Source organism: Lycorma delicatula, chromosome 11 (genome assembly GCF_047948215.1).
Source record: "Lycorma delicatula isolate Av1 chromosome 11, ASM4794821v1, whole genome shotgun sequence".
NCBI lineage: Eukaryota > Metazoa > Arthropoda > Insecta > Hemiptera > Fulgoridae > Lycorma > Lycorma delicatula.
Genome location: NC_134465.1, coordinates 39,211,654 through 39,272,601, shown reverse-complemented (window position 1 = coordinate 39,272,601; position 60,948 = coordinate 39,211,654). Strand labels below are relative to the sequence as shown.

The window sequence follows — 60,948 nt, the reverse complement described above, 5'->3', positions numbered from 1 at the left end:
TTTTTTAGTCCAACTGCCAATCGTGTAATACATTAATGTCATAACGAAGTCATCTGTAGAAACGAACAAATAAAATAAATATTTCCCATGAACTTTCTTATGATTAAATTATTTTTAAGGCTACACGAAGTAAGATATACGTAAACGAATAAATTTTGTTTCATATTAAAATAAGTTTTATGATTCTACGGTTCAGTCATTAAATTTTTATTAATATACAGTTGTCGAAAACAAGTAAATAAGTTGCTTTTGTAGCAAAAGAACAATAGCTCGTATTCCGCAGTAAGTTTTTATGAATTTATTTATAGACGAATTCGTGTGCAACCAGTTGCCGTGTTATTTTTTAAATTAAATAACTTTAATACTAATGAACTCTGGTGGATATTTGAAGTATCAACTGTTGCCTGAGCGTTTGCCGGACTAGAGTGATTGAAGATAATTTGTGAGTAAACTTCAGATTGTGCGGTGGGCGTTAAACTGTTGATGTAAGAATATCTCGTGCTACCGAGTAACGTATGTATGAAACAGAGAACAAATAACTATTATTTATTAACAGTAGTTTATTCAAGGTAAGATAATGTCTTAATTATTTAATAATGTTATTTAAGTAGCATTAATAGCCATTAAGTTTTTATTAAAAGGATTCCCTTAATACCGTACTTTGATGTGATGTCTGCTCGTGGTCAACAATTGTGTACATGACAGTGTTCACTGTTTCCGTACTAGGATTATACGTCAATATGTGCATCATTAAAACTGCTGTAAACATTAGGTTGTAAATTCTCAGCCTAATATAAAATATAAATTTCATGAATGATAACGTAATATGTACTAAAATATAAACAATAAAAGCCAGATATAATAATTTTTATCGAGATAATATACACAAAATAATGCGTTAAATTATATTATCACATTACGCTAATAGTTTTTTTTTATATTTGTTGAAACTTTCGTGTAACACGTTATTTCAATGACCATATCAAATTGTTGATTTTTGTTTTAAATATATTAAAAGTTATGTAGGAAAAAAGTTGCTGCATTTTCATCCAACTGCAAATTTAATGTTTATTTTATTTATTTCCTGTTAGTAAGGTTTTTTATTTTATTTATTGTTTATAATCTGAAAAGTACAAAGTCAGTTAACTTTTAAGTCGGGTTTATCAGGAGACAATTAAGGTAGTATAGATGTTTGATGATGTAAAAACATATTTTGATGAATGAAAAAATTCAATTCTCAACCCTTAGTAACCTATTTAAGGTGAACTGAAAGATTTTAATTGTAACTCCCCATTGACTAATCTATATTTAAAGGTCAAACTTAGTGAAGGAAAATTGAAAAATAAAAGTTACTATTTTGACCATATTTATTTATTCATTGGTACACAACAGAACAAAACCTGTTTGAGGTGATGTACTCTACTTCAGTTTTTCAATTTGATTAGTAAAATGATGAGACATGCTGCAATTCTTTTTCTAAGAAGTTTAATTAGGATAATAATTTTTTTTCATCGGTAAATTTATTTAAAATGATTTTATATTTAATTCATAATAGATTTATTCAAGGTGGTGCTTAAAAGATAGTAATTGAAATTTTTACTAATTATTTGACAGCAAGCGTTGAAAAAGTTTTTCCTACACATCTTGACAACACACAGATTTGGAGTTGTAATTTCCCATCTTATTCTGTAGTGTTGTCATTTAGGTTAACTATGCTCTTTCAGTTATATTTGTGTAAATGTGATTGCACGTTGTGGCTGGTTTTGAGATACCGTTCAGAAAATAAGTCTGTTGACACAGTTGATCGATAGCTGATAATCTCATTTTTGTTAATTAGTTCCAACTGATAATTCTTTTTATCATTTATAATGTTTTTATTATTTTTACTTTCCTGACTATAGCAGTAATGTTATTGCATTAGCGCAGCTATAAAGTAAACAAAGTAACGTTTTTGTAAATGTTTACAATTTAGTTTACCTCGTTAGTAAAAAAAAAAAAAAAAACCTTCAAAAAGCGAGAGAACTTTCTGGAAGAAATATACTTTACATGTACGTAAAGTAAAAAAAAAAAAAAAAAAAAAAAAAAAAAAAAAATGAATGGAAGAAATATTTTTTTTTTTTTTTTTTCGTAAATTTTTCGTAAAAAAACATACAAAAAGCGAGAGAACTTTCTGGAAGAAATATACTTTACATGTACGTATGTGTGTTCGTCTCTATTTTGATAAATATCAACAAATTGGCTGAACAGATTCTTCAAAATTATCTCAAAAAGATTTGATAGGCAGAGCATTGATTACAGTCAATTTTGAACATAATTAAAAAAGGGAGAGATAGTAATTTTCACCATTTTTTAATTTTTGTATAACAGTTGTAGAAAATTGAGCATTAGTGTTATGGAAGTACTTAAGTTATTTAGAAATTCCAAACTTTTAAGCCAATCAGATTTAGAGTCAAAGGGGCAATCAGTATTATTTCTTTCTTTCTTTTTCCTGTTTAGCCTCCGGTAACTACCTTTCAGATAATACTTAAGAGGATGTGATATGTATGAGTGTAAATGAAGTGTTGTCTTGTACAGTCTCAGTTCGACTATTCCTGAGATGTATGGTTAATTAAAACCCAACCACCAAAGATCCACGATCTAGTATTCAAATCCGTGTAAAAATAACTTGAACATGTAAAATAAGACTTGAACGCTAGAACTCTCGACTTCCAAATCAACTGATTTGGGAAGACGCGTTTACCACTAGACCAACCTGGTGGATTAGTATTATTTCTAAACAGTTTTTGAATCTACAGATATGCAGCCAAACATAATTTCATTTGCTCTTGTAATTTCATTTAAACTAACTAATAATAAAATATCAATAAAATTAAAACAGCTGATTTTTTTTTTATTCAACGTTTTACAAAGGAAATATATAAAAAGCGGTACACGATGGAATTTTTTGACTGTTTTTTCTGAAATCTGCATATAAAAATCTATAAGAATCTGTTATTAGTTTTCAAACAAGTTTTCCACTGTTGACCTGCGTTATGTTTACTTAAGATTCTATCGATCAAAGGTTATTTTTATTTAATAACCGGAATGAATTATTTTTACGGCTATTATCGCAAGAATATACCGGAACAATTAATTGTACTCGCGGTAGTTAATTCTAGACAAATTATCCATTTTTATCATGCAATTTACATTTACTAAATAGATTATGTATTATTTAATTTATTTACGTTTTTCTAAATGTCATTAATTTATTCATTTCACCGATTATTAGAAAGAATTCTAAACAGTCGGTGCAATAATTTCCCAACGTGTGCGGTGAAGCGGTAGCATCTCCACCTTTCATCCAGAGGTTCCGGGTTTGAATCCAAACGGCGTTTTTTATACCCTATAGAATTCAGTATCGTATATTTGTAGCTTTTATAGAGCGTCAGTATGTTCTTTTCGTATAAGTTAATAAATGTACATAATGGATTTTATTGTTTAACGTTTAATATTGTAGTGTTGTCGTTTTGAAAAACTACAGATGAAAAGAGAAGAAATACGAACGGCATCCGACGATTATGTAAATAGTTTATTTAAAAGAAAAAAATTTAAACGGTGAGAAAATCTGTTGCTCTTTTGATAATACAAAATTACGAACAAAATATAAATTTTTATTTAAAGACAAGGAGTTCATCCGCTATAATCCTGAGAACTGCCGATCCTTTGTTTTAAAGGGGAATTAAATTACATGATAAAATTTACCTCTCTTCGGATAAAATTTTGAAACGCAGGACCCATTAAGGTCCACACCTCCCCGCCCATTACACTGATCGTGATGAAAATTAAATCCACTGATGTCATTATGATGATAAAAATCATCGAGTGAAATTTTATCTGAATCGGTTCATCCGAAACGGCGATATCAACTGAAAAACCGACCGAAATACGTACACTTTTTCAATGCTAAAACTGTGTTTTTTGTTTAGCGGTAGGGGATTCAAGAACTGCACAAAAACCCGATTAGCACATTTTCCTGTAGCTGTACAACAAAGTATAATTTGCTAGGAATGTTTTAAATTTAAATACACATATATATTTAAAAGCGTTTGAAAATTGGTTTTGCTGCATTTATTTTTATTGTTACTCATCTACTGATGAATTTAAAACTGTTTTGAAGCGGAACCATAGTTATTAATAAATATTTGTGATCGAGATTTTTTTTAAGGATCCTTAGGAAATTTGCTATTAAGGATACATATTATATATATATATTTTAAGGATTCAAAGTGAAACTTTTAAACTGCTATTAAGATTTAGACAAAATGCTTAAAGCGATATATATTGTATATTGCGTATAAAAAAAAACAAACTTAGCGCGTAAGTAAACCGTTTTCCAAAATATATTCGAATAATCGACTGGCACTCAATTATTACGCAAATGTAAATATGAAGAAATCGTTTTTACATTCGGTAATGTACGGTGACCTTTGTTTTATTTTAAATCTGTTACAGTTAACCCGTTTAAGAAGAGATGTTCCTTTATTACGTACAGAGCTCATTTACCTGTATCGGGTCAGCGACCTTTAGTATAGTCGAGGCCTTAAGAACCGCGTCCGTTATCTAATGTATAACCGGATGAGGAGACGCATGTGTAGGGAGGGAACAGCTTCGACCCCGATTTGTAATTCTTAAGTTATTCTATTGTACGAAACGTTTCGTCCGATATCTAGATAGCGATCGTTAAAACGAAATCCTTAATCGTCTGTCATAAAAACGTTACGTTAACTTGATAATTTATTAATTCGTACCGAATTACTCGTGTTTTTATATTTCTCTCTAAAATAGAATACTTTTTGTATAATATACTGTTGTTATGCTAAAAATGGCCGTCCACATATACAGAGTACGGCGTTTAACGTTACTAATTTTGAAAGGAATATAACAAATTTATTGTACACCGCAATAAATACGACCGAACACCGTTAATTAAGTCTGTGTGTCGGATTCACAGAACTGGCCTTGCATCTTCAATATGACGTCATGAAGATATCCTCCCAGGTACATTTGCCGTAACGCGACGTATCCTGTGTAACATTCGCGATTTCTTACGAATCGCGTATTTAAAGCCATTAATATCAGGTAGGTTGTGCGTATAAAAACTTGAGTTTTCAAACACCCTGATAAAAATAAGTCGTGCGGTAATGTCTGGTTAACGGGAGGACCTCTGAATGTCATCAAACGGCGAGAGAAGAAGCTCGGAGGACGTTCATCTTGAATCGTGTCGTTGCGGATAGCGGGGCACCGTTCTGCTAAAACTAAGCTCTTCTTATTCCAGATGTGACATGAGCTCTGCTTAGAAGGTTTTCGACGTCTAGTTATAACGTTTGGCGTTTACAGTCATAGACACCGTCATTGAAAAAAAAAAGTAGGGCCCGATTATTCCCTTCGCAGAAACGGCACACGGTTTCACAACGGTCTTACAACTGTGAAATGGTCGTATGTGAAGTTGTTGGCGCCCGATATCGGTAGTTTTGTTTGTTTACAAAGATTTTGAAGGAGAATTTCGCTTGATCGCCAGTAAAAGTCATCGTTTATGCGATAGAGTACACGTATCGTGTATCGACAACAACGAATACGCAACACTTAGTCCACAGCGGTTAATTGTTGAACGATTTGCGGTTTATACGAACGAAGTTGCTAATCGCGGTGTAAAATTCATCGCCTACTTGTGTCCGACAAAGTGCCGGGAATGCCCTCACATCGATCGACGTGGATTTCTTTCCGAGGCCGTTCTCATACGCTCGATATATTGAGGCGATCGAACGGTATTTTGACCGACTTCACGCCTCCTACTTATCATTTGTATTGAAAATGCAGCTCCTTGTTCTCGATTATCGCCAAATGTTCAATGAAAGTCTCGCTGTACGGGTATTATTACTTGCTTTAAACGAACTATTCCGCACAAAATCTATGCGGTGATCACGGACCGACGTTCCATTTCTCGCTAAATCAAGAGCTACACAGAGCTCGAGTTGCGGTCCTCCCGCAACCCAAACAAGCAATATTGCCCGCTGAAAATGATTAGCGTTAAATACCGAACACTATATACGTATGTCGGCCCCTACTCGGCTAAATTTCAGGTAGAATTTGATGAAGAAACTACTCGTAGAAATTTGGTTGAAATTTTCTACATTTGAAGGATTAATTACATTTTTGAAAAAATTCGTGGGGAAAGTGTTTTTTTACGGGGTGTCATATCTGGATAAAAATATCTAAAGGATATATTTTCTTTTTTGCCCTTTTTTTCGCCTTTTTGATACTAATAATATATGCAAACAAGACGTTTTCAATACACCACTTCTTTCAAATACTTCAAGTATGCAGATTTCAATCGACGCCTATTCCTATTTTTAGTAATTCTTTTACGATTTAATTGTTGATTATTATCTTTATGAAATAAGTTTTAAATCTTGCTTTGACGAATTTTTCATAACAAGCGGGGAGTATCGAAATTTGGTTAAAGTTCATATCTTCGAACTGAGTTTAGCGCTCGCGTACTGCACTTACTATGTGTTTATTACGTGAAAAATGTACAACGGCTTCTGTTTATAGGAACTCGTAGTCCACTGCTCTCTGTTGGCATTTCGTTTTGAAAAAGCCGCATGTGGATTCGCTAGTGAACTCTTTTGATACGCGACACGTTGCCGCGTGCCGCGTTCTCTTTTTTCACGATCTGTTAATCCAGAGTAGAATTCTTTGAAAATCGTTCGGTACCCTTCCGTATTGACAGTCCGTTCAAAAAATATCGATCTCTGTATAAGATTACCAGAAACGGTACAACATAAGCCCGTATTCTCATCTTGGACTGAACGTTTAAACATCAGGTGAGGATTTTGAGTCGTCCGACACCTAGTGTTGTGCGTATTTACACGCCCAGATAAATGAAACCGTGCCTCGTCTGACAGCAAATACAACATCGCGCCTATTCATCCGTCGACAATATTTTTATGAAACCGGTCGTCTCTGTTTGGTTTCTCCGTTGTTACACCATTCGGTTGGCAAGAATAATATTTTACACCGATTTGTTGTGAAACCTTTCGTATAAAATTTTTCGGATCGGCATGAATTCCTCTTTGAATATACCCTTACGGCCTCTGGAGTCATAACGGAAGTTCGCCTGTCTCTTTTTGCGTTTAAAACCTATTCCCCTTCCTTGACCACCATTTTTTAACCGAATCGTATATATTATTCTTGTCGGGATACCGGCTTTCGAAAAATTTTCCGCGAATAATTACCGCGTTTTCTGAAAGCATTCCGAACGCGCAAAAGCTTCCTCTACAGCGATCTTTTTTTCGATCGAATAAGGCATCTTAGAAAAACACAACTGCATAGAACAAAAATACCTTGTGCTTAAGCACGAGTCTACGTACATATACATCGATGGCATTTAATTTTTAATGTAAAAATAATTTTATGACGGGGTAAGATTAAAGAAGTTAAAGTTTAAATCGTTGCCGTTAGTACTGAATAGTACTTACGTGTCGATCTCTTGCAATCTTATAGGCTTATCCTCACCGGACGTGCCTTTATTCAGTCTTTAAAAAAGTAAGGAATTTAGCAGAGGGGCAAGAAGTTTTCTTTTATTGATACGCTTTATATTTAAATATACCTGAAGGTGTACTAATCTTATAGGAAATGGTGATGAGCATTTTGTCTCCCGCTAAAATTTTAAAGTAAACGCAACCGTTTAAAATTTATGGATAATTCGATTTTATAAAAATAAATGAGTAATTTTATTTTTTAATCGTAATTAACTGTGAAATAATTATCAGATAACTGTAAAATTATACCAGAATTGATAATAAAATGTATAAATATTCATTTCTATTTACGCTTTTGAATTAACCGAGGCGTTTTTTTGCGGTATTCCGTTACGTCGAATTTATTATCTGTAAAAGAATTTTACAAAAGCCATTATTCGTTTACAAACGGCGAGATTAGACACGTAGCATTGAAAGTAGCACGATTCAGGTGATAAATGAATCGTTAAGCGACAGGAGCGCGTGTACCGATGGTATAAAATTAATTTTGTTATGCGAATCAACTTCTTGCCGTTAATGAAATTACTGTTGAAGTCGTATTAATTTTTAAGGGTTCATTCCGTTACACGTGCCGTAATTAATTATTACGTAAAGATGTTTGAAAAATTAAATCGGTGGTTGTATTCCTAATTTAAAATTTGTAAAAATGATAGAATATGTTGATAACATTGAAACGTTTTGTGATTGTTTAAAAAATACATTCCAAAACCTTACCTTAAAATGAGAAACTAGCAAAAAACTGTTTACTGACTTCAGCTTTCCTCTCTTATTAATCTATATAAATGAAAACTAGATATAGTCAGTTAAAATATTATTTTTTTTGACGATGAACCGCGCTAATATTTAATGGCTGTTCCTGGGAAAATGCAACACATTTGGCGAAGTAGAAAGGGAATTTCCTACAGTGAAAAAGAGAAATTCCAAGGTGGCTGACCGATACTAGCGCTCCTTGTGGTGAAAGGGGGTACTGTTGATACAGTATACCCACTTAGCCGCTAGTTTAGAACATTTTTAGCGTTGGGGCTGCGATTTTACAAAAAAAAAGAATATTTCAAATACTGTTATTTTTTAATCGTTAAGAAATGCTCCTAACAAAAATATGACTTTAATTAGGCGAAATATCGAGATACTGAGGGTAACCTTGCTCTACAAACTCACTCCAATTACCTTTTAAGTTGAAAAATTAATGGCATCATTGCACGATATATAATCTGACAGAGTTTGGTCAAAATTAGTCCGGTAGTGCTGGAGATATAAGGTGATTTAGTGACCGACATCGAACACACGCTTACGAACATAAACATCCGGAAAATTTCCGTCTGGTTTTTTTGTCAAAAAAACCAATAAACCTAAAATTCATTCATAAATTAAAAATTAATTTCCTTAGAAATAGCATCATGAATAAGATTTAACGTAACAAATATTGTTATTATAATAATAACAATATTAAAAAACAAAAATCAAATAACTTACAAACCGAAAGACAAGCAATAGAAACAATTTGAACTACAATACCAGCAATTATCTTAGTATTTATTGCAATTCCATCAATTAAAATCCTATATTTAATAGAAGAAATAATTAAACCATCAATTGCTATTAAAACGATTCGTCACCAATGATATTGATCTTCTGAATATTCAGATTCTAAAAAATTAGAGTTTAACTCGTACATAAAAACTTCAGAAAATCTTAATTCATCTCGACTAATTGAAGTAAATAACCGAATAACAGTACCATTTATAACACAGATACGAGTAATTGTAACATCATCAGATGTAATTCACTCATGAACAATTCCATCAATAGGAGTAAAAATAGATGAAATCTCAGGACTCCTTAATCAAATTTAACAAAAAAACAAAGGAATAACAAAAAAACCTTCTTCGGTCAATGTTCAGAAATTTGTGATATAAATCACAGTTTTATACCAGTTAAAAAAAAAAAAAAAAAAAAAAAAAAAAAAAAAAAACATTTACTTGTCAAATAAAAAATACTTAAAATGTGCATCTTGATTCCACAAATATTACCAATAATATGAAATTTAATATTATTAATAACAATTACAATAAACATAACAAAAGTATTCTTTACAACAAACATTAACAAAAAATAATAATTAAAGGAAATAAAACAAAAAAAAATATAAACTGAAAATGATAACCAGACTATTTTCAACCTTTGACCGTACTACTAAAATTATTTCCTACAAGGAAATTGAATAATTATTTTTGCAATAGTAATCTTACCAAAAACAACAAAAAAATCTCGACTAACCCTATCATAAAAACAACAGAAAAAAAACGAATAAATGAATTTAAATCAATGACTCATCATAAAAAAATCCTAATTCTAACAATATCAATATTCATATTTATTTTAATAAGAAATACAGAGTGATTTTTTAGTCCTGTTACCCAATTTTAAATGTAATTTAAAAAGGGAAATTTAGGTGGAATAAGAAGATGTATTTATTACTTACAAAAGAGATTTAATAAAAAGCTATTACTTACATAATTGTTAAAGAATATGCTCAAAATGCCCACCCCTTGCGGTTATACACTCACGGACTCTTTTCAACATATTAGCAGAAACCTTTTTAAGAGTCGCATTGGAAATATTCGTGATTAAGTCTGTATTATTCACTTTAAGTTCATCAATAGTGTGAGGATTGTTTTTGAAGGCCTCGGACTTAATATAGTGCCACCAAAAGTAGTAAAGAGATGTGAGGTCTGGGGACCTTGGAGGCCATAAGCCCTTGCTTATTATTCGATTATTAAAGAACTGTTCCCTGCAGAAAATCCGTGGTTTCTCGAGACGTGTGTCATGTAGCGCCGTCTTGCTGAAACCATCAATACCGTTCTTGAGGTTCCAGGAGGGACACAAATTGGCGCACAATATTCCTGTATACTTCACCATTTACTGTCTGTTCGGAGAATACGGGTATACGGAGAATACTATACAATGACGAGATATCGCACACCACACACCAATTTTTTCAGGATGTAAAGATTTGTCTTGTAAAGCGTTAGGATTTTCAACCGCCCAAATTCGATAGTATTGACTGTTCGCATAACCGTCGAGATGCATCCAAGCTTCATCACAAAAGAACACTGTGTTTAAAAATTCGATTTCCTTATCTTTTACGAGAGACCTAAACCAACGGCAATATTGCAATCACTTGTTTAACTCTGGAGGCTGAAGCTCTTGGACTAATAATACGGATACAATTTCAATTTTTTAGCAGCTTTCTGAACACTCGACCATGACAAACCGACTTGCGTGGAAAGTTTTCGTGGAAACTTTTCCGTGGAGAATTGAGCAATCTTGCTTTCACATTCTCTAAAACGTCATCTGTCAAGCGAGTTGGTCGACCGCTACGTTTTCTGTCTCAAACACTACTTGTCTCTCGAAATCGGTTTGCTAGCCTAGAAATTGACATTTTTTCTGGCGGAGGAACACCAACAAATTTAATTTGAAATGATTCTTTTACACTCGCCTACGATTTCGTAGCAAAATATTGTTCAATAATGAAGACTTCGTTGTTCTGTGGTAAAAGACATTCTGTTCGTAACACGACCGGAAACGGAACAAATGTTTACACAGCTCAAGGAGAATCAACTCACACTGCCGTATCTATACCGGTTGAGTAGCGTTACCAACTTCGTGTCACAAAACAAAATTTCCCTTTCTTAGAAAAAAATTACCAGACATTAACAATTGGGTAAAAAATCACCCTGTATAATAGGATTAATCCCATATGTATTTACATCAAGACATTTATTAATTTTAATATCAATCGCCTTACCAAGATATAATAATTTCATTATACGGATGGGTAAAATTCACCAATTATAATTTTAATCGAAACAACAGGAAACATTATTCAACCTATCTCATTACCAGTTTGATTAACATTAAATATGATTGGAGGTTACGTACTAATAACATTACTAGGAAACACAACATCAATCAAAATACTAATAATCACACAACCAATTCAAATAATTTTAACAGCATTTGAATTAGCAATTTCAGTAATTCAAGCACTCGTATTTGCCACGTTTGTAACACTATACTCTAGAGAAAAGAAATTCCTTATGAAAAAAATCACCCATTCCACATAGTTTCAAAAAGACCATGACTATTATTCTCTCGATTAACGTAATAACAACTCTGACAGGTTCTGTGAAATGAACTCAAAAGAATATGGTGTCAAAAGATCTGATGAAAACCGCATATACCCAAATCGAATCTATTACAATGCTTTACCTTTAGAAGTATTGTTCTGCTATAGCGTTGTTTTCTTCCCCGTAAAAAGGGGAAGTAAAAAGGCGTGTACTGTATGCGACATTTTCTTAAACGAATAGTTGACGCCCGTTCACTTAAGCAAACCGTCGCAACAGTATTAAAATCCTTTCGCCAAACGGGATAGGTCCAATCAGATCCCCTCTATAAATGTAGTGGTGTGGCTTGCACACGTCCCGTAAAATATTTAATCCTTCTTAAATGGTATGGAACGCTCTTAATAATGCAAATTATATGTGTCATGAGTTAAAATATACATATCTATTATTCGTAAGTTTATAAAATTAACAGACTTAAAGAACGAAATATAAAAATTATTATATGTTCAGCCTACGCCCGACGTATATTCCAACGCGGGGTGGAGCATTAAACCCCTTTAACAAATAAATATAATCAGAAACGTATTATATTAAGAGCTGCACTCGATAAGCCGAGACCGTACTCGAGTAACAAAATGTTGATGAATTCAATTTTGAATGTTTGGCAATTATACTAACAAGTTTATTAATGTTAACGAATAAAAATAAAAAAACTCTTTACTCCTCGTACTTCCCGTGTAGTTAAGGTATATTTTGCAGTTATTCTGTTTCTCATAGATTTGAGGTGTGCTGAAGACAAGTAATTAATTTCTCTATATTTGTAATAAATTAATAAATTCGGCCGCAAATAATTTTATTTTTACTGTTTCATTTTAACTTCAATGATGAGTACGCAATGGATTATGAAACGAAATATTTTTTTCTTTAATCCATATTAAACGGAATGTATTTTTAAAATATATTTTTAAATCAATAAACATTTAATGCTGATTAATCGTCTCGTAAATTTTGCTTCTATCCCGTATCTTGTTGCTAGCGGTCAAATTTATGCTTTACGGGCAACGCCTAAGTATTTAAGATAAAAAAGAATTTTTTAGATTTGAGTTATCGTTTGTACTTTGATATTAATAAATGCAAAAACGATAAAATGTATCGTACGATGGCAAAAAATAAATCGAATCGAACTTTTTGTATATAAATCTTGTATTAGATTTTCACTGTATAAATCGTTACGACTTCGTTGAATTTCTACCTTACCGTTGAAAACAAACCGCAATTGCGTCACGACTTGATTATGAGATTTAATATAAATACAAATGTAACCTTAACCTGTACCAATCGACCTCGACCTCATAACGTAATTACGATGTGAAACTTACCGAATTATTGTTTTGACGTTTTCATTACTTTTTTTTTTTCAACTTTATCATTTTTTCCTGGTAATAGTTGTCCCAGTTGCCGAATGAAGATGTGGAGGATATAACGGCTCGAAATTAAAATGAAAAGTAATTAAGAATTCAGCGGAAAAAATAGGTTAGTCACATTTTGCCGATTTTACTGAAGAATAAATATTAAAAAATTAATTTTTTGAAATTTATTTAACGGTAATAGATAATGTTTCCTAAAAATAATATCGATTACAAAAGAAATCTAAATCAATCAAAGAGAAACATAAAAATATTAGCCGGCCCGTCTAGCCAGAACCTGAACTTTCGGAGCCAAGGGACTTACCCCATGGTCGCAGAGGTCACTTCGCTCGCCATTCCCGATTTACGAGGGGGACCGGCGCCCTGGACGCCCGCAGAGCTTATTTCGAGCGCCATTATATCTACTCAGCGGGCTCCACCCCCGCCCTGTACGTTATCCTCGTACAAAAAGATCAAACAAAAGATAAAATAGTAGTAATTTTTTTCTTTTTTTTTCCTGTTTAGCCTCCGGGAATCACCGCCAGGTATTACTTTAGAGGAAGAATGAGGATGATATTTATGTGTATATGTGACGTGTGCTTTAGTTTTGTACAGTCTCAGGCCGACGATTTCTGAAATGTGTGGTTAATTGAAATCTAAACACCAAAGAACACCGGTATCCGCGATCTAGTATTCAAATCCATATAAAAGTAACCTTTACTAGGATTTGAACGTTGGAACTCTCTACTTCGAAATCAGCTGATTTGCGAAGACGCGTTCATCACTAGACCAACCCGGTTGGTCAAAATAAAAGTAACTATGGTAACTAAAGTACACGCACCTTTGACGATGAAAAATTCATAACTTATTTATTTGCCGTGGTGGAAGAAATATAATAATGAAGTGAAAGGATTAAACATTTTTTCCTTGATGAATATCTTTAATTCACGGCTTTATCCTCCTTGGGGGCGAAGAAATAATGAATAAAAAGGTTAATATTTTAATTTCAAGGGAGCTAGGGCCTAGGTCGATGGCTTAAAACCTGCTCCGGAATAACGCAAATGTATCCTACAAATTTGAAAGTAATTGGTCGGTCGATTCTGACGTGATGCGATACCAAACGAACAGGCAAACTTTTATATATATATATATATTCATTACCGAATAACCGTGATCTGTTAGATCGACAGTGTGCCTGATGCGTGCAAAAGTTAGCCTTTTGAATTTTGAAAATCGGACGATTTTTTTGTAGAGAAGGGGCACCCCATGTGTTATTATCGGTGATGGTGATAACTGTGATCTAGCCTTTGACGAGGTGCTGGCATACCTCACTACTCGAGCCTCACACACAGTCCCCACAGGAAGTCCATTATTGTTAAAAAGAAATTTATTTTATATTATTTTATTTAATGTAAATTTAATTCTGTTATTTTTGTAATATTATTCATTCGATCGATTCGAATCATTCAGTTCAAACCCAGCTTGCACAGTGATAAGACTTACAGTTCACAGTTCATTAATTCGATTCATTAAATTTTGTGCTTCAACCAGCAGTTCTCCATTACTAATATACAGAATTTAACAGGACGTATTCACCGAACTACAGTAACTAATTCAGGACACGAAAATGAGCAAAACAATTTTATCGATAAATGTACTATTTTTCTTTGTTTTCCTTCTGGACGCATTTTGTGATTTTCAACAACATTATTTCTCAGGAACTGGTAAACTTCTTTAATTAAATTTAGTAAATCTAAGACTAGTGTATAGTTCTACACAATAAAAAATTTTGAAAATGACACCTTCAAAAATTTCAAAATACGGCCATCTTAATTTATTAATATTTAATATATTTGTAGCATTTTATTTTGAACAAAATGACATCTCATTTGTAAAACTTACAATTAACAACGTAATTTTTTTCAAGTTGGTAATTTTTTTCAACAAGCTGATAATTTTTTGCCTGTTTTTGTTTCCTCCACTAAATCTAATAAAAAAATATTAATAATAAATAATAATAATAGTAAATTAATAAAAATTATCACCTTGCATTATGGTGCGCAAGCGTACTGCCGGTTTAATTGTCTGCAGCAACTCGATTGTTTGTCAATGGATTTTTGCAAATGAAATATCATTTTGTTCAAAATAAAATGCTTATATAATTTTGTAATAAGTTAAAAATTTAATAAAACAAATAATTACAAAGATATTGAAGATTCAAAAATTAAGACGGCCGCTATTTTGAAAAAAATTTTGAAGGTGACATTTTCAAAACGTTTTATTCTGTAGAATAAACCACTAGTCTTGGATTAGACAAATTTAATTAAAGAAGGTTTACTCGTTCCTGAGAAATAATTTTTTTTGTTGATAACACAAAATGGCGTCCAGCAGGATAATAAAGCAAAATAGGACTTATGTCGATATGAACTTTTTTCTCACTTTGGTGTCCTGAATTATTTCCTGAAGTTCGGCAAATACATCCCAGAACACCGTGTGTGTGTGTGTGTGTGTGTGTGTGTGTGTTTTAGAGATTTTTCCAAGATAAAATTTATCTGAAAATCTTCTCAGTTATATCAAGAAATATAGGTAAAATTTTGGTTGCGATTGATTGAGTAGTTTTTTTTGTTTATTCCGAACAAACAAATACCCTCTTCCTGTTTATATAATAGTAAAGCAGTATAAACGTTTAACAATATCAGTAGAAAATTTACAACGTGAAATATGCAGTCTGATAATTTTTTGCCTTTTTCACGCATAATTTTTTCAATCCAGTTTAATTTTAGCCTTGTATCTCAGATGTTTATCAAATGAGGTGTTTTTTTCGAAGTAAAAGGATTAACGTTTTATTTAATAAAAGTAATAATTTAAAAAAAAATTAAATATTCACCTTTTTGGAATTTTCAAGTTAAACATTTTTAAACTTATTTTGGTACTTTTCCGTTTTATGCCACCCAAAAATTCTTGCCCATATCAACTCAGAATCACTCATAAATAATTATTATGGAGAAAAACAATTTTTAGGCGAGAAAAAAGGTAAAAAATATTTTTTTTTCAATTCTTGAAAGTTTTTTTGTCAAAATAATTTTTGACAAATAACCATTATTACTTATAATTATTGATATACAGAGTGTCCCATATAAAACGCAACCCATCAATCACTCAACCGTGAAATTTCAAAAGTCAAGAATACTTCCCTACCCGTTACTGAAATGGACTCGTTCAACATCTGAACATCGCGGCGACGCATTAGAACACTACCGATAGTAACAATAATGCAATCATAACGTTCAGTGTATTGCTAGAGACAAGATGGTGTTTTCGCTAGATGAACGTGTTTTCATTGTTGAGTCGTACTTCAGTACGAAATCAACGGTTGCAGTGCAAGATTTGTTTCGCCATAAGTACCCAGATAAACCAGCTCCTAACAAAACATCAGTATTAAGGTTAGTTGCAAAATTTAGAGAGACCGGTTCTGTTAATAACAAGGAACACAAAAGATCTGCGTCGGTGTTGAATACAGATACAGTCACTGAAATCAAAAACCGATTACTCGCCTCCACAAATAAATCGATCAGACGTTTGTCTGCTGAAATTAATTTGTCTAAATCGACTGTTCATCGGGCGACCAAACAATTACAATTTCGACCTTATCGCATTCAAACGGTTCATCAACTTCTTGAGCCCGACAAAGAAAAATGGCTACAATATTGCCAACGGTTCCGTCGATTTCTGCGTGAGGGAATTAATGTTATGGATTCGTTATTTTTCACAGATGAAGCACGGTTTCATTTGGATGGCTACGTAAACAGCCAAAACAGTAGAATTTGGAGTGCTGAAAATCCCCACGTTCATCGCGAAAAACAATTACACCCGCATTAGTTGGGCGTGTGGTGCGCGATATCGCGGAAGAAAATAATCGGTCCTATTTTTTTCGAGTACACCATTAATGCAGAACGATATCAGGATTTTATTTCGGTTCATTGCACTCTTGGAAGAGAAAGATAGACACTGCTGGCTACAACATGGCGGTGCGACATCGCACTACGCAGGTTCAACTTCTGATTTCGTTGAGGAATTCTTTGGTAATTGTGTTATCGGTCGAAGCTTGTGGCCACCAAGATCTCCAGATTTGACTGCGGCGGATTTTTTTCTACGGGGTTACCTCAAAGAAAAAGCCTACAGCAACAAAACACGAACACTTGAACGATTGAAAGTCAATGTTGAACAAGCTGTATTAAATATCCAGTCACAAACTTTGAAAAAAGTTGCAAGAAACGCTGTAAAAAGAATTGAAGCTTGTATTCAAGAAGATGGCGGCCACTTCCAGCATTTACTCTAAATGTAGGGTAATGTGGATGGTGAAAATTACATTTATATTTACACATGCCTTTTTATTATTTCAATACCTACCAATATAAGGTTGGTTTGGGTTTTATATGGAGCACCTGTAGATTAACAAAACTTAACCTACGCTCGCTAACCTCGACTAATTTACAGTAATGTTTTGATTATTTATATAAAAAATATTTATAATAATTACTGAATTTATTATTTAAATACTCAAAAAATTACTGTGTTAATTAGTCGAGGTTAGCGAGCGTAGGTTAAGTTTGGTTAATTATAAATGGTTATATCATTCGTTATAACCATTATTATTTACTGCTGGTCAAAGGAATATACAATTACAAAATTTTGTAAACGTGATTCGGAAATGGCGTCAGAGGTAATCGCAGATTGGAAAAACTACATGAAGTATGTGCTGATGATATATAACAGTAGAAAGAAGTGTCGGCCAAATTTAAGGACAGATTCAGGACATCAGAATAAATAAAAAATACAAAAATATATTTGATTACATATAACAAATTATTTTTTAAAAAAGCTTTTATTTAAATAATATTAATAAAAAAAGGAAACAAATTAGAAAACCCCCCTCTAAAAAGTAAAACATAAGAATTAAATCAAATTGGGAATTTTAAACCGAGATGACCTTTAAGGGTTAATAAGATTAAAAATAAAAATTAAATTTAGAAATCTTGCACAAAGTTATTACATTTTGACGGTAATCTGAAAAATTATTAATTATTATACTTGTAATCGTAATTATGAATTCAATAAATAAAAATTCATAATTAATTAAAATGAAACTTTTAGCGGAAAGAGTGTGTTCAATTTGGCTTAGTTTACAAGCAGACTTTGAAGATGAACTTCAACTATGTGAGAACACGTACAAAGAAAGCGAGTGGGTGCATTTTCCCAGATTGTTACTTGTAGATAGTCGGTCTCAACTGGAGAGGTTCCAGCAGACATTTCCGCCTCCTCGCGTCGCAATTGAAAATGAAAATGAAGATTAATTGTTGTAAAAATAAATACTGTGTTGTTTTAAATAAATTATAAAAACTGCGCCACGCTTTTATTGAACTAAATATTTTCATTACTTTTAATTTTAAAATTTAATAATTATTGCATTTATTTATTTTTTATTTATTAGATATTTAAATAATTTATTTTTTACTTTTTAGAGGGTATTTCTAACGTGTTTCCTTTTTTATTAATATTATTTAAATAAAAGCTTTTTTTTTAAAATAATTTTTTATATGTATTCAAATATATTTTTGTAATTTTTTTTGTTTTTTTGTATTTTTTATTTATTCTAATGTCCTGAATCTGCCCTTAAATTTGGCCGACACTTCTTTCTTTTTCCCGTTTAGCCTCCGGTAATTACCTTTCAGATAATACTTCAGAGGATATGTATGAGTGTAAATGAAGTGCAGTCTTGTACAGTCTCAGTTCTACCATTCCTGAGATGTGTGGTTAATTGAAACCCAACCACCAAAGAAACCGGTATCCACGATCTAGTTTTCAAATCCGTGTAAAAATAACTGACTTTACTAGGGCTTGAACGCTGAAACTCCAAATCAGTTCATTTAGGAAGACGCGTTCACCACTATCGATTCAGCCGATTCAGGTCGCTATCGTCAGAACTCTTTCAGGAGCAACACCGGGAATCGGCAAGAAAGATTGCAGAAGAGTAAGAGAAGGGTAGCGATCTATTACGATGCATACCGGTTTGGCGTGCATGTAATTGCGTATGTACCCTTCCGCCAGACTAGAATTTGTTGTAGCTTTTGTTTGAAACAATATTTTTTTTAAACTATCGATCGGAGTTCCGTCATATCTTGATCATATCATTGAAAAATGAGAGATTATTTTTAGAATCTTTTCTCGATAAAAATAAGAGGTCGGAAAGTAAAATCTAATGGCAAACTCTCTGTTAGATTAGAAAGTACTATTTTGTGACGTTTAATAGTAAGTAATTAATAGAAAAGAAGTAAAAACTACTGTACACGTATACGATGAAAAAACCTAATAAGTAACCACCAAGAAGTACAAGAGTTTATCGTAAACTTCCATAGTGGAATCAATAATTATATTTAAAGGGATCTGTCAGCCGACTGTAATGATGTTTTTATAAAAATTAAACCGTAATAAAAGAATCTGTTTATTTATTTATTTTACTTTTAAAGGCCGCAAAGGACCACTTTAGTCAAAATAATTCAAGTCTTTTTTGCCGATCTTTTGACCTTTAAGTTCTTAGCTTTTACTTTCTCCCAATATTTAGTCATTCTTAATGATCTTGCTTTACGATCCTCTTCTGAATAAATCCTTTTTGTATAATTAAAATTTCTTACTTTAAAGTCGGTATTCGGATCTTTAATAACAAATTTTAATTTTTCGGATTTATTAAGTAAATCTTCGTAAGTAAAATTTAATTCTTGCATATATTCTTTAATTTCTTTGATCCATAATGGCGGATTTTTTAAAGAAAAAATTTTTTTTAAAAATCGATCGATAATTCTCTTAGTAATCCTATCCTGCGGTAATCTTAACAAGCGTGCGCAGAAAGAAATTCGCTTCTTTTTCATAGTATCAATTAAGGATTCCAAGTTTTTGTACAGAAATTTATTAGACAATAATCTGTACTGATTTTCGTGTTTATGTTTTTTTGTTTTTGCATGTTCTAAGAATCCTGCGTTCAACTTTAAGCAAAGGTTCAGTCTTATTTTTCATATTTAATCTAAATAAAGTCTCGCTCGCGTAAGTAATTACTGGTTTTATCGTGTCTATTATTATTATGCATTCATTTTTTCTTTAATTTAAAGATCGTGCTTTGTTTTTATTATAGGGCCACATAATGAATAAGAAATTAGAATTTTCTTCGTTGATATTACTGCTACAAATAATGACGCCGACCAACAGTTTACATAATGGACTTGCATTACGGCCTCCGATGGGTTGGATGTCGTGGGAAAGATATAGATGTATTACAGATTGTGAAAACTATCCTGAAGAATGTATAAGGTATGTGCTACTTTTTTTTACTTTACGCTATCGTAACTTATTGCAGTGTTTTTTCATGTTTTCTTTCTTCCTTCTAGTTGTTTCTTTCACCATTTTCTTATTATAAATTAAATTTCTAAAGCGATTCTGTTTAAAATACCCTTTTCTGCGATTCCGATTTCGTGGTGATACTTTTGAATGTCATCAGAAATCTCTTAGTTTTTTTGTATTCTATTGTTACTCGCGCTTTTCTTTTACCGACTGTCTGGGAGAAGTTTTCACATTTTTAAAAATATTTTTTTATTGATTTTTGGAATTCTGGTCGTACAAATTTTGGATTAGCCAAAATTATACGAGTACAAATCTTGCAGCCGCTATGCGCATGTCAAAATGATCTATTACAGTCTTGTGTTTTATACGATGACTTCTGAATATACAGGTCGTCGATGCTGTTTAATTTTTGTTCCGCTCGGTCGAGGGAATGGGTAGAAATAAAGTTTTTTTTATCTTCATATAATATACAAAACTACAGTTTAGAAGACTGTAAAACAATGAAGCGCCCTGTTTAATTTTAATCATGGAAATGCACCACCACTGGTCAGGAACACAGATGGATGGAACATCCGTCGCTGTCCCAAGCCTTTTAGGCGAGCGGGGCAACCCCAAAATGTCGCTTAGAAACATGAAAAACCGATCGGAATCGTTCTAATCGATAATTTCCATCTTCAAATGTATAAAAATTGTGAAATGTATCTGTTATATTTAGATGTAATAATATATATATTGTTATTGTAGTCGGATTAGCGATGAAAATGCTTAAAAATACACATTAAAACAATGTATTCAACGGTGTATATTTTTTGGTAATTGGTCGGCAGGCGTACACAAGTAGCTGGCGCCGTCCGCGCTACGTACAGTGTAATTTAAATTTCCATAACTTTTTTTCTGTGGCACATTAAGAGTTGTAACTCTGTGGAAAAACTTTATAACGTCTTAAACTTTAACACTGTACGAGTTAAAAGTTACAACCTGTAGGGGGAAGACCCCGCCTTACAAATCTTCCGGTTGCCACACCTCTCCCCCCAGTTCTTAGCCCTGATGGACTTCAATGGGAGTCGTCTTTCGCCCTCTAACGTTTACATCTCATAGTAATAAGCCAGGCCTCATTGGGATGCCACCGATCTAAATGCCTCGGTAGACATTTACATCAGTGATTTATAAATTCGGCTTTTGCCTTCGATGCAGACCTCGTCCGGACATTTTGAATGTCCTGCATAGTTGCCGTCTGAACTAGCTAACAGAGTTCGCGAAAGCACGAACCCCGCGCCTAGTTTTACACTTTATAGAGCCAATTTGTGCGTAAATGTCTCATAATATTCGAGGCAATTGAATAAATAACATACCACCAAAAATGTTGTTCGCAACAACGAAATTTATTTCTAGTTTCCTTAATGAAATCAAACTATCAGTTCATACTCCTGACTTGGTGTCATTTATGGACCTCCGATCTGGTCTAGCAGGGAGAGGCGGACAGACCTCTACTCGCACTCAGCTCCACCGCAGAGTCTCGCGTGACATTTACTGTCACTTACTACCATCGTTGAGATGCCACTTTACCAAGGCAAGATGCGCACCTAGTTGTGGAAAAGTCCGTCACCAGGGGAAGCCCGCAGGGTTCCGTTCTCGGCCCCCTGCTGTGGAACCTGGTGTTTGACGGATTTCAGGGGTTGACATTCCCAGAAGGAGTCACGGCCCAGGCTTTCGCCGATGACTGTCTCCTTTTAGTTCGTGGCAATTCACGACTGCAGCTAGAAAGTAGAGCGCAGGCGGCTTTGTCAACCGCCGAAGGCTGGATGGACATTCAAAATTTAAATATTTCTGTGCCCTAGACGAAGTTCATGCTTCTGAAGGGTGCACACAAATTATCATGCAGTCGAAACCCCCACATTAAATATAAAGGCTGTGTAATCAGCCGAGTAAGGGTTCATAAGTACCTAGGTGTTTTGTTTGATGATAAGTTGCTTTTTAGTAACCATATTAAGCAAGTTGCGGCGGACGCTGTCTCTGTGATGCACAAGCTTAGGAGGATTGCTCGGAAGGATTACGGGCTGTCGGCCGCCAAATGTACTTGGTGTACCGAGGCGTCTTCGAAAGTATGATCGCATACACGGCGCCAGTTTGGGCGCATACGTTGGAAAGAAATAGAGCACTGCTTCAAAATTTAAGGAGTGCCCAGCGCAGAGCCATGATTGTATGCACTAGTGTATTTAAAACAACCTCCTACGAGGCTACCACCGTATTGGGAAAGGCTCTCCCAATCGATTTAGTGGTGAAAGTTCGAGCAGTCATGTGGAAGTTCCGAAGAGGTCGGAAGGCCGAGGCATTTGGGATGCGGTTTCGAGCCGGGCCAGAACTGGAGCGGAACGGTGATCACAATGCACCGGAACAAAATTTCGAACAGTTGCCCATCTCCCGTCTGCGGAAGAGGCTATGGAGCCTCGCGATGGAGACATGGCAGCTTGAATGGCACACCACGACTAAGGGAAGATCCTTGTATAGTTTTATACAGGATCTAGGGGGATGGTATGCCTCGAGTTCGTTTTTAAGGGCGTCGGGTGCCAAGGTGCTCGCCAACCATGTGAATTTGAACCAATATCTGTTTCGGTTTCGCCTGGTGGCTGATGAGTTGTGTGTCTGCGGTGATGTCCAGTCGAACGTGCATATGATGTTCGACTGCCCCGCTCTTGGGGGGCCAGAGATCGAGCCACCCTAGAACTTAGAGGTCAGGGGGAAACTTGGCCGCTCACAAACGGCGAGTCAGTGTGGCGAGAGCCGCATTGTCGGACCGTGTGGGAGTTCCTCGATGAGGTTGCTATGTTCAACCGTCATCGGCAACTTTAAGGGTTAATGTAACATAACACGAACTCCTATAGCTCTGCTGTGGGAAGCCGTTCTTGAGACAATGGCTGGCCACCAGCCAAATAAGCTCCAAGCGCTGTTAATGGTGGACAGGTACTGGCTGGCATACAGCAACCGAGGCGTGGCCGCCTAAATTGCTGCCTTTTATATATTATAACTACAAAAGTTTTTTTAATTGTAACAAGGGGTGCGCCTCCCCGATTTAGTTTTATTGTTGACAAGTGAGCGATTGGGACACTTAAGCGGGTGCTGTACGGCACCCTGCTTAATTCGCTCACGCAAGTTAGGTAGCTCATTAGGAGCATATAGAATCGAGGTCGATATACCGTTTTTAGAGGCACAGTAACCGTTTTTGGCACGGAACATTTGGTCTATGCTCTAGGGCGACCGAATGGGGTGGTGGTGGGAGAAATGCCAGCTAACCAAACTTACCTCAAGGCTGCATGGGAATCCTTGCCCTTGGTAGTCCAGAACATAATTTGATTTGCGAGTTTTGATACTGTAATGCGAGAACATCTTCAGAGAATTAAAAAATCTAAAAATTCTAATAAATTAATGCCTCGCTGTTTAGGCAGAATAACTCAGAATTAAATAATTAACATGATCCGTACAAAAATTAAAAATACAATTTTAGAGTTTAATCCATAAAGTCAAATATTTTCCTTCATTTTTGACAGCACGCCTGATGTCGATCAAATAACTGTTATTATACGTTGTTTATTTAGAAATCAAGAAAGTGGAAATCAAGTGCATTTTTTGGGTTCTCTTCAATAAATAACGCTACTGAAGAGGCTTATGCGATCTCATTTTGGAAGAATTATCTAAATTAATTTTAAATATTTATAATACCTGACAACTATATGATAATGCTGCTGATATGAAAGGAAAACATGTTGTTTACAAAAAAGAATTTTAAACGTAAATATTCCAGCATTTTATGTTCCTTGTTCAGCATGTAGCTTAAATTTAACTATTAATAATAGTGCCAATATTTTTTTATGAAACTGTACAAAGGTTTTTTATTTAATACAAGAAATATATGTATTTTGAGTCCATAAAGGTAATCGGTATTGAAAATACACGTAAAAAATATAAATTTTAAACCTTTAAGTGATAGTAGATAGTCAAGCAGAGTTGACGCAATAAAACCGTTACGATATAATTTAAAGGAAATATGTGTCATTGAACGAAGTTTCCAATTATATCATAAAAGTTTGTCAATATTGGCATTTATAAAAGCAGAAAATATTAATTTACAAGTATCTGACTTGTTCTAATATTACTTTAAAAATAATCTTCAGGAAACATTGTAGTATTAAGAATTATTTTAACTCGACCAGTTTTTGTAGCATCAGGTGAACGTTCATTTGAAAATTAAAAATAATAAAAAAAACTACTTACGATCGACAATGTTACAAGAACATTTAACAAATTTGGTAATTATATCAACCGAGCACAAATTCCTGGATGAAATATATATGCATGTTCTGATTGTTGAATCTGCGCACAATATAGCTCACCAAACTTCTTGTAAAAGGATAAGATAATTTTTTTTATATATGTTTTCTCTTTTTGCTTACTTTTATGAAGTAAAGGAAGTATTTTGATCGCAAAAAATTTCGGTTTTCAGATTTCAACGGAAATATCCATTTTGGCTTGTTTCGGCGTGACGTCTCTACGTACGTACGTATAACTCAAAAAGGATTAGCCGTAGGATGTTGAAATTTTGGATTTAGGACTGTTGTAACATCTAGTTGTGCACCTCCCCTTTTGACTGCAATCGAATGAACCGAAAGTGTCCAAAAAATCTCAAAATCCAAAAAAAATTGGATTTTGGACTTTTTCTTAACTGCAGTAATAAGCCCTCATTGAGAGCTTTTCAACATATATCATAAGTGGTACTGATTTTCATCGGTTCCAGAGTTATAAACATATAAAATTTTAATTAATGAAATATTGGATCTTTTAAGGGGAAGGCACATCGGTTCAAATCAGACTTCATCTATTTTTTTTTAAAATATAAATGTATTATATTATTAATAATTATTAACCTCTGATTGTAAAATAATTTTTACGATAAATAATAATTCAGTAATAATAATAAAAAAAGTTATTAATGAAATAAAATTTTATGTACTTTTCATTTTTAAAAAATGTGTATATGTATTTTAATAGGCGTACAAGGAAGTCATGTGATATCCACATCAGACTTTTTTATTACTTCCTCGTTTCAACTTTATCCATTTAAAAAATCTTTAAAATTCTCCAACTACACATCTTGAAAGCCTCAAGTTATCCTTTTCTATTTTTCTTAGGATGTATGTCTTGAAGGCATGTATACAAATACTTCAGCTTAAACTTTTCATCAGATGTTTCCTTATAAGTACAAGAAACTAGTTGTCACAAATTCTATAATATGTACAAGGTATCTACTGCAGTTTTGAAAACCAGTCATAATAATTTTTGTTTGTATTTATATAGACTATTTATATATATATAATACTGTATTTATATAGAGTTTAATAAATTAAACTTTAAAATCTTGTAACATAATATGTTCCTAAAGTCTGTTAAATTATCTGTTACAGTGAGACTTTATATCGTAAAGTTGCTGATATTTTAGTCGATGAAGGTTACAAAAACAAAGGTTATGAATATGTAATAATCGATGATTGCTGGCTTTCAAAATCACGTGATGAAAACGGTAACCTACAACCTGATCCTGAGCGGTTTCCAAGTGGAATTAAGAACTTATCAGATTATGTATGTGAATTTTTTCATTAGAAAATAATTAATGGTAATTATAATATATAAGATACAGATTGTGAGACGAGTGAAGTACTGATAATATGCAAAGAAGAAAAGGTAAATACTGAGGTGAGGATACAATTTTACTGGTTAGAGTAGTCGCTGATCTCCATCATCCCATTTAGATGTTTTAGTTCATTTTGACTGTTTGACTCTTTTAAGTTTAGGAATGACTGGTTTCTTATGTGACATAATTGTTAGTAGCTTTACTACAAGGTATAGTAACAAGGAAACAACTCGGTGTAGATGAGTTGTGCTGTTGCCTATCAGACAGATGTTTTGAACACATATTTTACAACCTATAACGATAAATGTCACTCAAATTATATAGGTTGTTATTAACAGGTTGGTGACCTTGTGGCACTTATCAGTCTCACAAAAGTGTTTTACTATAGGCGCAGTAACACTGATCAGTCCCACATGCAAAACTGTTTTTTAACACCTTGTGGGACTTACCACTCTCACAAGTAGTTTGGTACTGCAAACATTGCGACACTGATCAGTCCCACATGCAATACTAATTTTAAAACTCGATTGACACCATTTGGTACCACTTGCTTGTATGATTAACCTTTGAATAGTAGAGAAGAGTTAGGAATACAGTTCTATATACTTGAGCACTGTATTGGATCGGTCAATCTTTTGAACAAGTCATGAAAACTCACACAATAATCAGCTGAATAAGTGTTCAAAACTTGCACTTAAGTGCCTTGTGTGTGATAAAAATGTATGAGTTGTTTTTTTAAATACACACATGTGGAATAAAAAAATATCATAGAACTTGATAATCTTTGTTTAAATACTCTAAAGCCATAATAAAAAATAAACATTGTTAGATTTTATTTAACTGGGTTGTGGTTTTTATTACATCTCAGTTGTGTAACAAAAAATTGTTCATCTTAAAATATGGTAGGTTATGAAATTTCCAATTTCTAAGGATGTATGATTCAGTTTTGTTAGTTTCTTAGTATTGTTAGAATTTTTAGGCATCAATTGTTTGTTTTAGATAGGAAAAATCTGTAAGCTTTTATAGCAATTTGTGGTTAAAATAATATAAGCTATTTATATTATTTATAATATAAATTTATTCTTATAACATTAAATTTAATTTAATTAATAACATTAAATTTATTCTTCAACTAAATTTAATGTAATTAAAAATCTGGTTGTAATTTTTTGCATAGTAATAGAAAAAAAAGAAAATGACAGAGTATCATATTCAAAAGCTATAAAAAAATAAAATGACTGTTTTTCAAAAGTAAAAATAAGATGGTGTGGGACATATCAGTCTCATTAGTGTGTACAGTTAATTTAATTGTATGAATTTATTGGTGAACTGTTGGGAACTGATCAGTCTCATGTCCCAAAAAAGGGCAAAAGAGGATGTTACTGCAAAAAATAGGCAGCTATTTTGTTTTTTACTGACAAAAAATGGTAAAATAAAAAAATGTGAAAAATTGTTAAACAAAATGTTACAGAAATCATAAAACATTCTGACTAAAACCAAACAAAGTTAAAAAAATGTCAAGGTCTTCAACCTGTTAATGTGGTGTTCAAGATCATTATGAAGAAATTAAATTTACACTTATAAAATAATAAAAATTATTACTCATTTTTAAAAACTTAATATTCTTCTGATAAAAAAAATTGTAATCCAGTTTCTTCCTTAAAAATATTCTAGAATCTGCTTTTTTTAATCATGCCCATCCTAAAATGGTTAGCAAACCTGTTTAATATGTGACCAAATTGAAGAATTTTGTAAAAATTAAATTTTGGTTGAAAATATATAGAAAAACACCTCCTGCATGTATGGATTCTCATCCTTCTACTTTTCAAATAAATGACTTACCTACAGTAATTCTTCTCTTCTTTATCTTCCCCTCATGTCATGAAGCATTGGAAATTTCTTTGATTTCTTTCTTAGGTTTCACTGGGTGATCTAAGAATCCTACAACCAAACTAAACTAATCAAGTGGAGGGACTGCTTTGTAGATTGTTGATTATCTTTGAAGGTGTACTCCCCTAGGTTCTTCTGCCTTCTCTGTTGTTGAAAAAAATCTCTTTGATGCTACGTTGAAAAGTCTACCTTTGATGCTATTGATTATTTCTCAGCTAATTTTGTTTAATGGTAGCACATACTCATCTTGTCATAAGCACATTATTGTAGGATTTATGTAACTTGTTTATGAGAGTAACTTCATCACAAAGTCATCTTATCAAGGTTATTAAGAAGTTAGAAAGTCATTGGTCTAAATATATAGAGTAGAAAGGAACAAAATTTTGGAAAGTTATGTCACTTTGGAAAGTCCTACTTTACAAACAGCCCTTAAAATTAGAATTAAATTATATAATCAAGTGCAGAAAGTTCAAGGTCATTGAATCTTTAGACTTGTCCAACAAGCACTGCTTTCAAGTAAAATATGTTATAGTAGTTAATATACAAGGGATATCTCTAAAGTAAAGATCGCTGGGAAATTTCTCTCCTAAGGTTGGCGAACCTGTGTCATTCATGGTTATGCTAGTTGTCACTGCATTGTTGTTTATGTGAGTTATTATGTTATAAAATGAATAGGAAAATCGATGTTGCCACTAACTGTGAAATACGTGAAGTCATGTTTTTTTAAACCAACAAAACATTTAATCGGCTGAAATTCATAGGCAGTTGGTTGCTGTATATGGTGATAATGTAATGAATGAAAGAAATGTCTGAAAATGGTGTGAAAGGTTTAGAAATAACAGAATTAATGTGCATGATGAAGAACATTCGGGGAGGTCTTGATAATCACTGAGGACTTGTTGAAACGCGTCAATGATGAAATCAGAAAAGATCATTCCTCAATGATTTCTGACCTAGCCTGCCCTTCTTTTTCCTGATGTTTCAAGAGTTGTTATTGGCTGCATTTTCACGACCATTTAGGCTTCAGAAAGGTTTGTGCACGTCTTAACGGAATGTCACTAAAACATCTGAATGGAATCTGCTTCGGAAGTTTTGGTGCACTATACAAAAAAAGGTGATGAGTTCCTTAATTCAGTTGTTACTAGTGATGAAACATGGATTTCATATTACACACCAGAGAGAAAACGACCGTCAAGTGAATGGTGTCATCCTCAATCACCAACCAGACCAACAAAGGTCAAGCCACAGTTATTTGGACGTAAACTGATGACCACTGTCTTTTGGGATAGATTTGGCATACTGCTGATTGTTTTCATGCCGTGTGGAATGACTATAAATGTAGAAGCCTACTGCAAAATTCTATGTAAGTTACAGCGTGCCATTAAAAATCAGTGACGTGGATGGGAAATGAATGAACACCCACCATATAGTCCAGACTTAGCTCCTTCTGATTACCATTTGTTTGGGAAATTGAAAGAATTTTTGAGTGTTAGCAATTCATAGGTGACGATGAACTTAAATGTGCTGTTAATCAGTGGCTAAATGGATTGGTGGCAAAAGAAAACAACGAGGGTATATTGAACCTGATGTACCATTACGATAAATGTCTTAATTCATGTGGCAATTATATATAGAATTAGTATAAGGTATGAAATTTAAGAGAAATAAAAAATATTTATAAAGTTTTCAGAATAAATTTTTTTACAATGAAATGGTCTTTACATTAGAGATAACCTCTTGTATGTTATGTAATGTAAACAATGGAAATATATAAATTAAAAAATAACGATTAATAAAATTATTAATCTATAGATAAAATAGTTTCTGTAAATCAAATCATGTCTGTTACAAGTATTGTACTTAATGAAATAAATTTATTTTCATAGAATTATTAGCATAAAAATAATTTAATTACAGATTCATTCGAAAGGCTTAAAATTTGGAATGTATGAAGATTATGGAACCAAAACATGTGAAGGTTATCCGGGGATGATCGATTACTTAAAACAAGATTCAAATAAATTTGCAGAGTGGGAAGTGGATTACTTAAAAGTTGATGGATGTAATGCCGATACTAGGAAAATGGATAAAGGTATAAAAACATAATTGCTTACATGAGACAAAAATATTAATGTTAATAAAATATTTATTCAAAAATTTCAAATTACCTGTAACAACTTTACAATAGATGTTTAAAATGATTTCCTGTTATCCCTTTGCAAGTTCGTACATGTTTCATAACATTTGCAGCCACTTTTCTTAATGTTTGCTCAGTAATGTGTGAAATTACACTTTCAATGTTGGCATTCAATTCATCAAGTATATGAGGATTATTTTGAAACTGCACTTTTTAAATACCTCCAAAAGAAAATGTTTACCAGTGTAAGATCTGGGGATCTTGGAGGCCACAATTCTTTTTATATCAAACAATGGCCAAAAACTTCCTGTAACATATCCAGCATTTCATTAACAGCATGATACGTTGCATTATACTCCTGGAACCAACATTTTCATTTGTGTTAATCTAATGTAGCAATAAACTGTTTGATTAAGTTGCGATAATTCATACCATCTACAGATTTGTCAAAAAATAAAGGCCCTATTACATGACGCCAGGAGATTGCACACCAAGCACCAATTTTATGTGTGTGTAATGCTTATTCGTAAAATGCATGTGGATTTTCAGTGCTCCATGTTCAGCAGTTTTGGCTGTTAATGTAGCCATCCAAGTGAAACCATGCCTCATTGCTGAAATAAATACGATCCAAAACTTCAATACTGTTGTTATCAACAAGAGAACGAAACTGATGACAATGCTGTAAATATTTTCTGTGGTCTACTTCTTTTAGTTCTAGAATGGCACCAATGTGATAAGCATGCAATTGTAATTTTTTAGTAGCCCTGAAGGAAAGCTGATGTAGTGAAAGACCAGACTGTAAAGATAACTTTCTGAGTGATTTTTTGGGTGAGCTAGTCAAACATTCTGTCATCTTCCTGAACTTTTACTGTTAACAGTGAGCACCTGTGCTTTTTCGATTATATACACTCCCTGTCTCACAAAATTTAATAATTAAACCCGATATTGTCGACTTATTAGGAACTGAAGAAGTGGAAAATTTTATCCGAAACTCGTCTTTCACTTATTCAGATTTATATGCGCAATAAGTGTCAATAATAAACACACCTTTGTCCTTGGAAAACAATGTAGTTAACACAATAGAGATTAATTTATACTGGTATAGCACTAGTGCATAAGAAGGACATTTTAACTGTTATAAGCTGCTAACCTTGAGTACAGTGTTCCCAACTTACATGTAGGGAGAAATAAAATTTATGTATGTGTTATTTCTTAATCTTAATTGAGACCTTTCTAAGGGTTGTGTGTCCTTTTTGAAACATCCATTATTAGAGAAAAATAATTGAGTATAATTTTTGCTTATCTCGTTTTCAAAATTATTTTCTCATGAGCAGATTGCATTAGAAATATTAAAAACCTATAAATGTATTCATAACTTGAATATAAAAATATTTTTATTTTTCTGTAAAATAAAAATCAGAGGTTGCCTTTACCTCAGCTTATTAAAAAACAAGCTGTCGTAAAAACTGAATTCTTAGCTCTTTTTAAAATTTGTTCTTTATTAATTAATATGCAGTAATATAAATAAAACTAATCAGGTTTTTCATTTGTTAAATAGTGCCAGTGTATTACTTACTGCATTCTTCATGTAGATTGATTCATGACCACATAGCTCATGAAATTTACGACGAAAAAATTATTCCTCAATGAAACATATTCTTTTTTTTTTGTGTCAAAAATATTTTAAACATGTTATGCTAATAATTCAAGAGTTAAAGAAGTTTTATAAACAATAATTATTTCCATTCCTGAGGCATTTAGTGCAAAGATTCAAAAACATTAACTATTGTCATATAAATAAAGAAGTAAAAAAAGAAGGAGAATGGGATTTCATTTTAGTGCAATTTGAAGGTTTTATCATGAATAGATGAAAGAAGACATAATTGGGGGGGGGGGGGAATATATATATATACATATATATTTTCTTCTTTTTTTTTTTTAACAAATACAGGCGTAATTGACCAGAGATAGACTCTGAATACTAATGTCAGTTTGTGGAGAACATACACTCTGTTAGATATTGTATCATTGCCATACATTATTGTACTGTATATTTTAATATTCAAATTGAACGCGAACAAAATCTTCTGTTTCTTTAATGAAAATTTCTTCACTTATTATAGAGAATTTGATAATTGATAATTTAGATTCAGAGTAACAGTACAAGGTGAAAAGATAAAAATGCTACGATTTGCTGATGATATAGTAATTCTAGCCGAGAGTAAAAAGGATTTAGAAGAAACAATGAACAGCATAGATGAAGTCCTACGCAAGAACTATCGCATGAAAATAAACAAGAACAAAACAAAAGTAATGAAATGTAGTAGAAATAACAAAGATGGACCGCTGAATGTGAAAATAAGAGCAGAAAAGATTATGGAGGTAGAAGAATTTTGTTATTTGGGAAGTAGAATTACTAACAATGGACAAAACAGGAGCGATATAAAATGCCGAATAGCACAAGCTAAACAAGCCTTCAGTAAGAAATATATTTTGTTTATATCAAAAATTAATTTAAATGTCAGGAAAAGATTTTTGAAAGTGTATGTTTGGAGTGTCGCTTTATATGGAAGTGAAACTTGGACAATCGGAGTATCTGAGAAGAAAAGATTAGAAGCTTTTGAAATGTGGTGCTATAGGAGAATGTTAAAAATCAGATGGGTGGATAAAGTGACAAATGAAGAGGTATTGCGGCAAATAGATGAAGAAAGAAGCATTTGGAAAAATATAGTTAAAAGAAGAGACAGACTTATAGGCCACATACTAAGGCATCCTGGAATAGTCGCTTTAATATTGGAAGGATAGGTAGAAGGGAAAAATTGTGTAGGCAGGCCACGTTTGGAATATGTAAAACAAATTGTTAGGGATGTAGGATGTAGAGGGTATACTGAAATGAAATGACTAGCACTAGATAGGGAATCTTGGAGAGCTGCATCAAACCAGTCAAATGACTGAAGACAAAAAAAAGAAGGTAATTGATCGGTAATGGGTTATTGAGATCAAAATAGCATGTTGTTTATAAAGTTTGTATTCAGTTGTAAAGTTTAATTTATAATATGTTTGTTTATACATATGATTAATTTACATTGTCTCATGTTATCTCGGTCCAAGTCCCTCAGGAGATTTGGACATTTTTTATCTGAAGTATGAATAACCCATTACTGATCAATTATCTTTTTTTTTTTGTCTTCAGTCATTTGACTGAAGACATACTTCAGATATAAAAAATGTCCAAATCTCCTGAGGGACTTGGACCGAGATAACATGAGACAATGTAAATTATTCATATGTATAAACAAACATATTATAAATTAAACTTTACAACTGAATACAAACTTTATAAACAACATGCTATTTTGATCTCACCAACACAAAAAACCAACAAAAATATGCTAACAAAGTATACTGAGAACTGATAGCCACAGACTCCTGTTCGCAACACATTTAACCATCTGACCTCATGTAAATTATCCACAAACTGCTTGACACATTCACCTTATCTGATAAAATACCTAGCTATTACAAATGGTTTTTAGAACATACTCATTTACACACTTCTACAAAAAATTAAACTAAAAACAAAGATAAAAAAAGAAAAGGACATTACAATAACATTAGTAAAGTGATTTGGAGAGTAGTTCACAGATTTAAAGAATCAGGATGTAATGTAACCTTCAGGACTAAAAACAAAACAAATCATTATATACTGAACACAATCCCAGACTGAAAATATTTTGAAGTAATTGTTTTTTTTTTTTTTTTTAATAGCAATTTGTTATAAATTTTTGTTTGTTATGCTTTTATTGAAGTTTAAAATTGAAATAAATGTTTGATAATTTGCAGCTCCTATTTATAAATTCACACATTGGTTTCATTTTTCTCACTATTGGATATTTTAACTGATAAAGGATTTTTTGCAAAAAAATTATATATATTAAAATAAATTAAACAGAGTGGGAAAAAAGTTATGCAATCCATTTGGGGGAAAAAAGTTGATGAAACCAGTATATGAAACGTGTAATTAAGTTTAAGGAAGAAATAAATATTAAGTAATTTTATAACTTACAGTAATTTTGTTATAGTAAGCATTCAAAATGTTCTTTTTATTTGCAGTTATGTAGACATCAACATATTTCTTCATGTTAGCACCCTCTATTTTAATGGTTGGAATACTGATATGGGATATTTTGATTTCAGTTTTTCAGTTGAATTCAAAATATCAATCAATTGTGCGTGAATTATTTCTAAAAACTTTTACTGTTAATTATCCCAAAGAAAAAGATTCATATGAGATAAATCTGGTGATGTAGATGGCCATAGTTAAACCACATTAGATGATGGCTTGCTCCCCGAAGAACTCGTACAACATTGTGTTATTTGCTATGCAGGCTTTCCAACATCTTGCTGCAACCAGCGATTACATTCATTTTCTAGCAAATCTATAAAGTCGGTTATAATCCATGCCTTGTTACTAATTTAAATGTTATTCAAGATCTAAATATTGCTACCAAAAAAATGCATAAACAATTTGCAATAAATGTGTCTATTTCTGTGATCAGGTTCTTGCAATTCCTGCAAGAAGTGAATAAAATTTAGATGTAATTTTAATTTGTGGCTTTGTAGACACACTAGTGTGACGTTCTGATCACTTGAAATAACTTTCTTAATGATTTTGGTGATGGTCATTCAGTGGATGCATGGACACATTCTAAAGATACATAATTTAAAACTATAAGCCAGGCAGACCATTTTTTGTTCATCTATACTACCGGTTTCTCTAAAACAAGTGACTATTCGTGAATCTGTCAATTTATTGGGTACATTTTATTCAGGAAAAACTGCAGCAATATATTTCTGACACTTTAAAAACAATTGTGATTTAAAATGATTCTCAAAAAAAAAAATCCAGATTGAGACCATGAAAAACACACAATAATTTTTAAAGCGCACCTGCCACTAATAGATAAAATAGGGAGACATTGTCTAAATATTGTGTAATGCTACAGGGTCAAATATTACAGATTCCAATCCACCTGATAGGGCCAATCTAAAAACAAATTTCTCACTGCAGGGATGAATAAATTCATCATTGTTTAACTTTTCACTCACCTGTACATACAATAAATTTATAAATCTTTTTTTTTGTTTTTCAATTAAACCACTTTCTTTTCTTAATTGTTTAGCCTCTGGAATCACCGTAAGGTATTACTTGAGAGGATGATATGTATGAATTCAAATGAAATGTAGTCTTGTACAGTCTCAGGTCGACCATTCCTAAGACATCTGGTTAATTGAAATCCATCCACCAAAGAACACCCCGGTATCCATCATCTAGTATTAAAATTTGTATAAAAGTAATTGCCTTTAAATTAAACCACTGAAGGAATTAATATATTATGTTTTTTAATTGTAAAAGAAAACCAAAAATAATGTGATGAATAATGACCAAAATGTGTACAAAGGAAATTATAATTTTAAAAGTTTAAGTCAGTAGAGCCAGTGGATTTAAAACACGTTATCATCATTATACATTCATAGAAACATTTAAAAGAAGTTATTTGTATGACTGTCATATACCACCAAGTAATATTTTATAGCCGAGAATGGATTTTGAAATCTAAAAATGCTTTATATAACAGATTATGATATGGTTAATTAAATATATCTTGTTCTCTTTCTATCCATACAGGAGGGTGCTAATGACCCTGGATTTACTATCTTGACCTCAATCTTCCAATACTTCTCTTTCCTAATGGCTGGTACTCTATTGCTCTTCAAAAGATATTCGTTTCTGTGACATGCACAACAAGTGTAATTAGATATTTAATCAACTGTAGGCATTAATCCGAGATCCGCTCATATATGATCATTTATGAATCTGTTTTCTCTTGTAACACTTCTGAGCGATCTGGGAAATCTCATTTCAGTCACTTTCTCTGTATGTCAGATCCTCCCTTGTCGGTGCCCAACATTCTGGGCCATGTAGTAAGGATGTACTTCCATAGCTTTGTAAAATTTAAGGTAATTCTTGGTATTGATTGTCTTATCATGCCATGTATTTGCTGATAAACCCCAGGCCTTTTAAAGATAGCACTATTCTCTTAAGGTTGGTCGTAGTTCGCATATGAAGACATTAAACTCGCTTGATGGTTATATTCCGTATGATAATATATTTTTTAACCAGATAACTTCCTGAAAATTTCATAGTTTTCATCTTTGTTGGATAATAATTCATACAAAATTGTACTGTTAAATAAATAAATAATAATAAATAAATAATGCACATAAATAAATCTATGCGATAATTTTCTTATTTCATTAATAAATTAGAAAGAATTAATATTGTTTACCATTTAAAATTTACAGGTTATCCAGAACTTGGTCGATATTTGAATGAAACCGGTCGGCCAATAGTTTATTCATGCAGTTGGCCTGCATACCAAGAAGGAGAAGATATGTCTGTAAGTTACCTATTAATATCCTTTTTTTACAAACAGTTAATTGAAAAATAAAAGCAGTATCTTAAAAATGTTTATCAGCTAGTAGTAAACGTTTGTCTAATTCTTTGCAAAGCTTGCGGTTACAATAACCTGGCTATACCTTCTCATTTAGTTTTTCAGAAGTAATATGAAATGTTAAATCTACAGCATGATTGGTCAAGAAGGCAAGGAGAAGGAGGAAATGGTTTTTTTTTTTTTTATTAATATCCCTAAAAAGTATTTTATCAGAGCTATTTATTTATTTTTACATTCATAAGAGTGTACATTTAATTCACAGCCAATGGTGAAAAAGCTTTACTTTTACTTAAGCTTTGGCTTGTGCATAAGTTTGCTCGTAAGTGTTCTTGATTATATTTATTCCCTTTAAATATAATTCCCTTATTAATAATAAAAACACAGAACATATAGGGATAAAGTAAAAGAAAACAGCAATTTTTACATCAGTTAGAATCGCACACTTCTATTATTAATAAAAGTCATACTCATTCACTCACTCCTTCATTCTTTCACTCATTCCTCATTCACTCATTTTAAAAAAAAAAATTCTAATTTAGCTGAAGTTTGATGCTCAGATTATTTTTAATGCACTGTAATTTCTTCTGTAATAATCTTTTCATATTGATATTTCTTAACATGTTGTAAGCCACAGGTCCAATATATTTGTATGATCTATGTCCCATTGTAATGCTGAATTTCAGAACCATAAAATCTCTATCGGTTTGTCTCCTGGTTCTGACATCATAAGATCTACTTATAGGCTCTGATATACTCTGATATATTTATACATTCCAAAATAGAGGCAATTATATTTGAATTTCGTATATCTGGTATTTAATTATCGCTGTATAATGTATTTGTGCTATATCCAATATTTTTAGAGAAAATTATTTTCAGGTCCTTATTCAGCAACATCTAAAGTGATTTTAGTGCATTATTATATACTGATGCCCAAATTATTAGTTCATAATTTAAGACTGAATAGAAGAATGCAAAATAGATCGTAAGTGAATTGCTTAAATTCATAATAGGTCGGGTCGGATTCTTCTTATTAAATATGCTGTCCTCCTTTGTCTTTGCAGTATTGAGCTGATGTACAATCCTAACAATTTCAAAGAATCAGTTATTATTGCAACAACCTCAGTTGCATTTTCATCTGTAAGCAAGCCGATTCTAACTAATACTGTCAAATACTGGTAGACTGAATATATATGCTCCAAATGGAATAAAATTAGGTCTTATTGAAATTAATCGTGAGAGAATTATCGGCAAACCAGATAAATACCTTCTTGATGGTATCAAGAAGGTACCAGTTCATTCTGCATCAGTTCCAACAGCTCTTAGAAAAATACAATAGAGTTGTATTCTCTACTTACACACAAATATTTCCCCTACAGCCCACTTCCAATAGGACATTAATATATAACAAAAATAGGAATGGTGTAAGAACAGTACCTTATGAAACTTCATACTTCAATAGTGTTTGGTCACTTAAAGTATTATTAACTTTTACTCTTGGGATTCTTTGGTTCAAATAACTACTTAATAGTTTATGAGCATTCCCTCAGAAGCCATATCTTTCCAATTTGTTCAGCAAGGTTTTATGACAGATAGTGTCAAAAGCGTCAGCTAGATCGAGACCAAATGTTGATAACTTTGTTTTCTGATCCATCTTCTCATAAATTTGACCTACTAGTGAAATCATAGCATCTTCTGAAGAAATTCTTTTCCTAAAACCATAATGCTTATTTATTTTATTTATTTACTTATTGATCATTACCAGGTTACAGAATAAGATACAATAATAATTACATTATATGACTACAATTTGATACATTACTACACAAGATACAACATTATGTAACTAAACATCTCTGCAGGGCTCTTATTTTGTAATACTTTTATTTGCATTTAAAAACTAGATTGTGGATACCAGTGTTCTTTGGTGGTTAGGTTTCAATTAACCACACAACTCAGAAATGGTCGACCTGAGATTGTACAAGACTACACTTTACATTCATACATATCATCCTCTGAAGTAATACCTTATGATGGTTCTGGAGACTAAACAGAAAAAGAGAGTTTATTATTTGATAATAATTAGTGCTTATTCATGAATGATTCCAATCTAGACACCATACATTTCTCAAAGAACTGCAAGTATGTTTGCTGTTTCTTTGAATACTATTACTCTATTACTGGTACATCTCAGGACCTAGCTTTCTTTTGATCTAGATTCCGCAATATTTCAGCAGTTATAGTCAGTTTAAGAAAACATGAGCTTAAAATCGTCTTGTTATTTTGAGTATTGCTTTTATTTACTTTTTATTTCATCAGCCAATTCTTAACCAACAGTTGAAAAATATTTGTTCATCACATTAGAGATTGAGTTTTTATTGCAATCTCATCATTTTTATCATTCAGTATCATCTGAAAATTTTCAGACTTTTTAGTACTATTGTAGCTTTGAATCTCATGCCATAGTTTAGGCCTGCCAGGATTATTTCTAAATCCCAAACTTCTTTCAGAAGTTTTGGCTTGTCTTAGTAGACCAGTCAGCCTATTTTATAACTTTTGTAGTAATTTTCTAATTCTCTGTTCCCCAAATTTTTTATGAAGCAAATGTAATATTTCTTTGGTTCTGATTAAATTTAAGAGTGCTGTAGTTATCCAAGATTTCCTATCCCTTCCTCTAATCAATCGCATAATTAGAGCTGCTTCAACATGTTTTATTACTTACCTAACAAATATTTATTGTATTTGCTTGGGTCACCGTTGGCTGCTTGAGCTCTCCTATCATCATTCCACATCAAATCAATAAGCTGGAATGTAGTTAGCTTGGTTATTCTTTTAGGTCCAGAATAAGATAAGTCTTTAGTTTTGCATTCAAACTGAATACTTGTTATTACTAGAAAGTGATTAGTGAATTTGTTTTTCAAGATTATTCCAGTTATTTTATTTTTCATCTTAGAGCTTTTGATAAATATATGATCTTACAAGACATCTACAAGTTTTACTACTACCATCTGTTCCTGTCGGTTTATTGATTATTGGCACATATCCTTCAATACTAAAAGTATTCATATATTCATCAACATTATTATTATGTGCCAAAATATCAATATTCAAGTCCCCACAAACAGAGATAAAAAAATTCCATCATTACTACTACTTAACGATAAGTAAACTGATAAATCATTAAATAGGTCAACATCAGAGCTCGAAGTCTTTCTTTACATAGCCAATAATCATATTTTTGACTTTACTTGACTAAATTCAGTCTTGATAGCTCGACATTCACCAATTTGCAACAACCTTTTCGGGAATATAATTTAATATTTCTCTTACTATAGGCAAGCGTTACATTGTTTTGAAAGTTGCATTGTTTTGATCAGACTTACTTTCACTGTTTATTAGACTGTAATCTTGAATACTAAATAAATTGACATTATCAATTTCCCATGTCTCAGAGCAAATAATATCTCATCTGTTTTATACAGTCACATTGTTTTGAAAGTTGCATTGTTTTGATCAGACTTACTTTCACTGTTTATTAGACTGTAATCTTGAATACTAAATAAATTGACATTATCAATTTCCCATGTCTCAGAGCAAATAATATCTCATCTGTTTTATACAGTCTCCATCAGGAGATCCGAATGGGGGACTAGTTTACTTCCGGAATATTTTACTAAGAAAGGCGCCTCCATCTATGTTTCATGAAAATGCAGAGAGCTATATTTTCTTGGAAAAAAAATAGCCGTAGTTTTCTATTACTTTCAGCTGCACAATACTCAGAAGATTGAGTGATGTTGATATGGCCGTTTAAGTTTTCCTGACCTATGCCCTTAACAGCTACTGAAAGTAGTTGTTAGTCAACTCTTAGTCAAGAGTTCTAAGGTTCAAATCCTGGTAAAGGCCCTACTTTTATACGGATTTGAATACTAGATCATGAGTGCCAATATTTTTTGGCGGTCAGGCTTCAATTAACCACACATCTCAGGAACGGTCGACCCGAGACCATGCAAGGCTATACTTCATTTGCATTTATACATATCTATATTATTCTGGTGGTTCTGGAGGCTAAACAAGAGAAAGAGAGAAGTCACAATAACGCAGTTATTTTTCTATGTTTTGATCTGAATTAAATATTTATATATTTACTTATTATCAACTAATATTATTGTATTTGCAGTATAAATAAGTAATTTGAAAATGTATATTTATCTTTCTTTTTTACAGCCAGATTATGCCTCCATAGCTAAACATTGCAATTTATGGCGAAATTATGATGATATTCAAGATTCATATTATAGTTTAATGAATATAATTGATCATTTTGCTTCACAACAAGAAGTTTACATACCAAATGCCGGGCCCGGTCACTGGAATGATCCTGACATGGTAAATTATATAACGACACAGAATTTATTTTTTATACATTTTTATTTAACTCACCCTTCATGTCTATCATTCTGTCAGCAGTGATGGTCAAATTTTTGCCATCAATTTTTAACTTAATTTCTGATTAAATTTTAAACTAAATTTTTAACTAATTTTAAGCTAGCGAGCTTAAAATTAGCATACACATTTACGATTGATGATAATGCAAAGTGGTGGAAAACTTTTCACAAATAAATTATTTTCAGTAGAAAATTAGTTGAATGTACTAAAATAAAGAACTTGCAAGGATCAGTTTTGATTTGTAAGTTAATTGGAAAACCCAAAGGGGGTGGCATATAGTCATCAGCTTCCTAAGATCTCTGGCACTGCAAGAGGTGGCTGGAGGGTTTGATGCTCTTAAGATACTGTAGTAACCCGGTGACTAGAGGCTTGCTTGGGCGCTTTCTTTTCCAAGATAGGCGTATTGACATTGAGCCCTGGTTATTTGAGGTATTTGTTTTTAGGGTGGAGGAAAGATGTGTTATGAACTCTGAAATGGAGCTGTGGTGCAGGAGGGTGAAGGCATATTGACCTTGCTCCTAAAAGCAGACCACATCAGGGACAGTTATTGTACATTTTTTGTTAAAATTTTATTGAATTTCTTGAATATCTTGACAAATCAAGAGATCGGATTTGAATGGATCAGGCATTTATTGGACAAAATTGTTGTTTTTGCAATCAACACTTGTGTAAGGGTATGAGAATAGTTTTTAGATGTTTTCAGCAGACTCTGATGAATAAATGTTTGATCATACAGTATAGTTTGAAAATTAGTTATTGGAATGGTTTTTGTATGAATCCTTCAGCGTTAGAGAAAGGCACAGGGATTATGCTTTCACAAATTGGTTAATCAGTTAGTCGAGAGGGCTACAAATTAAAGTAGGTGTGCAAGGTTGGAAGAAGTCTAATATGAAGGTAATAGTAGAGTCAAGTCTACACATTTCCATCACACTGATGGAAACGTCTGCCAAGGCATTTGCATTGTTGGCATTCTGACAGAGGCTCAACCGATGATTGTGTTATAATATCAGATTTAGAAAGTCTAAATGATGACCTCAAGTAAAGCCCATCAGGGCTTGGAACAGAGGTGGTGATGTGGTAACCAGGATCGTCACAAGTCTTCCGTTATGGGGTCAGGATGTCTATGATATGTATAGTGTGTTATGCTAGGTAAGCTACTTAAATTCTATATATAACCTCAACTCGAGGTCAATAAGTTCTTTCTTTTGTTGAAAAGTTCTTCTCCAGATGGTCTGTATGAATTGAATTTTGCAGAAAATTTAGTCTAATGATGTAAACGATTGCATTTCAATCTTGATTCGTATTGTTTCTTATATTTCTGATCTTCAGTTTCATCTGCAATAAAGATTTGATTTAATTTGACTCGCTTTCAAGTTAAATGGAAATTGCCCCACTTAAAAATTATTTACAACTGATTTCATGTTGTTCAATTTTCATAATCTACACGTAATTTTTTAATAGTTTTAAAGTGATTTCACTTTGGGCAACTGAAATGTAATGGGCACTAGAACATAACAGGAGAACAAAACATCGCACAAGTGATAGATGCTGCTGACTAGTAATTTCATTAATATTCCAAAACTAATTCTATATTAGAGACTCACCCTATAATTTTCTGTCAGTGTCAATTGTTATGGAGTCAAGTATGTTTGCTATGTCAACATGTCTTAAACAACATTCAGTGATTGAATTTTTAAATGGCTTTTAGTGACATTCATTGTCATGTAAAAGCCATTTGTGGTAATGAAACTAACTGTTGATCAAAGTATTGTAAGAAGGTGGGCAATAGAATTTTTTGCATCAGAAGCCAGTAAAGTGAATATTGAGAATGAGCTCACAGCAGGTGACCAGATGAGATGCACCAAAAGAATGTAGATGAATCGATTCAAAAATGATGGCTGGAAGCTGTGTTGACTGTAAATTCTGTGCGATTCACAGTTACATTAAATTACCTTAAGAGATATATGTATCGTCTTTAACAATCTACTGAGCTGATAATTCTATAACATAATAATGCTGAAACACACATGTCAAGTTCAACCACCGAGGTTCTTGTGAAGTTGAAATTTGAACATATTCTTTACCCTTCAGATTCACCAGTTTTGGCACCTTCTGCGATTTCCACTTCATTTCACAAAGAGGGATATTAAAGGTATTAATTTCACCACAGATTATGAACTGAGGTTGTGGATCAAGGAAAGTCTGCCAGCATTCTCATTAAAAGGATGAGAAAACCAGTTCACTGTTAATGGGGGGGGGGGGGGGAATTACATAGCTAGCTGTAAATATTGACTTTATTTTTATAGCAAATAAAATGTATTTTATACTTTTCATTTAATTATTTCGTTTCATTTTGCGAGTAATGAGCAGCTGTACAATATATTTCAGTCACTACTCTTATTAAAGTGGATAAAATATTATTTACATATTCAAATTCAGTAGATAGATAGTCCCTAATGAACATATATTCCTAACTATTTTAAATGAAACTTCCTAATCATTATGTCAATAACAGGAAAAAATAGTCTTGGAGTAAGATGGTAACATTACTCTTTGGGAATAACATCCTCAAAATCAAAGATTGCAACCAAAATCCTAAAGATTAATGAAACTTTTGAAGTGTTTGTTAATTTTTTTAATTAATGTTTATTTTATTATTTAAAAGTGAATTTCTAATGCTGAAATCAATTACTCAAGACTACCGTAAAATTAGGTAATTATTGTATAATATTACTAATAGTCCAATTTAATAAATTACTTTATAAAACAATTTTATTTTATTTATATATTAAAAAATTTTGTATTGAAATGAAAAGCAGAAACCAGTAGATTCTGATATACATTATACTGTACAGACTTACAATATAATGCTTATATATTTATTTATGATTGCAGTTAATTATTGGGAATTTTGGATTAAGTTATGAACAGAGTAAACTACAAATGGCAATATGGGCAATACTTGCAGCTCCATTATTGATGTCAACAGATTTAAATTCAATAAGACCAGAATATAAGGATATATTACAAAATGAAGATATAATTGCTGTAAACCAAGATCCACTAGGAATCCAAGGACGTCGAATATTTAAGGTAAATGTTACGTTTAATATTTTTTTTTTTTATGATTAATTAATCCTTTTTCATCATATCACTTCATACTGATTCCTTTTCTACACTTCCTTATAGTTCAAATTTTGTCCTATTTCAGTGTAAATATCTTTATTCTTTAAGTTACATAATTTTTTTCAATCCTTATTTTGAAGGAATTATTTTATTCCTTCAAAATGTCTTATAAAGTATCTTATGCCTTTTTACAGGGGTTATTTGGAAAGTAACTCCAATTCGTTATTAAAAAAAAAACAGTGATTTATAAAAAAAAAATTTATTATACATCTTGTAGCTACTTTTCTGTATAATTACCATCCAAATTATGGCACTTGTGATATCTGTAAACAAGTTTTTGAATACCCTTGTCATAAAACTCTGCCGCCTGTAAATTAAGCCAGGTAGTAACACTGCTTTCCAACCCATCATTTTCAATATGCTGTGTTGCTAACTGTTTCTTAATTTTTGAACAAAGGTGATAATCACTGGAAGCCAAATCAGAGATGTACAGAGAATGGTTAAACAACTCCCATTTGGTGTTGAGTGTCTACTACAGTATGTGGATGAGCATTATCAGAAGAAAAACGATGCCTGAACTCAGCATGCTGTCGTTTGTTTTGTGGCCCTTCTCAATTTCTTCAAAGTCTCGCTGTAAGATTCAGCATTAATTAATTGTCATGACTCTTTCCATAAAATCAACCATGATCACTCCTTTATGGTCCCAAAAAACTGATGCCGTCAGATTTTTTTGAAGAAATGGGTTTTTGAGGAGAATTGGTGTGACCCACTGTGCATCAATTGAACCTTTGTTTCCATATTAATAAGTTTAACCCGTGTCTGATCACCTGTTATGATGCAGTCAAGGAATTCATCCTTCTTGTTATGGTTAGAAGAAGGTTAGTGCTGACCCCATCCTCTTTTTTATGTTCATGAGAAAGAAGCTTAAGCACCCAGCAAACACAAAATTTGTGGAAGCCTAACCTATCTGCTATGATTTCATACAGCACTGTTTGCGATATGTGAGGAAAATGTTTGGACAATTTTTTAATTATGAATCGATGTTGAATTTTCACATTGACACTTGGAACAAGTTCATCTGTAACAGTTAAGGGTCCAGTTGTTTTACATTGGATATCTTAAAAACTATTGGAGTTATAGTTCTGAAACCTGTTTTATCCTATTTCCCAGCTCAAATTGCATATTATACTACCAACTTTACTCTTTAATTCAGGTCCCAAAAATCACAGTAGGGCTTCTTTTTATTAAAAGAGCTAAAATTTGGATGAAATCTTTCACTAGTTGTAACTCAAAAATGAAGCGTTTCCAGATACCTATGTTTATATGAATTTTTTTCATTATTTTCACCAGTAGAACATGTCCTGAAAGTTTTTTCTTGGGACATCCTGCCTGTGTATATATATTTATATATATATTATTTTTCTAAAATCAATCCTTCCGGGAATCTTATTCCTTTGCACTATACAAATTATATTAATCTGATCAACCCAAATACAGAATTAATAAAATAAAATAGAATAGAATAGAATGACATCTACCTTATTCCATAATCCAAGCAAGAGTGCTTTCCCAAGTACCTTGCATCCTTTTTTCGAAGTACCTTGTTGCTATATAATTTTTCAAATCTTTCATTGCAAATTACACTTAAAATTAAATTGTACATTGCAAATTGCACATTAAAATTAAAATTGTTAAAAGATCCTTTTCCAATTAAAACAGAAATAGAACTATTTTTTTTTTTTATAATCAAAATTTGAAATTGTAAATTAAAATTAGAAATTGCATATATACAAAATATGAAGTCATTAATTAAAAAAAAATAAATTAAAAGTCAAAATTAATTGATTAGCTAATTTTGACTTTTAATTTAATCTTTTTATTAATAACTTCATATTTTGTATATATGCAATTAATGATTTTGTAATTGTAATATTTTTCTAAATTCTTTAGTTTGTTTACATTACAAACGTCTAATATTTCAGGATTATTTGCTAAGCTTGTAATTCTGTATCTATTCAAAATTAAGTGATCTGCCAAGTTTAGAAAAACATTTTTTATTATTCTTGAATGCCCTCAGATGTTCTGAGAATCTTTCCTTGAACAATCTTATCGGTTTTTCCAATATATATAACATCACAGTCTGAATACTAATACTATATATGCCACTCAAGTTGAATTTGTCAAAGACATATGTTGAGTTATAAATAAAGAATTTTATTGAAATGTTATTCACCGGCATATACACAATTGTATATTTTTCTTTATTACAAATGTTCATTATTTTATGTGTTTTCATTTATACAACAGTATAAAATATAACCTTATTGTAATTTTTAGACTGACTGATTTATTGGAACAAGGGTAGTGTCCTTTTTATTATATTTCTTATTCAAATATCACTTGTAAATATTGTTAACGAAAGATTTATCGTAGCCATTCTGCAAAGCTACACTTTTTATACATCCCAGTTTGTTATTTAAAACCACTTTATTATTATGTGAATAAACCACAGCTCTAAGTATCATAGCATGGTATGAGTTATTTGAGTTCCTATGAATAATTGTATTATTGCTAGTCGGTTTCTTGAATACGCTCGTTTCAATCTGGTTATTGTTATTCATTTTTATGTTTATGTCTAAAAAATGTATAGTCTTGATCGAAATTATATATGGTGATTTTTAAAGTACAGATAATTAATTGTGATCAGACACACAGGTTAACATGTTAAAAAAAAAATACATATATATATATTTTTTTTCTTCACCAGTCGTTTTTTTAATAGTTAATTTTGTTGTTGGTCTCCTATTATTCCTACTCTCATTCATTTTCAAGCTATGCTGTTTCTTTTTCTTTACTTATTATTATATGCTGTTTCCTATCTGGATCTCTTCATAGCATGTACTTTAATAATAAGGTACAATATTATGTACCTTATTAATATGTTTCTTTCTGTTCTTTATGACTATGTTTCATATCTAAAATTGTGAGTCGATGAAAGTGCTTACATTTAGGTTTCAATTTTAAAGAAGGATTTCCAGAAGCCTCAGATTCCTCTTTGTATGAAGATTGAGATAGTTGGGGCTATCCAGAACCTTTGCCCATACTGTTTTTATTTTGCAGAAGTGAATTTTCATTTCTGGTGACCATTTTGAGTAGTCTTTCCTTTGCTTTTTCCACCATCATGCTCAACTGTTTAATATATCTTGAAGGAGGAAATGATTACTCAGTTCCATTTTTATAACTAGATTTGTTAGCCCTAAGAAATTGTTTTCTTCGCTTTAGTTTAATATAAATATCTTCCAGACCTATCCAGCAACTTCCAGACGTCTGGTCACAACCCTAACCTAATCATTTTTAGTTGCTTTGAACTATTTTCTTTTCTGGAGAAACATCTATTTATTTTTTTTTTTTTAACCACATCAATCACAGTTCTTTATACATTACTATCTATCATAAATATTTATATAACTTAAAAACATACTGTTTTTATTATCATTGTACTTTACATATAATATTTCATCATGTGTTATTTTATAAGAGATAAAAAAAAACATTGAAATATATCCTTAATTAAAAAAAAGATTCATTTAGGAAGTTTGTAGTTTTTTTTAACATTGAAAAAAGGATCAAAAATATGATTACCATTTCTTTGGCAGAATAATTTTTTTTTCTGATTAACACATAAATATACATTATGTAGATTTATATTTGAAACTGGATTTGCCATTCCACAGTTAAAAAAACGAAACTACCCTGGCATTTGCCGAGATGGATCAAGAAGGTACATGATGTTCATGTTGTCTTTGATTAGAGAACACAGTTACTTATAAAACAAAAAATAAATGTGATTAAGTCCACATTAATTATGAAATAATATTATCCACATGAAATAATATTAAAGTAATACTTGAGACAATAAATATAAAAAATCCTCTATAAAATAGTTCACAACTCAGAAACCTTTAATGAAAATTATCTGAGCAATTACTTATACACACAGTGATGCAAAAATTTCAGGGTTATTTTTAATTAGTGTTATTTAAAATTAACAGAGTGTTATTGTTTCTGTAGAAGAAAATCTTTTAATTTTTTTTTTTAAAGTAGCATCCCCTGATATGGCTTCACCCACAATATGTGTACAGAACTTCAAAAATTGAAAATAATGGTTTAGTAATTTGGTGTGTGTTCTTGCTCTCAGAGTTATCACTATTCTTAACTATACTTAACTGTAAGCTACGATTAAAACTTTGTAATGATCGGTTCAGTAGTTTGCAGGGTTATCGAGAACAAATGAAAAAGATGTTGTCTCTTATACAGCAGAGAGATAAATCAATGGGAAGATTTTTTAAACAGTTCATTAAGTTGCAAAAAAACGTTGAATGGAAGCGTAATAACAATCTTCCTCATACATCAAAGTATCATGTTGACTTACATGAAAACAGTTGTATCATCTTGTCAGGTAAAGGTGAATATTGTTATCTTTACTTACTTGAACGAAGTAAAGGAAGTATTGCGATCGCGAAAAATTTCAGTTTTCAGATTTCAACAGAAATATTCATTTTGACCATCCGTGAATCCATTTTGACTAGTTGCAGTGTGAAGTCTGTACGTTACATATGTAAATATGTATCTTGCATAACTCAAAAACAAGTAGCCGTAGGATGTTGAAATTTTGGATTTAGAACTGTTGTAACATCTAATTGTGCACCTCCCCTTTTGATTGCAATCAACTGAACCAAAAGTGTTCAAAAAAGCCCACAATCCAAAAAATTTGAATTTTGAACTTTTTAACTCAGTAATAAGCTCGCATTGAGAGCTTTTCAATGATATATCATAAATCGTACTTATTTTCATTGGTTCCAGAGTTTTAGCCAAATAAAATTTTAATTAATGAAACATTTGGATCTTAGAGGAAGGCACATCGGTTCAAATTGAACTTCATTTCCTTTTTTTTTAATTTAAATATATTGATTCATTAATAATTATTAACATCTGGATTGCAAAAACTTTATTACAATAAATAATAATTCAATAATAAAAAAAAAATTATGAAAAAATATCAGAAGTTATTAATGAAATAAAATTTTATGTACATTTAATTTTTAAAAAAAATGTATATATGTAATTTAATAGGTGTACAAGGAAGTCATGTAGTGTCCGCATCGAGTAAGTGGCTACATTTTTAGAGTAAGGTACTACATCAAGGTGGATATTATCTCGACCACTAAATAAATAAATGAAATTTAATTATAAGCAGAAATATACAAGATAATGTTTATTAAATATGATGACAAAATAGCGATGTTACTGCTGCTGTGAATTCTGCATCAATTTATTGACATTATTTATAAGAATGTACGAAAAAATCCAATGTTACAGATAATAAAAAAATGAGTAATTTTTACATAATAAAATAAGAAAAAATAATTAAATAAAATTATAAATTCCAATTCAATTGTTTTTTAACTGAAAATTTTTATTTATATTTACAGAAATTGGGTATCCAGGTATGGACACGACCAATAACACCAGTATATCAGACTTATTATTCTTATGCAATCGCATTTGTCAGTCGCCGACAAGATGGTGTACCATATCCGTTTAATGTAACACTTCAGGATCTTGGTTTATATTATCCTGGTGGATATAAAATAACAGTAAGTTATATTAATTACAATTAAGATATGTGAACAAAAATATCATCGGATAAATGATTAACAATTGAGACTGATTTCATTGTTTTTTTGTTTTTTTTTACAGGATTTATTCAAAGAAGATCCAGCATTAGTAAGAGTATATAAACCAGAATCGATAATAAAATTCCGAGTTAAACCGACTGGTGTTGTATTCATTCGTGCTGATATTAATAATTAATAGCTTAAGGTTAATAACAAAAAGTACAAAATATATTTCTCTTAATTACATAAAAGTAATTTATTAAAGATCTGAAAAGAAAAATTTAGTTATTTCTAATTTTATTCCTTTCACTGTAATAACATTCAAATTTGTTTTAAAATAAGTATTCCAGTTGTTTCCCAAAGATCCTTTAAGTTTAATTTTATATTCTAATTAATTTATGCACATTAATTATGTGCAGGTGATCACCCTGCACAGGGCCTTTAGAAGACTGGCTGATTCAGATTTCTTGAAAAGTCTAATTTTTAAGTATTTTATTATTTTTCTTTGTTATGCTATAATATACAATTGCAGGTTATTTTTCCTTATGCCTTACTCCTTATATAATGCCTTACTGACTCTTAATAACTTGTTCAGAGTTGTTAACAGTAGACGATAGCTAGCATCAGCTTCACTAAGTGAGAAATGTTACTCATGTAAAATTAATAACCCTTTGCATATTTTCCTAATATGAAAATATTTGTTATAAATAAAGTAGTTTGTAATATTTCATAATAAAGCTGTCATGTTATCATTATTTTCTCTGGAACAATTACTTAATATGTACAAGGGTATCAAAAAGTAATGGGAAATTTTGATTTTCCTTCCAATCACATGTATGGCAACAGTGATTCTTGTACTATAACTCATAATCTCTATAAGCTGTTCATTGAAAGTATGTTTCATTGTTAGCTGTTTGTGATTGTGTTTCAAAGTCTGTTTAAATTGAGTGCTTTTTGTTTGATTCCACCAAGGAAGAAATGTGAGCGCAGTGATATGTTTCCTCAGTTCAGAAGGGGTGAAATCAGCAGAGATTATTCATTGAATGGAGCAGCAATATGGAGAGAGTTGTTTTGAATGGAAGCAAGATCTACAAATGGATTGATTGCTTTAAAAAATGGTAGGATTTCTCTCTGTGATGAACAGCTTTCCACTTTAAAGACTAATGACAATATTGAAGCGGTTAAACAAATGATTCTTGGAAATCGACAAATTACAGTTGATGACATTGCAAGTGAGTTGAATATAAGCCATGACTCAGCATTTTCAATCATCCATGGTTTTTAAACTTTCTAATAGTCTGTCCTTGCTGAGTTCCATGTCAATTGACCAGCATCCACAAAGAGAATTGTTTGAAAATTTCTCAGGAGCTTTTGAAATGTTACGAAGATGAAGGAGACTAATTTCTTAACTGAATAATAACTGTTGATGAGATGTGGGACCATCACTTTGAACCGAAGAATAAGCGACAAAGTTTAGTATGGAAATATCCTTCATCTCCTACAGCAAATAAAGTTCAAAACTCAGATGTCTACAGTAAAGGTGATGATGATATTCTGGAATATGGAAGGTTTTTTTTGGTGAACTTCACACCTAAGGTCAATCAGTAAACAGTGACAACTACTGTGAGCTACTGCATTTACTGAAGCAAAAAATCAAATCCAAAAGATGTGGTAAACTTTCTAAAGGGGTGATTTTTCTTCAGGATAACGCTCAACCTCATATGGCAAAAAAAAAACAGTCCTTTGCCTTCAAGATCTCAGTTTTGAGCTGCTGAACCATCCTTCATACAATCTGGACCTGGTCCAAGCAATTTTCATATTTTTGGCCCATTAAGAGAAGAGTTGTGAGGGAATCATTATCGATCTGATAAAGCGGTGAAAATGATTTTGCATACCAGACTAAAAACTTTCTTCCAGAAAGGAAATCAAAAGCTTGTTAAAAGATGTACTAAGTGCATAGAAGTAGGAGGGGATTATGTTGAAAAATAATGCATGTATAATTTATGTAAGTACAAATATATTGATTTTTTGAATTTCACTTTACTTTTTGACTTGCCCTCATATAATGTGCGTTTTGATAAGTTTGTAAAGAATTCAAGAATGTGTGTAGTAACTGCAATTAAACATCAATACAGAGTGTATTACGAAGTTCTTCCAGGACTTTCATAACCTATTCTACTCATGAAAATAATACAAAAAAATCATATAAACGTATGTTCTAAAACGCTTCATTTGCGAGTTGCGGATATGAAAAAGTTTGCTTGGATTTCTGCTACCCTGGTGAAATGAGAGTGTACTGAAACCTTTAGGATGTTAATTAAGGGACAGAATTAGTGATTTCTTATGGTTTTGGCCTGAAAAATCGAATAAAATAAGTCCTAGAACAATATCTGAAGTAGTTTTTGAGAAATAAGGGGTGAAAACCTATAAATTGGGCTAAAAAACCATGTTTTTTTTTATATACAATAACTGTTAAATGAGTAATAAACACATAAAACTTTTAAACAAAACTTATTAAGATTTTAATCCTAAACACAAAAAGGTGTAAGATAAGTTGAATAAAACAAAGAAAAGTTAGAGAAATTTGAATTTTATTTAGAAACAGTACACTAGACCAAAAAGCTATATATTTATACCATAATAAGATTATAAATGTTCAAAAATAAGCCAGCCATTTTCAGCACATTTCTGGCATGCTTCAGTACTGTTTTCATTGCTCTTTTAAGTTGCTCAGCCGCATCCATAATGCGAACAATTAATTCCTCACAAGAATGTATTTTTGTTTTGTATAATATTTTTCATCCATCCCCAGATGCAAATATCTAAAGGTGTTGGATAAGGTGATCTTGGTGCTACGAATGTGGAGTTCTACTAGGGAAGTGCCTTTCCACTGTTTAATGAGAATTTACTTCTGACCATGTATGCTCATCACATAAGTTGTTAATTCAGTCTTGAGTGAAATTTCCCCTCTCAATAAACAAAACAAACTTGTAGAGTTGTTGATAAGTATTCCATTAGTTACAGAATTTCAAGGGATGCGAACTGTCTCCTTGTTATAGATGTTTAACTGGCAGTTTATGATAAGGATAAAATTTGTTTTGTTTAAGTGTTCTCCAAACCATCAAATGTGAAACTGCGATCCGCTTAGAAAGATGTCATGTACTAATGCGAGAACTGTGCTGAACTGCATCATTAATAATTACATCAATAACATCATGTTGGACAGATCATTCGTAGCTGGTATAAATGTTACGGAGTGAACCTGTTTACCAAAGATTGTGAAAAGTTGCACTAATTGTTTGATGATTCAGAAAGCATATTTCATATTCTACTGCAGCAGCTGTAGAATTACCATTTATACATCCAAAATGAAAACCATATGAGCATATTTCTCTGTTGTAATTAAGTATGGCATTACTTCAATGGCAAACTAATCATGTTCAAACTAAAATTCCCAGAAAACCTTCACTAATAACAGCAGAATTAACAGTACCTGTTATACTAAATGTACCTCACAGAATGATTTAAACACTAATACAGTATTACGCATTGTTGATCAGCTGTTGTTATTTTATTGGTAACTTTGAAATAATAATTTTTCAAATAATTTACCGTATTTCTGTCATTTATAAAAAAAATTGTCATAATTTTTATTTTTAAATTGCTGTGTGAATTTCATATTTTTTTTTTTTTAATTTTTTAACAGTAAGTTTTTTTAAAGTTACCAAAAAGAATTGGTTTTTGTTTACATTAAATAAGTAATTTTCTGACAAATGTATGAGAAGTTATCTCTAAATTAAAGACTGTTTCATTGTAAAAAATTTTATTCTGAAAACTTCATATATATTTTTTATTTCTCTTAAATTACATACCTTATGCTACTTCTCTACATAGTTAGCAAATGAATTAATATATTTATCGTAGCAATACACCAGCTTCAATATATCCTTGTTGTATTAATTTGCTGCCAGTCCATTTAGCCAGTAATTTACAGCATTTTTAAGTTGATCGTTACCCAGAGATTCACTCAAAAATACTTTCAATTTCCCAAATAAATGGTAATCAGAAGGAGCTAAGTCCAGACTGGTGGGTGATTGTAAATTTCCCATCCAAATGTTCTCGGTAAATCACGTGTTGGCCTCATAATATGTGAACTGCATTATTGTGCTGCAGGACTATGCCGTTAATCAGCCAGCCATATCGCTGATTTTGAATGGCACGCCATAACTTGCATAGAGTTTTGCAGTAGGCTTCTGCATTTATAGTCATTGCATGCGGCATGAAATCAATCAGCAGTATGCCAAACCAATTCCAAAAGACTGTGGCCATCAGTTTGTATCCAAATGGCTGTGGCTTGATTTTTGTTGGTGATTGAAGATGACGCCATTCACTTGACTGCCATTTTCTCTCTGGCATGTAATATGAAATCTATGTTTCGTCACCGGTAACAAATGAATTATGTAACTCATCACTTTTTTCTGTATAGCACATCAAAAATTCCAAAGCAGATCCCATTCAGATTTTTTTGTGATGTTTCATTAAGACGTACACAAACCTTTCTGAAGCCTAAATGGTCGTGAGCAATGTGACCGATGACAGCTCTTGAAACATGAGGAAAATAAAGGGCCAGGTTGGAAGTCGTTAACAAATGATCTTTTCTGATTTCATCATCAACGCATTTCAGCAAGTCCTTTGTGATTATTGAGGGCCTCCCCAAACGTTCTTCATCGTGCACATTAATTCTGTTATTTCTAAACCTTTCACACCATTTTTAGACGTTTCTTTCATTCATTACATTTTCAGCATACACAGCAACCAACTGCCTATGAATTTCAGCCGGCTTAACATTTTGATGGTTTAAAAAACATATGACCATGTATTTCACGGCTGGTAACTACATCGATTTTCCTTTTCATTTTATAATGTAATAACCGATATGTAATCAAAGCTACTACAACATGACAACTTACAGACAACAATGCAATGTGTACATTACTAGAATGGCCATGAACGACACAGGTTTGCCAACTTTAAGGAGAGAAATCTCCCACCGGTTTTTACTTTAGAGATATCCCATGTAGTAATTTACTGATTAAAAATAAAATTTGAATTTTTCTATCTTTTCTTTGGTTTATTTAAATTATCTTACCATTTTTTCAGAATTAAATTCTCTACAAGTTTTGTTTAAAAGTTTTCTATATTTAATACCCATTTAACAAAATTATTGTATGTCAAACATAAAAAACAGGGTTTTCTACCCCAATTTTTATTGTTTTTCACCCTTGATTTTTCAAAAACTACTGCAGATACGATTCTGGGACCTATTTTATTCGATTTTTCAAGTCAAAATCCATAAGAAATTACTTACTTTGCCCTTAAATTAACATCCTAAAAATTTCAGTACAGTTTTATTTCACTGGAGTAGCTGAAATCCGACCAAAATCTTTCATTAACTAACTCGCAAATGAAGCATTTTAGGACATATGTTTGTGACAACAACTTTTTCCATAATTTTCACGAGTAGAATAGGTTATGAAAATGCCAGGAGAACGTCATTTACATTCTACATAAACTCATACTTAACTGAAATGCTATTAAGGTAACATGTTACTGTTTCCACAATACTACTCATGAAGGATTTGCATCACAGTTGTGAAAAGACCTTCTGGAAATATATTTTGAAGTATAAGTAATTGCTAAGATTTGAGGGAATAAAACAGGAAGATGTTGCTTGGCAAATAATTTGTTTGCTTTTCTCTGTAAAAATGAACACCTGCTTCTAGTTTAGGTGAGTGAAAATCTAGCAACTAATTCAATTTGAAGAATCTGTTTTTTTAAGCCACCATGAGAGAAGAGCATCCTCAATTTTATTAATGTGCAATATAGCACCAATTATGAATTTTTTTAAGAGACAGAAATAGATAAAATTAAAGAACTATTATGATTTGAGAATGAAAAAACTGATTTTTTGTGAAGCGAGTTCTTACCAGGAAGTTGTGAAACTTCAAATTCTTTTATGAAGAAAGAATGGAAATATTTTTACTTTGTGGAGAATTCACAATTTCAAAGCAAAGTTATGGAGGGCATTGCTCTTCATTGTGCAACCATTTTTAAATCTACACTAGGTAATGGCAAAAACAATTGATAAAGCAGACAAATGAATTCATTTCCCCTCAACCGAAAGAGAAATTATGTGATAAACTGTTTTTAAAGTGCCTTAAGTGATAAGGACTTTAGAATGCATACTGCTGAAGGTGCAACATTTTAGGTCAGAAGCAATTCCTCAATCGAACAGTTACTTGGTTTTTTCTTCAGAATAATACTAAAATCGCTAAGCAAATGGTTCATAGTTGAAGAATTTGTTTATTCACTTCACTCAATCATTCCATAAAATGGTGCAGCCATCTCTGAAATAACCTTCCATTTCATGCGAACCAGGAAAATTGTGTGAAATGGTTTTCTGTTGCCTTCTTCAATGAGCAAAATGTATTTTATACAAGCTTTTTGCCTATTATATTATGAGTAAAAGATGCCTTTTCTTCCATTTAGAATGCAAGAATAATTAATTATTTATATTCAAATTCAAAAGACATGTACATAATCTTTGAATAACAACACAGACTGGACCCAACTAAGATGGTAAACATATCCCTGGTTAATTTCATTGAGTAGCTCTCTGTTAATTGGAAGGATCTAAAATAAGAATGAAATGTCACTGGTTAAATTTGCTAGTTCATAAAAATGTTGGGTATAAATTCACAGCATGATTAACATTTATTAGTGACTAATGACTAAAAAAGGAACCAATTACAAATTTTATTATTTTTAAACTTATGTAATACACCGTTCCAAAAGTATTAAATACTTTTTAATTCTCCTTTAAATTTACGTAGATATTTTGAAGTACCATTAAATTAAATACAACTATCTACAATCTGTAAAGTATTATAACCTTTTTTGTCAATTTTATTTAACTTTTTTATATTAGTGTTTATTTAGAATATAAGATGCTTAAAAAAAGTTCTGTTACAAAAAACTAACACTGATAAAAATAAGAGAATATTATATACAAACAGTATAGCCAATTGGTGTATGAGATAAGGTTATCTGGAATCCAGGAATACTTCTAAATTTTCCTAATACTTTTCATGAATTTCTTGCATTAAAATTCTTTGAATATCAAAATAGTGTCAGGCTTTTTTTTATTACAATAATAAGCATGCTGATTGCAAGGAGTGTAAAATATTTTCTAGTAATCTACAAACACTTTTTATCTTTTTTAAATTCTTCTACTTAATTTATGTTGAAAAACATTACAATGGGCCCACTAGAACTTCTCTTACTAACAAATATTACAGCATTTCTGGTGTCTTAAGTTTTTTTTATGAAAATGTCTCAATAATACTCAAATTGAAAAAAGTTACCTTTCTCCTTCTAGGTGTGGAGTCCCTTGTTAGCCGACTGTAGAAAATTGACACAGTAATTGATGGAACTTATTGTAAGATAAATAAGAGAATGTTAATTGGCCAACAGATATAATAGTGGTACCTCAGAAAAAAAATAATAAATAAAGTTTTTCATCCCACAACCTATAGTTAATATTTAAATTAATCTAATTATCAATCATACATTCCTTGAATGCTTGTGTACAAAAATTGCTCTGCACGCAAAACACAAATTAAAATCATATTTCCAGACTAAATTATGTTACAGAAGATTGAGAATTTAGAAGCCTGCAACTTGACAAAAAAAGTTTAACAAGTTTTTTTTAACAGAAGCTTAAAGAAGGAATCTTCATCAGAATCACATTTTAAAAATTAATTCTCTAGCAAATTAAAATTAAGTAAATATTTTTTGATAGGATGGAAATATTTGTAAATAAAAATTCATTTACTAAACCTTGAACAATTAATATTTTTTGAGAAAGTTTAATATAATTTTATTTATTTATTCATTTGTATTTGTTTTCCACTGCATTTTTCTGTTGCTTGCATTTGTAGTTCTTTAAAACATTAAAATTTATTTATATTTACTAGAGTAAAACTAATTTTTTTGTTTGTGCTAAATCTTAATAATTACACAATCGGTGAATAAAAAATAATATTATAAAAACGGTAAACATTCTCTTTGAACCAACCGCTCTTTCTGGAACTGTTCTGTTTCCTTACAGGTACGCTAACCTCTCCACCCACCACTAAAAATATAACTTCTTAAACGTAAATCTATAGTCATGTTGTTCAAGAAAAGTAAAATCCTTCTGACAGTCAATTTCATCTTAAAAATGAACATTAATGTATTTTCTAAAGCCGTAATTTTCTGTTTACTGATATTCAACTATCGATATAAATAGTCATACGAATACAGATTATCGATTGTTAGGAACGTAAGTGATGTCAAATTCCGAGTTGACTTAAAGTGGTGTTGCTGAAGGTGCTATTTATTATTTGTTTTATTTAATTATATGGGTTTGTGTTAAAGTTATATATATTGGCTTAAAGATAATTGAAACAGGTTTTTAAGTTTCCAAAATGTATGATTATTATGTATTATATCGTTTAAGTACTTTAATTTCATTAAATTTGTTTAAAAGAGGTTATTTATTTATGTTTAACGAATATTTACAGTTTTTAATAAATTTAGTTATTTTGGAGAGTTGTAGATGAATCGAAATAAATATTTTAAATGTTGTTACTGATGCGTATACAAACAATTGAATTAATTTGTTTAAAATAATTAAGTGACTTTTCCTTCTTATTTGCCTACAACTCCTATGATTCACTTTGAAAAAATGTTCTCTGTACTTGTTCTATATTTCGTATTATTGCACTTAAGTTTATTTCACCTTTGAAAGTTAAGATTTAGTTATATTAAGTTGTAGTGTATATAATTTAGGTTAAATCTATACCATGTATTTCGTAATAGTATTTAATTATATTTAACAATTATATTGTTTTACATCACTTTTCTGTTTTATTGTAATTTTTCAGATCAAAGTTAAATAAATATTTATAAAAAATGGAATGGTTATTTGGGAGAAGAATGACTCCAGAGGAAATGCTCCGGCAAAACCAGAGAGCATTAAATAAAGCAATGCGTGATTTAGATAGAGAAAAAATGAGAATGGAGCAGCAAGAAAAAAAGATTATTGCTGATATTAAAAAAATGGCTAAAGAGGGGCAAATGGTGTGTACTCAACAACTTAATTATGTAATAACTTAAACTGATAGAACTAGTTCCTTAAGTGTTGTCATAGGATCATTAGACTTTCTTTTTTTTTATTAAAAATTGAAATTAAAAATATTAAACTACCCATATTTATGTTTACTACCACATTCATTGATGTAAAATGAATTTTTCTGCTTCTATTGTAATTTGTAGGAAATTAAACAATTATTAAATATATTGAATATATTTAATAGTCAGATTTGTTTGAGATATTTTAATGAAATTAGATTTACATGTATCTGACAAAATCTGCAAAATAAATAAGTTTGAAAATTCCAAAATGGCAATCATTGAAATGTTTTAGTTATCAATAGCTTCATAAAGATTAGTTTTAACAGATAATGTTTTATTAAATAAACTGTTGTTTTGAAGAAAATGACACCTCATTTGTTCAAATGTGTTGATAAAAAACTGAAAAATTGTTGAAGTGAATCGTAAAAAATTGATAATTTTGTGCCTGTTTTCACTTACTAATAATAGAAATTATCATTAATTATTTTTAATTCAATCGGTAAAGGAAGTGAAAACGCATTTAAAAATTGTGTCAGATACTTGTACACCAAATCTCATTAAGATATTTCATTCTGTTCCCAAAATGTACATTTTTATTTTTAAAAAAATTTAGGAAAATTAAGCAACATGGGCGTTGGCCCACATAATTTTTTTTTGTTTTATTTTGATATCCTGATCACTCTTAAGTCGGCACAACCTCTCAAGACACTATATATATATATATATATATATATATATATATATCATTGGAGCAGAATGTAGCATCTCTGCCTTATATCTACAAGGTTGTGGGTTCAAATCCTGGTCAGATTTGGCATTTTTCATACGCAACAGAATTCATCTGCCATACAGTGTAAGTCTATTGTTACTTAAATTATAAATAAATATTTATTTATTTAATGATGTGGTGTATAAGAAATAGTTTTATATATATTTATGTTTTACACATTTTTATTACAATTTATTTCTTAAATATTTATTTAGGATGCTGTTAAAATAATGGCAAAAGATCTAGTTCGTACAAGAAGATATGAAAAGAAATTTATGTTAATGAAAGCTAATATACAAGCAGTATCATTAAAGATACATACACTACGATCTCAGAATGCCATGGCACAAGCGATGAAAGGTGTTACAAGAGCTATGCAAAATATGAACAGGTAAAAGAAAGGTGGTTCTTAATGCTTTTATTTTTAAATCTTAGTATCACTCAGATCATGTTCAAAGCTATTATTTGGTTCTATTATAATCTGATTTTTGTTACATCTTGTCTTTTTATTTAGTTGATTTTTTTATTCTGTTTTTGTCTTCCTTTATTAGTTTTATTCTATACACATCTGTAACTGTATTTTGGTGAAATGACTAAAATTGATTATCATTCAAATTTTTTAAAGCTGTTCAACTGCCAACAGATTTCAGTCTACTTTTATAAATTGTATTTTATTTTTTTCTCCTTTTAATAAATATAAGCCCTTTAAACTCATTTATATACATAATTAATTTTAATTATGTTCTTTCTTTTAATTTTACTTTTATATCTTTATGAGTGAGATTAGAAACTATTTTTTTTTTCTGATTTATTTCTTTTGAGCATCATCAGTTTATTCTACACCAGTCTTTCTATTTTTTTACTTTTGTTTTTACAGTTTTGCTGTATAGTTAAAAATTGAATTTTTATTGAAAGAAGAATTTTTTATATTTATATTTTTTCTGAATTCACTGCACGTC

The 60,948-nt window shown here is 31.4% G+C and overlaps 2 protein-coding genes across 5 annotated transcripts in view; both read left to right on the top strand.

Moving 5' to 3' along the window:
- Positions 1–384: 384 nt before the first annotated feature.
- Positions 385–50,267, top strand: LOC142332267 (alpha-N-acetylgalactosaminidase-like). Of its 2 annotated transcripts, none has more exons than XM_075378594.1 (9): positions 385–513; positions 20,303–20,478; positions 25,965–26,139; positions 29,999–30,173; positions 36,585–36,679; positions 40,958–41,119; positions 44,075–44,272; positions 49,798–49,962; positions 50,066–50,267. In XM_075378594.1, exons 2-9 carry the CDS (start codon positions 20,312–20,314, stop codon positions 50,177–50,179), a joined length of 1,251 nt encoding a protein of 416 aa, XP_075234709.1. In that variant the 5' UTR covers positions 385–513; positions 20,303–20,311; the 3' UTR covers positions 50,180–50,267. The 2 variants fall into 2 exon arrangements, with proteins under 2 accessions (XP_075234709.1, XP_075234708.1); XM_075378593.1 differs by having other exon boundaries at positions 411–569; positions 50,066–50,266.
- An 8,101-nt stretch (positions 50,268–58,368) lies between these two features.
- Positions 58,369–60,948, top strand: part of Vps2 (vacuolar protein sorting 2) — an 11,413-nt gene continuing 8,833 nt past the window's right edge. Inside the window, exons 1-3 of one of the 3 annotated variants that reach the window (XM_075378611.1) lie at positions 58,369–58,413; positions 58,971–59,166; positions 60,205–60,380. In XM_075378611.1, the coding sequence (XP_075234726.1) occupies positions 58,999–59,166; positions 60,205–60,380 (344 nt within the window). In that variant the 5' untranslated portion in view covers positions 58,369–58,413; positions 58,971–58,998. Of the gene's footprint in view, positions 58,514–58,970; positions 59,167–60,204; positions 60,381–60,948 lie in introns of all 3 variants that reach the window. The other 2 variants (XM_075378610.1, XM_075378612.1) reach the window with 2 other exon arrangements.

Excerpts from the sequence above, each read along its gene's own strand:
- LOC142332267 (XM_075378594.1), top strand. The coding sequence starts at position 20,312 with ATGAATAAGAAATTAGAATTTTCTTCGTTGATATTACTGCTACAAATA. Across the intron at positions 30,174-36,584 it reads TACTAGGAAAATGGATAAAG|GTTATCCAGAACTTGGTCGA; the intron begins GTATAAAAACAT and ends TAAAATTTACAG. Across the intron at positions 36,680-40,957 it reads AAGAAGGAGAAGATATGTCT|CCAGATTATGCCTCCATAGC; the intron begins GTAAGTTACCTA and ends TCTTTTTTACAG.